The 72,089-nt window shown below is 35.6% G+C and overlaps 5 protein-coding genes and 1 long non-coding RNA gene across 6 annotated transcripts; 5 read left to right on the plus strand and 1 right to left on the minus strand.

The window, feature by feature from the left end:
• Window positions 1-3,678: 3,678 nt before the first annotated feature.
• LOC131634122 (scopoletin 8-hydroxylase-like) lies at window positions 3,679-5,229 on the plus strand. The gene is made up of 3 exons (XM_058904784.1): window positions 3,679-4,244; window positions 4,321-4,663; window positions 4,769-5,229. Exons 1-3 carry the CDS (start codon window positions 3,754-3,756, stop codon window positions 5,018-5,020), a joined length of 1,086 nt encoding a protein of 361 aa, XP_058760767.1. The 5' UTR covers window positions 3,679-3,753; the 3' UTR covers window positions 5,021-5,229.
• Window positions 5,230-8,766: 3,537 nt separating this feature from the next.
• LOC131634121 (scopoletin 8-hydroxylase-like) lies at window positions 8,767-10,349 on the plus strand. Its single transcript, XM_058904783.1, has 3 exons — window positions 8,767-9,329; window positions 9,406-9,748; window positions 9,854-10,349. The coding sequence occupies exons 1-3, from the start codon at window positions 8,839-8,841 to the stop codon at window positions 10,103-10,105; spliced, it is 1,086 nt and encodes a 361-aa protein (XP_058760766.1). The 5' UTR covers window positions 8,767-8,838; the 3' UTR covers window positions 10,106-10,349.
• A 1,891-nt stretch (window positions 10,350-12,240) lies between these two features.
• On the minus strand, window positions 12,241-14,442 carry LOC131634126 (uncharacterized). Its single transcript, XR_009293490.1, has 3 exons — window positions 14,347-14,442; window positions 14,088-14,247; window positions 12,241-12,464 (listed from the first exon to the last, which is right to left on the minus strand). It is a non-coding gene; the product is annotated as an uncharacterized LOC131634126 (long non-coding RNA).
• A 1,784-nt stretch (window positions 14,443-16,226) lies between these two features.
• Window positions 16,227-17,656, plus strand: LOC131634123 (scopoletin 8-hydroxylase-like). The gene is made up of 3 exons (XM_058904785.1): window positions 16,227-16,790; window positions 16,867-17,209; window positions 17,315-17,656. The coding sequence occupies exons 1-3, from the start codon at window positions 16,300-16,302 to the stop codon at window positions 17,564-17,566; spliced, it is 1,086 nt and encodes a 361-aa protein (XP_058760768.1). The 5' UTR covers window positions 16,227-16,299; the 3' UTR covers window positions 17,567-17,656.
• Window positions 17,657-21,225: 3,569 nt separating this feature from the next.
• Window positions 21,226-48,194, plus strand: LOC131634128 (scopoletin 8-hydroxylase-like). The gene is made up of 3 exons (XM_058904788.1): window positions 21,226-21,716; window positions 46,879-47,175; window positions 47,252-48,194. Exons 1-3 carry the CDS (start codon window positions 21,226-21,228, stop codon window positions 47,598-47,600), a joined length of 1,137 nt encoding a protein of 378 aa, XP_058760771.1. The 3' UTR covers window positions 47,601-48,194.
• Window positions 48,195-51,474: 3,280 nt separating this feature from the next.
• On the plus strand, window positions 51,475-52,829 carry LOC131634125 (scopoletin 8-hydroxylase-like). The gene is made up of 3 exons (XM_058904787.1): window positions 51,475-52,038; window positions 52,115-52,457; window positions 52,563-52,829. Exons 1-3 carry the CDS (start codon window positions 51,548-51,550, stop codon window positions 52,812-52,814), a joined length of 1,086 nt encoding a protein of 361 aa, XP_058760770.1. The 5' UTR covers window positions 51,475-51,547; the 3' UTR covers window positions 52,815-52,829.
• The last annotated feature ends 19,260 nt before the right edge of the window (window positions 52,830-72,089 follow it).

The raw sequence follows: 72,089 nt of genomic DNA on the forward strand, positions 1-72,089 counted from the left end.
TTCTTTACATGATCAGCCTTGGTGTAGCCTTTATCCAGAACTCTCAATCCAGCAGTTAGCGTTTGAAACCTTGAGAACATCTTCTCAATGTTTTCATCATCCTCCATCTTGAAGGCTTCATATCTCTGGATTAGAGCAAGAGCTTTAGTCTCCTTGACTTGAGAATTTCCTTCATGAGTCATTTTCAACGACTCATACATATCATAGGCCGTTTCCCTGTTAGATATCTTCTCATACTCAGCATGAGAGATAGCATTCAGCAAAATAGTCCTACATTTATGATGATTCTTGAAATGCTTCTTCTGATCATCATCCATTTCTTGTCTTGTAAGCTTTATGCCACTAGCTTTCAATGGATGTTTGTAACCATCCATCAGGAGATCCCATAGTTCACCATCTAGACCAAGAAAGTAAATTTCCAGTTTTTCTTTCCAGTATTCAAAGTTTTCACCATCAAATACTGGTGGTCTAGTGTAACCATTGTTACCACTTCCATTGTATTGCTCATAAGAGCCAGATGTGGACGCAGGTGGATTTTTTGGAATTTCACCAGCCATCTTTTATAGAAGCGTTTTTCTCTTCCTGAATCTTTTCTAAATACGGTTAAGTGCTTGCACCTTAGAACCGGCACTCTGATGCCAATTGAAGGATAGAAAAACACTTAGAAAGGGGGGGTTTGAATAAGTGTAGTCTAAAAACTTGAACGATAAAAACAAATTGCACAGTTATGTTTATCCTGGTTCGTTGTTAACTAAACTACTCCAGTCCACCCCTGACAATGTGATTTACCTCAACCGAGGATTTAATCCACTAATCTCAACAGATTACAATGGTTATCCACTTAGTCCACGACTAAGTCTTCTAGAGTCTCCTGATCACAACCTGATCACTCTAGGAACAACTTCTTAGACACAAGCTAAGACTTTCTAGAGTATCCTGACCACCACGTGATCACTCTAGTTACAATTGCTTAGACACAAGCTAAGACTTCCTAGAGTTTCCTGACCACCACGTGATCACTCTAGATACAATTGCTTAGACACAAGCTAAGACTTCCTAGAGTTTCCTGATCAAACCTGATCACTCTAGTTCCTTAGAACTTAATGTAATCAAATTCTAAGAGTATTACAATGCTTCTGAAAAGCTATAATCACAACAGTGATATTTCTCTTAAAGTTTAAGCTTAATCTCACTAATATATTACAACAACAATGTAGTGAGCTTTGATGAAGATGAAGTTTGAGAGCTTTGATTTGAACAGCGTTTCAGCAAGTTTGTATTGAGTTCCTCATAATTCGTAACCTTGCTTCTCATCAGAACTTCATATTTATAGGCACTTGAGAAGATGACCGTTGGGAGCATTTAATGTTTTGCGTAATCCGTACAGCATTGCATTTAATGTTTCACTCTTTTGTCAACTACCTCGAGCCTTGTTTACGCTGTGTCTACTGACGTTGCCTTTAATAGCTTCTAACGTTCCTTTTGTCAGTCAGCGTAGCCTGCCATCTTGTACTTGCTTCTGATCTGATGTTTGTGTATACAACGTTTGAATATTATTAGAGTCAAATAGCTTGGTGCAGAGCATCTTCTTGTCTTCTGACCTTGAAGAGCTTCTGAGCGTGATACCATGAGAACTTTAGTGCTTCTGCTTCTGATCTCTAGTTCTTCTGATGCTACCATAGACCCATGTTCTGATTCTGCTTGACCATCTTCTGTTGTCTTGCCAGACCATGTTCTGATGTTGCATGCTGAACCTTCTGAGTCAAAGCTTCTGAGCGCTGATTTGTGCATACTCTTTATATATTTCCTGAAAGGGAAATTGCAGTGTATTAGAATACCACATTATCTTATACAAAATTCATATCCTTGTTATCATCAAAACTAAGAATATTGATCAGAACAAATCTTGTTCTAACATGTATCATACTTGTCCATTACTTATATCAATTTAATTTAGAATTGGTAATTGGACAATTATAATACCAGGCATTACAGAAAAATCATTAGATTAAATTTTTTTCGTTTTAATTTATAATTAGTTCTTTGACTTAAAAATGTTTATTATTCTAAATTCTTTGACTTTCAAATGTAGATTATTTCAAGAAGGGACACATGAGTTATGTCATTTATGGCCATATACAAAAACAAAAATAAAGATGTTTATGTAGATTATTACAAAAAAATATTGTTGTTAAGGCAGACGGTGCAAAAAACAAAAACAAAAAACAATTTTGGTAAATGAGAATGGTCCTACAAACAAAACAAAGAATATAATATTGGTAAATGAGAATGGTCCTACAAACAAAAATAAAAAATAATATTGGAAAATGAGAATGATGAAACAAACAAAAACAAAAAAATAATATTGGGAAATAAGAATGGTGCAACAAACAAAAACAAAAAACAATATTGGGGAATGAGAATGGTGCAACAAACAAAAACAAAAAATAATATTGGTAAATGAGAATGGTCCTACAAACAAAAATAAAAAATAATATTGGAAAATGAGAATGGTGAAACAAACAAAAACAAAAAAATTATATTGAGAAATAAGAATGGTGCAACAAACAAAAACAAAAAACAATATTGGGGAATGAGAATGGTGCAACAAACAAAAACAAAAAACAATATTGGGGAATGAGAATGGTGCAACAAACAAAAACAAAAAGTAATATTGGTAAATGAGAATGGTCCTACAAACAAAAACAAAAAGTAATATAGGTAAATGAGAATGGTCCTACAAACAAAAATAAAAATAATATTGGAAAATGAGAATGGTGAAACAAACAAAAACAAAAAAATAATATTGGGAAATAAGAATGGTGCAACAAACAAAAACAAAAAACAATATTGGGGAATGAGGATGGTGCTACAAACAAAAACGAAAAATAATATTGGTAAATGAGAATGGTCCTACAAACAAAAACAAAAAATAATATTGAAAAATGAGAATGGTGAAATAAACAAAAACAAAAAAATTATATTGGGAAACAAGAATGGTGCAACAAACAAAAACAATAAACAATATTGGGGAATGAGAATGGTGCAACAAACAAAAACAAAAAACAATATAGGGGAATGAGAATGGTGCAACAAACAAAAACAAAAAGTAATATTGGTAAATGAGAATGGTCCTACAAACAAATACAAAAAGTAATATTGGTAAATGAGAATGGTCCTACAAACAAAAATAAAAAATAATATTGGAAAATGAGAATGGTGAAACAAACAAAAACAAAAAAATAATATTGGGAAATAAGAATGGTGCAACAAAGAAAAACAAAAAACAATATTGGGGAATGAGAATGGTGCAACAAACAAAAATAAAAAATAATATTGGAAAATGAGAGTGGATGAGGATGTCGTAGATTTGGCCATAGTAATTTGTGGAGAAAGAAAATCTAATTCTTTTATTGGTGAAGAGAAGATTAGATAGTATCGAGACATAGAAATGTACGAACAATGATAGCTACTATGAAAGAATTCAAATGAATATTTTTTATTTTGAAAGATTAATTACTTAAGGTTTAATTATGTGATTAGTCTTTACAAATATATCATTTTTTGAATATATCAATATATTTTTAAACCGTTTCTTTTCTTACTTTTTAACCGTGGCTGAACTCCTTATGTGTATTATTTATCACTTACGAAGACTTATAAAAGCATATCACTCATGTTACATTCGTTAATAAGTTTCCTTCTTTCACAACAATTTCCTCTTAATCCAAGCATAAAAAATTGCACACTTTCATGGCACAAATTTCCAACTCCTCAGATTCATTGTACAACTTTGTTGTAAAAGATGGAAATGGGATCAAAGGTTTAGTTGACTCAGGTTTATCAGAGGTTCCAAAAATATACATACAACCCATAAACAACAGAATCAACAAACTAAACTCAAAACCATGTGAAATTCAACCTATTGATTTATCAAAACTCAATGGGCCAGAACATGAAAAAGTGGTGGATGAAATTGTTAGAGCTGCTGAGACACTAGGATTCTTTCAAGTAGTGAATCATTGTGTTCCTCCCGAGTTGTTGGAATCACTTAAAGATTCAGCACACTCTTTCTTCAACTTGCCACCAGAGGAGAAAGTTATTTACCGCAATAGTGCGAGTAATACGAGATATAAAACTAGCTTTGTACCTGAGTTAGAAAAAGTGTTGGAATGGAAAGATTATATCAATATGGTTTATAGCTGTGATGAAGATGCTCTTCAACATTGGCCTAATATATGCAAGTAAGTCCAAACTAATATAGCATACATATTAGACATTATAGGTTTTGTTGAGTTATTTATTTCTCTCAATTTGCAGGGAAGTTGCACTTGAATATTTGAAGTTATCATCCAAGATAGCGAGAGACTTATTAAAAATATTAATTGATAAACTTGGAGTGAAACTAGATGAGTCAAAAATGGAGAGTCTTATTGGTACGAAGATGGTTAACATGAACTACTATCCAGCATGTCCAAATCCAGAACTCACCGCCGGTACAGTGCGTCACTCAGACTCAGGAACTATCACAATTCTTCTTCAAGATGGAATTGGTGGATTGCATGTTAAATCAGAAGATGAGAGTAATGATGAAAAAGAAGTGTGGCTTGAAATTCCTCCAATCCAGGAAGCTTTAGTCATCAATGTTGGTGATGCTTTAGAGGTTTGATATATCTTTAAATCAAAAAATACGACATAGTTAAAATCTTAAAATTGTACTAATGTACTTTGCATCATAACTAATAATCCTTTTGTATTTTACTTGAAGGTACTTAGCAATGGAAAATATAAAAGTGCTGAACATAGAGTACTGACAACTTCCACACAATCAAGAGTATCAGTTCCAATGTTCAGTCTTCCTATTCTTACTGAGAGGATTGGCCCATTTCCAGAATTGGTGAAGAAAGATGGATTTGCTAGTTATAGAGATGTCTTGTGGCAGGATTATATGGACAACTACTTTAGGAGTTCTCATGATGGAAAAAAGACTCTTGATTTTGCAAAAATCAACTCTACTTAATAATTCTATAAAAGAGAGTATGAAGTATGTGTTTAATTTTTTAAATGAGTTTTAATTTAGAAGTCAGTGGACAAATAAAAAGTTCTTGTAGTAGAAAGGCCAAGAGGTTAGTGGTCTTTTAATAGAACTCGGTTGCATTTTAATTCCTAGAATAGTAGTATCTTAGGTCTTTATAAAGAATTTGTTGTATTTTCATTTCAATAAGCAAGAGAGCAATATATAAAGTAGTATTTATATCAACAAATTGGCATTAGAGCTAATGGCGAACGTGATGAGTAAAATGCCACTACCACGACTAACAACGTCTAACTACGAAAACTGGAGTATTCAAATGAACGCCCGTCTTGGATTTTTAGATAAGTGGGAGGTTGTAACAGCCATCTAAACTCACATATATAATTCGCATAAATTATAATAATTAAATTAACACGATTCACAAACTAGAGTGTCACATTGATAAAAACTTCATAATAAAACGTCCTGCTCTGTAACACGGGTTTTCAAATTGTCAAAACAAAATACTTCTTCAATGACAACAATTGTAATTCAAATTCTCATAGCGGAATTCATATTTCAAAACATCTTAAATACCACAACAAATAGTTCAGATCTCAAAACAATTAAAAGAATGACATTGTTCCAATTAGTTACGTAAGAGAGCAAGACCATTTTTATTCCAAATAAAGCGCTAAAAGATTTCATGAAACTATCCTCCAAACACCAACGAACTATTCTTGATTACTTGCGCGTTACCCACGTGGAGGTAACATTCAAACAAAAAGGCTGAGTAATTCATAGTCATTATAGAAGACATAAGGGAGAAATATAGTAGTTATACAATAGGCATCATTAATTATACATATACTAACGCATGTGTATCCTCATACTTCACATATTTACTCACACATGCACATCATCATCTACTCACAACATCATCACATAATTCAGTCACATTCCTTAATTAAATCTCACTTATTCACGAGTTGTCAAACATCACGCAATAAAAAATTATGCAATGTCACAAAGAATGCAATGCTACATGTCATAAACCAAATTTGACCGCCTCGAGCATCAACAATTTATTTTCCTTTCCTCTGTGCATTTAAATTAAATTTGTAGGGTGCATATTTAAAAGAATTATGATTTGCTTCAAATATTCAAAATAATTGTTGCTTATGAGATGCATATTTAAGTTGTTAAATAGAGAGGTGTATTTAAAAACAAGTATGTATATAATTGGGCTTAGTAATATAAAATGAGGGTGAGTTTATTTATTTGGGTCTGGGAAGAAATCTAAGAGGGTATATCTATCAGTGGGCTTAACATTCTAAGATTGTCACCCAATATTAGGTTAAATTAAAATATTATTTTGAAGTTTAATAAATCCTAAACAAATAGTCATTTCTTATTATTATTACTAATATTATCAATAATTATGTTCTTATCATGTTGCACTATTTTACAAATCTAACTATTTTGCTAAATATCATTGTTATTAATCTAACCATTATAAATTAATATTTAACAAATGTTATTATAAAAGTATTGACTGCAGTCAACAATATTGATTTTTTTGACTTTCATATGTAGATTATTTCAAGAAGGGGCACATGAGTTATGTCATTTATGGCCATATACATTGGATTCTTAAGACAACAAAATATAGTTTTTAAGGCAGACGGTGCAAAAAACAAAAACAAAAAACAATTTTGGTAAATGAGAATGGTCCTACAAACGAAAACAAAAAAAATAATATTGGTAAATGAGAATGGTCATACAAACAAAAATAAAAAATAATATTGGAAACTGAGAGTGGTGAAACAAACAAAAACAAAAAAATTATAGTGAGAAATAAGAATGGTGCAAGAAACAAAAACAAAAAAAAATATTGGGGAATGAGAATGGTGCAAGAAACAAAAACAAAAAACAATATTGGGGAATGAGAATGGTGCAACAAACCAAAACAAAAAGTAATATTGGTAAATGAGAATGGTCCTACAAACTAAAACAAAAAGTAATATTGGTAAATGAGAATAGTCCTACAAACAAAAATAAAAAATAATATTGGAAAATGAGAATAGTGAAACAAACAAAAACAAAAAAATAATATTGGGAAATAGGAATGGTGCCACAAACAAAATCAAAAAACAATATTGGGGAATGAGAATGGTGCAACAAACAAAAACAAAAAATAATATTGGTAAATGAGAATGGTCCTACAAACAAAAACAAAATATAATATTGGTAAATGAGAATGGTCCTACAAACAAAAATAAAAAATAATATTGGAAAATGAGAATGGTGAAACAAACAAAACAAAAAGATAATATTGGGAAATAAGAATGGTGCAACAAACAAAAACAAAAAACAATATTGGGGAATGAGAATGGTGCAACAAACAAAAACAAAAAATAATATTGGTAAATGAGAATGGTCCTACAAACAAAAATAAAAAGTAATATTGGAAAATGAGAATGGTGAAATAAACAAAAACAAAAAAATTATATTGGGAAATAAGAATGGTGCAACAAACAAAAACAATAAACAATATTGGGGAATGAGAATGGTGCAACAATCAAAAACAAAAAACAATATTGGGGAATGAGAATGGTGCAACAAACAAAAATAAAAAGTAATATTGGTAAATGAGAATGGTCCTACAAACAAAATCAAAAAGTAATATTGGTAAATGAGAATGGTCCTACAAACAAAAATAAAAAATAATATTAGAAAATGAGAATGGTGAAACAAAAAAAAACAAAAAAATAATATTGGGAAATAAGAATGGTGCAACAAACAAAAACAAAAAACAATATTGGGGAATGAGAATGGTGCAACAAACAAGAACAAAAAATAATATTGGTAAATGAGAATGGTCCTACAAACAAAAACAAAAAATAATATTGGTAAATGAGAATGGTCCTACAAACAAAAATAAAAAATAATATTGGAAAATGAGATTGGTGAAACAAACAAAAACAAAAAAATAATATTGAGAAATAAGAATGGTGCAACAAACAAAAATAAAAAACAATATTGGGGAATGGTGCAACAAAAAAAAATAAAAAATAATATTGGTAAATGAGAATGGTGAAACAAAAAAAACAAAAAAATAATATTGGGAAATAAGAATGGTGCAACAAACAGAATCAAAAAACAATATTGGGGAATGAGAATGGTGCAACAAACAAAAACAAAAAATAATATTGGAAAATGAGAGTGGATGAGGATGTCGTATATTTGGCCATAGTAATTTGGGGAGAAAGAAAATCTAATTCTTTTATAGGTGAAGAGAAGATGAGATAGTATCGAGACATAGAAAGGTACGAAGAATGATAGCTACTATGAAAAATTCAAATGAATATTTTTTATTTTGAAAGATTAATTACTTAAGGTTTAATTATGTGATTAGTCTTTACAAATATATCATTTTTTGATATTATCAATACAAATTTTTGTGTTTGAATTTTGTGTAATTTTCTTTTACTTTTTGTGCTTTGTTCTTTTATTTTAAGGTAAAGAACTATTTTAGTATTTTAGTTCCTCACAAAAATTGGAGAGGTCAAATAAATTCATAAATAAAAAATAGTATCTATTTAATTTTTTGCTAAATTTAATCAAGTCGTATTAGTCCTTATGTCAATATATTTTTAAACAGTTTTTTTCTTACTTTTTAACCGCGGCTGAACTCCTTATGTGTATTATTTTTCACTTACAAAGACTTATAAAAGCATATCACTCATGTTACATTCGTTAATAAGTTTCCTTCTTTCACAACAATTTCCTCTTAATCCAAGCATAAAAAATTGCACACTTTCATGGCACAAATTTCCAACTCCTCAGATTCATTGTACAACTTTGTTGTAAAAGATGGAAATGGGATCAAAGGTTTAGTTGACTCAGGTTTATCAGAGGTTCCAAAAATATACATACAACCCATAAACAACAGAATCAACAAACTAAACTCAAAACCATGTGAAATTCAACCTATTGATTTATCAAAACTCAATGGGCCAGAACATGAAAAAGTGGTGGATGAAATTGTTAGAGCTGCTGAGACACTTGGATTCTTTCAAGTAGTGAATCATTGTGTTCCTCCCGAGTTGTTGGAATCACTTAAAGATTCAGCACACTCTTTCTTCAACTTGCCACCAGAGGAGAAAGTTATTTACCGCAATAGTGCGAGTAATACGAGATATAAAACTAGCTTTGTACCTGAGTTAGAAAAAGTGTTGGAATGGAAAGATTATATCAATATGGTTTATAGTTGTGATGAAGATGCTCTTCAACATTGGCCTAATATATGCAAGTAAGTCGAATCTAATTTAGCATACATATTAGACATTATAGGTTTTGTTGAATTATTTATTTCTCTTAATTTGCAGGGAAGTTGCACTTGAATATTTGAAGTTATCATCCAAGATAGCGAGAGACTTATTAAAAATATTAATTGATAAACTTGGAGTGAAACTAGATGATTCAAAAATGGAGAGTCTTATTGGTACGAAGATGGTTAACATGAACTACTATCCAGCATGTCCAAATCCAGAACTCACCGCCGGTACAGTGCGTCACTCAGACTCCGGAACTATCACAATTCTTCTTCAAGATGGAATTGGTGGATTGCATGTTAAATCAGAAGATGAGAGTAATGATGAAAAAGAAGTGTGGCTTGAAATTCCTCCAATCCAGGAAGCTTTAGTCATCAATGTTGGTGATGCTTTAGAGGTTTGATATATCTTTAAATCAAAAAATACGACATAGTTAAAATCTTAAAATTGTACTAATGTACTTTGCATCATAACTAATAATCCTTTTGTATTTTACTTGAAGGTACTTAGCAATGGAAAATATAAAAGTGCTGAACATAGAGTACTGACAACTTCCACACAATCAAGAGTATCAGTTCCAATGTTCAGTCTTCCTATGTTTACTGAGAGGATTGGCCCATTTCCAGAATTGGTGAAGAAAGATGGATTTGCTGGTTATAGAGATGTCTTGTGGCAGGATTATATGGACAACTACTTTAGGAGTTCTCATGATGGAAAAAAGACTCTTGATTTTGCAAAAATCAACTCTACTTAATAATTCTATAAAAGAGAGTATGAAGTATGTGTTTAATTTTTTAAATGAGTTTTAATTTAGAAGTCAGTGGACAAATAAAAAGTTCTTGTAGTGGAAAGGCCAAGAGGTTAGTGGTCTTTTAATAGAACTCAGTTGCATTTTAATTCCTAGAATAGTAGTATCTTGGGTCTTTATAAAGACTTTGTTGTATTTTCATTTCAATAAGCAAGAGAGCAATATATAAAGTAGTATTTATATCAACAAATTGGCATTAGAGCTAATGGCGAACGTGATGAGGGAAATGCCACTACCACGACTAACAACGTCTAACTACGAAAACTGGAGTATTCAAATGAACGCCCGTCTTGGATTTTTAGATAAGTGGGAGGTTGTAACACCCATCTAAACTCACATATATAATTCGCATAAATTATAATAATTAAATTAACACGATTCACAAACTAGAGTGTCACCTTGATAAAAACTTCATAATAAAACGTCCTGCTTTGTAACACGGGTTTTCAAATTGTCAAAACAAAATACTTCTTCAATGACAACAATTGTAATTCAAATTCTCATAGCGAAATTCATATTTCAAAACATCTTAAATACCACAACAAATAGTTCAGATCTCAAAACAATTAAAAGAATGACATTGTTCCAATTAGTTACGTAAGAGAGCAAGACCATTTTTATTCCAAATAAAGCGCTAAAAGATTTCATGAAACTATCCTCCAAACACCAACGAACTATTCTTGATTACTTGCGCGTTACCCACGTGGAGGTAACATTCAAACTGAAAGGGTGAGTAATTCATAGTCATTATAGAAGAAATAAGGGAGAAATATAGTAGTTATACAATAGGCATCATTAATTATACATATACTAACGTATGTGTATCCTCATACTTCACATATTTACTCACACCTGCACATCATCATCTACTCACAACATCATCACATAATTCAGTCACATTCCTTAATTAAATCTCACTTATTCACTAATTATCAAACATCACGCAATAAAAAATTATGCAATGTCACAAAGAATGAAATGCTACATGTCATACACCAAATTTGACCGCCTCGAGCATCAACAATTTATTTTCCTTTCCTCTGTGCATTTAAATTAAATTTGTAGGGTGCATATTTAAAAAAATTATGATTTGCTTCAAATATTCAAAATAATTGTTGCTTATGAGATGCATATTTAAGTTGTTAAATAGAGAGGTGTATTTAAAAACAAGTATGTATATAATTGGGCTTAGTAATATAAAATGAGGGTGAGTTTATTTATTTGGGTCTGGGAAGAAATCTAAGAGGGTGTATCTATCAGTGGGCTTAACATTCTAAGATTGTCACCCAATATTAGGTTAAATTAAAATATTATTTAGAAGTTTAATAAATCCTAAACAAATAGTCATTTCTTATTATTATTATTACAAATATTATCAATAATTATGTTCTTATCATGTTGTAGTATTTTACAAATCTAACTATTTTGCTAAATATCAATGTTATTAATCTAACGATTATAAATTAATATTTAACAAATGTTATTATAAAAGTATTGACTGCAGTCAACAATATTGATTTTTTTGACTTTCATATGTAGATTATTTCAAGAAGGGGCACATGAGTTATGTCATTTATGGCCATATACATTGGATTCTTAAGACAAAAAAATATAGTTGTTAAGGCAGACGGTGCAAAAAACAAAAATAAAAAACAATTTTGTTAAATGAGAATGGTCCTACAAACAAAAACAAAAAATAATATTGGTAAATGAGAATGGTCCTACAAACAAAAATAAAAAATAATTTTGGAAAATGAGAATGGTGAAACAAACAAAAACAAAAAAAATATATTGAGAAATAAGAATGGTGCAACAAACAAAAACAAAAAACAATATTGGGGAATGAGAATGGTGCAAGAAACAAAAACAAAAAATAATATTTGAAAATGAGAATAGTGAAACAAACAAAAACAAAAAAATAATATTGGGAAATAAGAATGGTGCCACAAACAAAATCAAAAAACAATATTGGGGAATGAGAATGGTGCAACAAACAAAAACAAAAAATAATATTGATAAATGAGAATGTTCCTACAAACAAAAACAAAATATTGTAACACCCCATACATAACTGACTAGTATATTATGCATGAAACGTTATAAATTGATATTGAGTACATACAAAAGCTAAAGTTATAGAAATATCCATATAAAATACAACATGAAATCCTAATAAGAATTACAAAACATGTGTCTTCAATGGATCTGCACAGCGGAGAATGAGATCTGACGAGGTCTCCAAGCCATCACCACTTCCAAGTCTTCAGTCCAAACCTGCTACTGACCAAAAGCTACTAAACCGCACCTGAAAAAATATAAGTTGATTGGGATGAGATTACTAAATCTCAGTGAGTCCTCCTATCCTATGGGTCCACTCGGATCTACAGGGTACATGCATCAAAACCGAATCCACCACTGATTCGGGGTTCATCCTCACATCCGGTACAAGTACGAAGAAAACAAGGAATCATCCACCATTGGACGATTAATGCAGATATGCAATTATATAAGAAACCAAGTATGCAAAACCCGCATCCATATACGGGGAATCCAGAAACGCGTTAATGCCTCGACTAGGTTATAAAAACACACCCTCGATGAATCACGCCCATGGCTCTTGTCAAGAGACTTGTACAAGCACACCGCAAGATAATTAGACGGGTTCGCACAAGCCTAAATGGCTGCGAGATGACCTTAGCCTAATTGGCGTCATTGTCCCATTAACCATCTTCACGCACATGTGTTAACGCCGAGTACAATACGCCATCTTGACACATGGGTCCATCGGGCGAAAGCCTAGTGATGTAGCCTACATGGCACCGCTAGAGATGGTTTACCTGTTATGCGTAGGCCTACTTGGCCGCACAACGCCATCATACCGAGCACGCAAGTGTGTTAACGCCAAGTGGGAAATGCCTCAAGACCCTCACAAGCACACTGCAACGGTAGCTCAGGTGTGATCCCAAGATCACATGATCGGGGCTGTCCCATTGGTCACAAAGCCTGGGATGTAACGCAACCTAGCCCCCGACCCGTTTCGATTCAAGCATACACACATATCAAGCGCCAAATCACACAAGCACACAATCCCAATTTTTTAGCCAAAACAACAGGCATTAACAAGATATTCACATCTCATCACAACATAGCATTCGTATTTAAACATAATATAGAAATTAAGTGCAATGAGATTAATCCATTCTAATCATGAATGATTCACATATTAAAAATAAAATATCCATGATCATAAATGACATTAGCATGTTTAAATACCAATTAAACAAGTCTCACACGGCTAAAGAGACACTCGGTTCCCTATACGGAACGGAACTGTTCTCGGGGGAAATAGTCACATACAATTTCACTCGACAAGACACACTAAGTGGGGTTAAAATATGATTAAATCAAACATTCTGGTTTGGGAACCAATTCTATTAGAAAGTACACGTCGCTAGCTTTCCAACGATATAAAGTTTGCGCAATTCCGATACCCGAGCCGAAAGTTATGAATTTATAAAGTTTGGCTGATTTTTCCCTTTTAACCCAGTGTAACGGGTTACGCCAAATCCGTAACCGGTTACGGGCACGAAAAATAGCCCAGAATTGCATTTTCAGCAGCGTAACCGGTTACGCAAAACCCCGTAACCGATTACACTGTAACAGAAATGAATTTTCTGCATTTTAAGAGTTCTAAAACAGTCCCAAACCTTTCTAATTGATCCCCTGTATCATATATATAATTTCCAACGAAATTCTAACATGCAATAATGATCAAGGATATATCCAACCAAATATTAACAAAGACAACTAACAATTATCACAATTAGCATGTTAATGTCATGGATTTAAGATTACTTCTCACAATCCCTAAATCCCCAATCACAAACCCTTACATGCAACACCCCCAAGTCACTATCTAAGGACTCACCTTGGATCAAATGGAGGTTAAGATGGTGCTCTTGTTACTATTGCATCTCCCTCTTGCTCAAACTTCCATCTCCATCATCAAGAAATCCGTAGCTCCTCATAACACACATTCAGCATAACTGACACAACTTCAAGATCCGTTTTCTCCTCCAAAACAGAAGCTATGAACGCGAACCATAGGTGCAAATCGAAGAGAAATTCGTTAGCTTTCCAATGGGACCAGAATCATTACGATCGGAGTTACAAGTTGAGAGTTATACCTGATTTAGTGGAGGCTGTCATGGAATACGAAAATGGAACTTGAGTTATGAGTTCTTCTCGGCTCTAATCTCTTTATTCTCCAAAAGAAATGATTCTCTAACAAAGATATACAGCCCTCCATCCAAACAACTCCTTATGACTCATGCAAGATGTCTATTGTCCAAAATGCCCTCTAACTATGCCATAATCACAAAGTTGCCATCTTGTTGGTTTCTACCCAATATCCTTCTATTCCAACTAACTTTTGGATTTTTCTACTAATCCACTTACTCTTATAATAATCCTCCTTAGATTATTATAGAATAAGTCTATTGTGCATACCAATTATCAATTAAATGATAATTACCTGGGTCGAAGAATCGGGATATTACAAATATAATATTGGTAAATGAGAATGGTCCTACAAACAAAAATAAAAAAAAATATTGGAAAATGAGAATGGTGAAACAAACAAAAAATAATATTGGGAAATAAGAATGGTGCAACAAACAAAAACGAAAAACAATATTGGGGAATGAGAATGGTGCAACAAACGAAAACAAAAAATAATATTGGCAAATGAGAATGGTCCTACAAACAAAAATAAAAAATAATATTGGAAAATGAGAATGGTGAAATAAACAAAAACAAAAAAAATTATATTGGGAAATAAGAATGGTGCAACAAACAAAAACAAAAACAATATTGGGGAATGAGAATGGTGCAACAATCAAAAACAAAAAACAATATTGGGGAATGAGTATGGTGCAACAAACAAAAACAAAAACTAATATTGGTAAATGAGAATGGTCCTACAAACAAAAACAAAAAGTAATATTGGAAAATGAGAATGGTCCTACAAACAAAAATAAAAAATAATATTAGAAAATGAGAATGGTGAAACAAACAAAAACAAAAAAATAATATTGGGAAATAAGAATGGTGCAACAAACAAAAACAAAAAACAATATTGGGGAATGAGAATGGTGCAACAAACAAAAACAAAAAATAATATTGGTAAATGAGAATGGTCCTACAAACAAAAACAAAAAATAATATTGGTAAATGAGAATGGTCCTACAAACAAAAATAAAAAATAATATTGGAAAATGAGAATGGTGAAACAAACAAAAACAAAAAAAATAATATTGAGAAATAAGAATGGTGCAACAAAAAAAATAAAAAACAATATTGGGGAATGGTGCAACAAAAAAAACAAAAAATAATATTGGTAAATGAGAATGGTGAAACAAACAAAAACAAAAAAATAATATTGGGAAATAAGAATGGTGCAACAAACAAAATCAAAAAACAATATTGGGGAATGAGAATTGTGCAACAAACAAAAACAAAAAATAATATTGGAAAATGAGAGTGGATGAGGATGTCGTATATTTGGCCATAGTAATTTGGGGAGAAAGAAAATCTAATTCTTTTATAGGTGAAGAGAAGATGAGATAGTATCGAGACATAGAAAGGTACGAAGAATGATAGCTATTATGAAAAATTCAAATGGATATTTTTTATTTTGAAAGATTAATTACTTAAGGTTTAATTATATGATTAGTCTTTACAAATATATCATTTTTTGATATTATCAATACAAATTTTTGTGTTTGAATTTTGTGTAATTTTCTTTTACTTTTTGTGCTTTGTTCTTTTATTTTAAGGTAAAGAACTATTTTAGTATTTTAGTTCCTCACAAAAATTGGAGAGGTCAAATAAATTCATAAATAAAAAATAGTATCTATTTAATTTTTTGCTAAATTTAATCAAGTCGTATTAGTCCTTATGTCAATATATTTTTAAACAGTTTTTTTCTTACTTTTTAACCGCGGCTGAACTCCTTATGTGTATTATTTTTCACTTACGAAGACTTATAAAAGCATATCACTCATGTTACATTCGTTAATAAGTTTCCTTCTTTCACAACAATTTCCTCTTAATCCAAGCATAAAAAATTGCACACTTTCATGGCACAAATTTCCAACTCCTCAGATTCATTGTACAACTTTGTTGTAAAAGATGGAAATGGGATCAAAGGTTTAGTTGACTCAGGTTTATCAGAGGTTCCAAAAATATACATACAACCCATAAACAACAGAATCAACAAACTAAACTCAAAACCATGTGAAATTCAACCTATTGATTTATCAAAACTCAATGGGCCAGAACATGAAAAAGTGGTGGATGAAATTGTTAGAGCTGCTGAGACACTTGGATTCTTTCAAGTAGTGAATCATTGTGTTCCTCCCGAGTTGTTGGAATCACTTAAAGATTCAGCACACTCTTTCTTCAACTTGCCACCAGAGGAGAAAGTTATTTACCGCAATAGTGCGAGTAATACGAGATATAAAACTAGCTTTGTACCTGAGTTAGAAAAAGTGTTGGAATGGAAAGATTATATCAATATGGTTTATAGTTGTGATGAAGATGCTCTTCAACATTGGCCTAATATATGCAAGTAAGTCGAATCTAATTTAGCATACATATTAGACATTATAGGTTTTGTTGAATTATTTATTTCTCTTAATTTGCAGGGAAGTTGCACTTGAATATTTGAAGTTATCATCCAAGATAGCGAGAGACTTATTAAAAATATTAATTGATAAACTTGGAGTGAAACTAGATGATTCAAAAATGGAGAGTCTTATTGGTACGAAGATGGTTAACATGAACTACTATCCAGCATGTCCAAATCCAGAACTCACCGCCGGTACAGTGCGTCACTCAGACTCCGGAACTATCACAATTCTTCTTCAAGATGGAATTGGTGGATTGCATGTTAAATCAGAAGATGAGAGTAATGATGAAAAAGAAGTGTGGCTTGAAATTCCTCCAATCCAGGAAGCTTTAGTCATCAATGTTGGTGATGCTTTAGAGGTTTGATATATCTTTAAATCAAAAAATACGACATAGTTAAAATCTTAAAATTGTACTAATGTACTTTGCATCATAACTAATAATCCTTTTGTATTTTACTTGAAGGTACTTAGCAATGGAAAATATAAAAGTGCTGAACATAGAGTACTGACAACTTCCACACAATCAAGAGTATCAGTTCCAATGTTCAGTCTTCCTATGTTTACTGAGAGGATTGGCCCATTTCCAGAATTGGTGAAGAAAGATGGATTTGCTGGTTATAGAGATGTCTTGTGGCAGGATTATATGGACAACTACTTTAGGAGTTCTCATGATGGAAAAAAGACTCTTGATTTTGCAAAAATCAACTCTACTTAATAATTCTATAAAAGAGAGTATGAAGTATGTGTTTAATTTTTTAAATGAGTTTTAATTTAGAAGTCAGTGGACAAATAAAGACCAAGAGGTTAGTGGTCTTTTAATAGAACTCAGTTGCATTTTAATTCCTAGAATAGTAGTATCTTGGGTCTTTATAAAGACTTTGTTGTATTTTCATTTCAATAAGCAAGAGAGCAATATATAAAGTAGTATTTATATCAACAAATTGGCATTAGAGCTAATGGCGAACGTGATGAGGGAAATGCCACTACCACGACTAACAACGTCTAACTACGAAAACTGGAGTATTCAAATGAACGCCCGTCTTGGATTTTTAGATAAGTGGGAGGTTGTAACACCCATCTAAACTCACATATATAATTCGCATAAATTATAATAATTAAATTAACACGATTCACAAACTAGAGTGTCACCTTGATAAAAACTTCATAATAAAACGTCCTGCTCTGTAACACGGGTTTTCAAATTGTCAAAACAAAATACTTCTTCAATGACAACAATTGTAATTCAAATTCTCATAGCGAAATTCATATTTCAAAACATCTTAAATACCACAACAAATAGTTCAGATCTCAAAACAATTAAAAGAATGACATTGTTCCAATTAGTTACGTAAGAGAGCAAGACCATTTTTATTCCAAATAAAGCGCTAAAAGATTTCATGAAACTATCCTCCAAACACCAACGAACTATTCTTGATTACTTGCGCGTTACCCACGTGGAGGTAACATTCAAACTGAAAGGGTGAGTAATTCATAGTCATTATAGAAGAAATAAGGGAGAAATATAGTAGTTATACAATAGGCATCATTAATTATACATATACTAACGTATGTGTATCCTCATACTTCACATATTTACTCACACCTGCACATCATCATCTACTCACAACATCATCACATAATTCAGTCACATTCCTTAATTAAATCTCACTTATTCACTAATTATCAAACATCACGCAATAAAAAATTATGCAATGTCACAAAGAATGCAATGCTACATGTCATACACCAAATTTGACCGCCTCGAGCATCAACAATTTATTTTCCTTTCCTCTGTGCATTTAAATTAAATTTGTAGGGTGCATATTTAAAAAAATTATGATTTGCTTCAAATATTCAAAATAATTGTTGCTTATGAGATGCATATTTAAGTTGTTAAATAGAGAGGTGTATTTAAAAACAAGTATGTATATAATTGGGCTTAGTAATATAAAATGAGGGTGAGTTTATTTATTTGGGTCTGGGAAGAAATCTAAGAGGGTGTATCTATCAGTGGGCTTAACATTCTAAGATTGTCACCCAATATTAGGTTAAATTAAAATATTATTTAGAAGTTTAATAAATCCTAAACAAATAGTCATTTCTTATTATTATTACAAATATTATCAATAATTATGTTCTTATCATGTTGCAGTATTTTACAAATCTAACTATTTTGCTAAATATCAATGTTATTAATCTAACGATTATAAATTAATATTTAACAAATGTTATTATAAAAGTATTGACTGCAGTCAACAATATTGATTTTTTTGACTTTCATATGTAGATTATTTCAAGAAGGGGCACATGAGTTATGTCATTTATGGCCATATACATTGGATTCTTAAGACAAAAAAATATAGTTGTTAAGGCAGACGGTGCAAAAAACAAAAACAAAAAACAATTTTGTTAAATGAGAATGGTCCTACAAACAAAAACAAAAAATAATATTGGTAAATGAGAATGGTCCTACAAACAAAAATAAAAAATAATTTTGGAAAATGAGAATGGTGAAACAAATAAAAACAAAAAATTATATTGAGAAATAAGAATGGTGCAACAAACAAAAACAAAAAACAATATTGGGGAATGAGAATGGTGCAAGAAACAAAAACAAAAAATAATATTGGAAAATGAGAATAGTGAAACAAACAAAAACAAAAAAATAATATTGGGAAATAAGAATGGTGCCACAAACAAAATCAAAAAACAATATTGGGGAATGAGAATAGTGCAACAAACAAAAACAAAAAATAATATTGGTAAATGAGAATGTTCCTACAAACAAAAACAAAATATAATATTGGTAAATGAGAATGGTCCTACAAACAAAAATAAAAAATAATATTGGAAAATGAGAATGGTGAAACAAACAAAAAAATAATATTGGGAAATAAGAATGGTGCAACAAACAAAAACAAAAAACAATATTGGGGAATGAGAATGGTGCAACAAACAAAAACAAAAAATAATATTGGTAAATGAGAATGGTCCTACAAACAAAAATAAAAAATAATATTGGAAAATGAGAATGGTGAAATAAACAAAAACAAAAAAATTATATTGGGAAATAAGAATGGTGCAACAAACAAAAACAAAAACAATATTGGGGAATGAGAATGGTGCAACAATCAAAAACAAAAAACAATATTGGGGAATGAGAATGGTGCAACAAACAAAAACAAAAAGTAATATTGGTAAATGAGAATGGTCCTACAAACAAAAACAAAAAGTAATATTGGTAAATGAGAATGGTCCTACAAACAAAAATAAAAAATAATATTAGAAAATGAGAATGGTGAAACAAACCAAAACAAAAAAATAATATTGGGAAATAAGAATGGTGCAACAAACAAAAACAAAAAACAATATTGGGGAATGAGAATGGTGCAACAAACAAAAACAAAAAATAATATTGGTAAATGAGAATGGTCCTACAAACAAAAACAAAAAATAATATTGGTAAATGAGAATGGTCCTACAAACAAAAATAAAAAATAATATTGGAAAATGAGAATGGTGAAACAAACAAAAACAAAAAAATAATATTGAGAAATAAGAATGGTGCACCAAACAAAAATAAAAAACAATATTGGGGAATGGTGCAACAAAAAAAACAAAAAGTAATATTGGTAAATGAGAATGGTGAAACAAACAAAAACAAAAAAATAATATTGGGAAATAAGAATGGTGCAACAAACAAAATCAAAAAACAATATTGGGGAATGAGAATTGCGCAACAAACAAAAACAAAAAATAATATTGGAAAATGAGAGTGGATGAGGATGTCGTATATTTGGCCATAGTAATTTGGGGAGAAAGAAAATCTAATTCTTTTATAGGTGAAGAGAAGATGAGATAGTATCGAGACATAGAAAGGTACGAAGAATGATAGCTACTATGAAAAATTCAAATGAATATTTTTTATTTTGAAAGATTAATTACTTAAGGTTTAATTATGTGATTAGTCTTTACAAATATATCATTTTTTGATATTATCAATACAAATTTTTGTGTTTGAATTTTGTGTAATTTTCTTTTACTTTTTGTGCTTTGTTCTTTTATTTTAAGGTAAAGAACTATTTTAGTATTTTAGTTCCTCACAAAAATTGGAGAGGTCAAATAAATTCATAAATAAAAAATAGTATCTATTTAATTTTTTGCTAAATTTAATCAAGTCGTATTAGTCCTTATGTCAATATATTTTTAAACTGTTTTTTTCTTACTTTTTAACCGCAGCTGAACTCCTTATGTGTATTATTTTTCACTTACGAAGACTTATAAAAGCATATCACTCATGTTACATTCGTTAATAAGTTTCCTTCTTTCACAACAATTTCCTCTTAATCCAAGCATAAAAAATTGCACACTTTCATGGCACAAATTTCCAACTCCTCGGATTCATTGTACAACTTTGTTGTAAAAGATGGAAATGGGATCAAAGGTTTAGTTGACTCAGGTTTATCAGAGGTTCCAAAAATATACATACAACCCATAAACAACAGAATCAGCAAACTAAACTCAAAACCATGTGAAATTCAACCTATTGATTTATCAAAACTCAATGGGCCAGAACATGAAAAAGTGGTGGATGAAATTGTTAGAGCTGCTGAGACACTTGGATTCTTTCAAGTAGTGAATCATTGTGTTCCTCCCGAGTTGTTGGAATCACTTAAAGATTCAGCACACTCTTTCTTCAACTTGCCACCAGAGGACAAAGTTATTTACCGCAATAGTGCGAGTAATACGAGATATAAAACTAGCTTTGTACCTGAGTTAGAAAAAGTGTTGGAATGGAAAGATTATATCAATATGGTTTATAGTTGTGATGAAGATGCTCTTCAACATTGGCCTAATATATGCAAGTAAGTCCAATCTAATTTAGCATACAACCCATAAACAACAGAATCAACAAACTAAACTCAAAACCATGTGAAATTCAACCTATTGATTTATCAAAACTCAATGGGCCATGTCATACCCTTATTTTTGACCCCCCTGAGATGACATGTCTTTAGGATTTTCATCAAGTCAAAGCAAGTGCCCAGAGCAGTCATCCTTTCATCTGGCATTCAATCGAGGATGTTCAAAAACAAGAAAACTCAGGCAAAGGATCAATCAATAGGAGGATTAGTCTCTAATATAATCATAAGACTCAAGAGCTTCATTATTTCACCTATGATTGATTAGACACCCAGTCATCTGAGTACAGGTTTACTCAGGTCACCAGACTAGGTTTTTTTTAGCCTATCAAGGACTAAAATCAGGGATCACCTTTGGGAAACCCTAAAAAGCCCCAGGGGATCATTTAAAGAGATCAATCATCTTCAAATAACTCATATGACAAGATCCACTGGACATCACACCTCAATTCAAAGTCTACAGTCATCATTTTCACCTGGTCGACAATTAGGGTTTTTGACCTAATTCACCAGGATAGTTGACTTTTGTTTAGGGCATGGATTCAAAACTCAAGACATGATTCAAGAACCTCTACTACCTCAATATAATCCATTTACATCACTCATTTGAGGAGAAGATCTTGATTCTACACAAAAGTCCAAATTTTCACTTTATGGGTTCACCTTTGACTTTTAAGATTTTTGGTCAAACCATGACTTTCAAGGATCAGTATCATCAATATATGGATATTAAAGTCATTTGACCAAAGAAATTCAAAGAGATTCACCAAGGAGCAAAAAGTCGGGAATTAGGGTTTTTGAGGGCATTATGGGAACTCAAAATTTCACCTACACAACTCAAAAAACTTCCAACATGAAAGTTGTAGATCTTGCAAAATAAAACAACATCTCACAATGGAACTTTTTTCAAAAGATCAATCATTTAAGAGTTTTGGAAATTTTGGAGTTTTAGGTCATAAACACTTTTAGAAAATTTTCTAAGTGTTTTAACCTAGTTTTCTTCCAACTTTGGCCTCATTTTTCACAAATTTTCCAAAGGATTCTGAAGAAACTCCAAACTAATGATTTGAAGTAGATGTTTAGGGCTTTCCAAATTGTGTTCAACCTTCTCCAAATTCATTTTGAGCTAGGAGTTATGCTTGTTCAAAGTTGGCCTCATGAAGTGAAATTATAGGTCATGCATCATTTTTGAACTTTGAAATTTTGTGCACATGACCTCAATTATGGATGCTACATGACCCATAACACATCTGAAAACATGCCATGCATTCATTTTCACCATGCCATGATAATTGAAGAAGAATCCTAAAACAAGAACATGTGATTATGTAATGATTACATTTGTGAATTTATGGCAAATTGATGAATCACCCAAGGAATCTTCTTACCAACCAATTAGAGCTCACTTTGCATCTGAAATGTTCCCTAAGATCTGAAAGAATCAATGGATAGGGGAGCTGGCTCGAAAATGCAATGATCACACTTGGATATTCTTTGAAATTTCTTCATGGCTAAGAAACAAAATTCACTTCACTAAGCAAGCTCACTCTCTCAATCAGTACTGAATCATTTGCCTATAAATAGGAGAGCATACCTCAGTAGAAAAACACACCAAAGCAACCATATTCCTTACTTTCTCTTTCTCTTCTCATGCTTATTGTTTTTCAAAGTTCTTTGGCAAGAAGAATCGTTTTCTTCAAACCAGAGCTTATCTTTGGAAAGTAAGCATTCTAACATCTCAAAGGGGTTCATTTGAGGTGATCCAAGCACCTGGATCACTTCTGTAAGTGGAGAAACGCCATTGTTACTCTCACTTTGGAGCTGTTGCAGTTGGAGGTCCATAGAGCAATTCAGAAGTTTTCCAACAAAGCCAGGCATCCAGACACGTTCCTCTGGTCATAGTGAAGCTGTTCAGATGGCTGCAGCTCATCTGTAACTCAAGAATCATCACTCTCCATGTCCACTTGAAGCTCAAATCGAGGGAGGTCCATAGAGCAATTCAGGGGAATTGAAGATACAATAAACATCCAGTTAGCATCACTGAGTCACAAGGAAGCTTTTGGGATCATTCATACAAGCCCAGGTGCTCTCCAACATCCTCACGACCTTCATTTTCAGAGGTAAGTTTCTGAACTCCACCTCTTTAATTTAATCACTCTTTGTGATAAAGCTCGATTCTATCTTGTTCAGCATCATCAGAGGATTGAAAACCCTCTATCATCATTCATTTATCTTTCAGTATAGCCATTTAATTTGATTTTTAAATTTTAGGGTTCTTCACGATTTCTGGTAAATTAGTTAGATGTAGTTAATATAAATTTATGTTAGTTACATATTTAGAATCGTGAGTGAATTTAGAACAAGTTTCATCTTTACATCTTTGCAAATGGTTGAGAATTAAGGGAGTTCAGAATTTCAAAATTTGAGAGCTTGAGGTTGAAGATGATAATGGTGGTGGCGCGCAAAAATTCAAATTCAGGGTTGAAGTTTATTTTATTTTGAATGGTAGTTGTTTCATAAACGACTAAAACGTGATAGCCCAGTGGTAAAGAGTGTTTGTGTGTTGCGCGTGACCAAGGTCTGGGGTTCGAATCCCCCTCGCCCCAGACCTTTTGATTTTATTTTCTTTTTTGCTTCTATACACTTGAACACTATATGAATTGCATTGAAACCAGCTTAATATCACCACACGCGCGTTGACTCAGTGGTGTTTGTTTTGAGTGTGTGACCTAGAGGGCGTGGGTTCAAATCCTCCAAGAGCCAAAACTATTTTTTAACACTCATTTTCTTTCATTTTTCTCACAAACTTCACACAATTAATTCACCTATCAAATTAAGTCATTTTCACTTCATTTTTCACACACTTGTTATTTAGCATATCTATTTTGTGAATAATCAAAAAAATCATAAAAATATTATTTATTTCTTATATTTTTATTAGGTTTAAAATAGTATGTTTTAAGTGTTTTCTTAAATACTTTAAATATATATATTCATTTTGTTTTAACCTAATTATTTTGTGAATAATTTTATGATAAAACCCTAATTGTTTAGGTCTTAATTAGGCATAGATCTTTATCTTTACCTTAATTAAGTTGACTTTTCTCAATTTTCAAAACTGTTATCAGTCTCCGATTAAACGGATGATTAAGGTTTTCAAACAACAAAACCTTATATCATTTCAAATCATTTTCAAATTGCTTTTATAGCCAGTACTGTAAAGTACTGGGCCTCTAATAGAGTGTAAGTCCCAAACACCTTCTCTTCTTAGCTTGTTTTCAAAACTGTATTTTCAAAATCTTCTTTCTGTTTTCAAAACATTCTTCTGGTATTTGAAGGGCATTATTCCCGGTGAAACTCTTCAAATACCTATGTGACCTTTGTCCATCTTCACTTCTTCTGTTTTCAAAAACCATTAACTGTTTATCATATATATATTCAACTGTTATCCACCAATTACTGTTGAGGCTCTATACATACTTCTTCAAAGGCCTCCACTCCATCCAGGTTAGGCTTTACAAGCTTTCAATTTACAGTCTTTATTTAGATTACTGTCAAATATAAACTGTACATATATTTGTTTAGAACTACGTTTAAGTACAAACCCTAGGACAGTTAAACTATATATATATTATAGGAATATGGCCTAGGATTGAGAATGTCTTCCCGGTGAAGGCTCTTTCCTAATTAGAGATCTGTAGTTCAAACCCCCAAGATGAATTATTCCCGGTGAAACATCTTGGCAAAAACCTTAGAATCCAAAAAAAATAGGACACATCCACCCAAAGAGGAATTATTCCCGGTGAAACCTCTTACCCATTTTCTTAGAGCCAAAATAAGTTCAAAACTACATAGCTTTCTCTTGTGCTATAACAAGGACCCTCGATTAGCCTCCTCTTGGGCTTTGTACAAGGACCCACAGGCTTCTTAAAAGCGTTTCCAACTTCCTCTTGAGCTTGTATACAAGGACCCATCAGGTTTCTTATAAACATAGGAACAGGTCTTTAGTCACCTTTTAGCCTACCCTGGTGAGTTTCTTCCAATTTAAACCAGACTTTAAACAAGCTAAGTTTGTCTCAATTTTACATTGAGTACACCTTTTGGAATGAGAGACATGGACAGTCTCTGTCACCCTTATCTTCATCAATCTTCCTTAGCAGAGTCTAGGATCCATATTTGCTTATCCTCAGCAAGTGTCATCCTTCATCTTGGGCTTTAAACAAGAAGTCTCCACTAGATAATCTTTCTGCAATTCATTTTAATAAAAACCCCTGGAAAGGGTTAGCCTCCACACAATCTGTGATTTTAATAAAAACCCCTGGAAAGGGTTAGCCTCCACACAATCTGTCATTTTAACAAAAACCCCTGGAAAGGGTTAGCCTCCAAATCAATCTATCATTTCAATAATAATCCCTGGAAAGGGTTAGCCTCCACACAATCTGTCATTTTAACAAAAACCCCTGGAAAGGGTTAGCCTCCAAATCAATCTATCATTTCAATAATAATCCCTGGAAAGGGTTAGCCTCCAAAATCAATCCTTCATTTCAATAAAAACCCCTGGAAAGGGTTAGCCTCCAACATCATTCTTTCATTTTAACAACATCAGTCTTTCAAAACCAAAGATTCATTCTCTTAGGAGATAATTTCCCCAAAAGAGTCAAAACCCCTGGAAAGGGTTAGCCTCCAAGTTCAGTCAATAAAGAGTCAAAATCCCTGGAAAGGGTTAGCTTCCAAAAATCATTCTTTTTCAAAAGACAAATTCACCAGCTGAGTCAAAATCCCTGGAAAGGGTTAGCTTCCAAAGAAAAACAGTCTTTTAATAAAAAAAATCTCCTCAGTAGAGTCAAAACCAACAAAAACAGTTAGCCTCAACCTTGGGCTTCATACAAGGCACCAAACAATAAAACTCCCCTGTCAAGAGTCAGCCTCAACCTTGGGCATTGTACAAGGCAGATAATAGAGTCTCCCCAGTGAGTTCTTCATCATCCAATAGCCACAACCTTGGGCTTTGTACAAGGCAGATTAAACCATATTTTTATGTGTCAAAGATTCCTAACACCTAGGATCTTTTCCCCATAGAGTCATCCATACTCAGTTTATTTAAGAGTCAGCCACAACCTTGGGCTTTGTACAAGGCAGAAAATAATGTTTTCCCTAGCTAGAGTCAGCCTCAATTCTGGGCTTTATACAGAACACCAAATAAAAATCCATCAAAATAAACACTCTCCAAATAGAGTTAGCCTCAATTCTGGGCTTTGTACAGAACACAAAAATACCCTGTAATTAATCCTCAGTGGAGTCATCTCCCAGAGTCAATGAATGATAATTAATAAATCAATCAAAAAGCCTCAAGCTTGGGCCTCATACAAGCCAGCTAAAGTCAAATCTTTCATACAGTAGATAGACATAGCTTATCTCTATAGAGAGATATTTTTACTACTCTACCACATTCAAACAAACAAAAATTTCAAACATTTCAATTTCAATTTCAATTTCAATCAAGTCTCCCATTTAGGATTTTGAAAGGCATGAGCTGGCAGTAAAACTCAGACATGTGGTAACTTTCCCTAATTTGGATGAGCATCTTTCTTTCATTTAAGAGGCATCTGACTGGCATACTTGCAAACACACAAGTAAGGTCCCCCTCTTGAATGAAATGAATTCAGTTATTCTGTCACTCCTTTACAATGTTTGTGGTAGAATAGTACAAATACCTCTCTGTAAAGATGATTTCATGCCTCTTTACTGTAAACAAAGATTTAATTCAAGCTTCAACCTTGAGCTTCAAGCAAGGCACCAAAAATAATTAATTTCCCTAGTTAGTTCCCCGAACTACATTAAGCTCTGACTTCCACTAGGGATATGTAGGCATGAGGTTCACAAGGAATCTCAGCGAGCTAATAAAATACCAAAAATAGTCAGTTTGTTTGTCTATCTGTCTGTCTTTTTAATCAATTCAATTCTCTCTCCTAACACAAAGGAGAAACTTTCCCAATCATTAGCAGCAAACACAATCACAATGACACAGAGAAGGTTCCTGTAGAGTACTACAGATATGTAGGGTGTTTAAACACTTCCCTATGTATAACCGACCCCCCGGACTCCAGAATTTCTAGTCTAGGTGAAATCCCCACACTTAGAAAACTCTTAGGGTTTAGTTGAGATCTTTTTTTCCCTTTCCTACTCGTAGGACAATAAGAAAGTTCGTGTGATATCGTAGGAAGAACTGAAACAAAATTCATCCCACCACGGGCGCATTCTCCTTCCAAATTTCGCGTGAAGGGTCTAGCGTGCCGTCCTCCCAAGTGAAACGGGGAGGTAAAAAAAACGACACCACAGAAAAATGGCGACTCTGCTGGGGATATAAGTGTTAAAAACCTTGGTTTTTCATCCAAACCAATGGTTGACCTGTTGCTGGTCCAGCCCCAATGAGGAATTAGGGATGCCAAATTCCCCCTCAAACAAGAGAGGTCCTGCCTAACCTCTGTGTCATATCATGTGATTGTTGCATATATATTTGTTTATTTTGTTTATTCTGTATCGGGAAAGGGCTTGATTCCCCCTTGTGGTGAGAAATCCTATACCCGGATTTGAGTGCAACATAAGATAGGATGGAGGATGTCTTCCCGGTGAAGACCCTCTAATCTTGGTTTCCAAGTCTACTCTTGGGATTTGCCTGGCTGGTTGTGATTAACTGCGCCACTGCATTCCGAGACTGATTTGTACCAGGAGGACCTAGAAACACATTAACCCCACTTAAAGCTTTTTTTTAGGACGTAGAGCGGTGATTACAAAAGTAATTGTCACGCAGATACTACACTCAGAGGAAACTCTCTTATAGATACCAATCAACGTATCTTTAAGGTTGAGCAAAAACTCTGAGACCCCTAGAACCCGTTCTACAGGTACAAAAATCCTTATCCTTAGTTTACCATTGGGGCGAGGTTTGCGTTTTGACTTCATGACCACTATACCCTTCAACGCCATGTTTGTTTAAAACTCTTGTGTGTGCATTCATGCATTCATGCATCATTCATTAATAAACAACTAAAAGCAAAAAAGAGTCTTTTTCGAGTCGTTTTTCAAGGAAACTAAATAACGAACGTTTTGAACTTCAGAGAAAGAGAGAAACGGAGAAAGGACTTAAGGATCTATACCATGGATTATGGAAGAAAGAGAGCTAGGAAATACACCTTCAAGATTCCCCAGGTCGAGGAACTGGGAAAGCTCGGAAAACTGGTGGTCAACCCCCAGGTTTTCAAGGAGAAGTATGGAAAACTTCTGCCTTTGCTCAATACCAACATTGTGGATGGGATCCTTCCCACCTTGGTGCAGTTTTACGATCCAACGTATCACTGCTTCACCTTTCCAGATTATCAGCTCATGCCTACATTGGAGGAGTACTCTCGTCTGATTGGAATACCCGTGTACGCGCAAGATCCGTACTCCGGTTTAGAAAAGAATCCTGACGACATTATCATTGCTGCAACTACTCCTTTGAACGTAGTCGACATCAGAACTCATATGGTGAGTAGAGGAGGAATTCAAGGATTGCCCTCCAAATTCCTGTTTGATCAAGCTCGGTACTTCGTCAGCATCCAAGATATGAGCGCTTTTGAGGAAATCTTGGCTTTGCTTATCTACGGATTGTTTTTATTCCCTAACATTAACGATTTCGTCGATATCAACGCAATTAAGATCTTCTTAATTGGAAATCCAGTTCCAACCTTGCTTGCGGATGCTTATCACTCTGTGCATTCAAGAAACCTGCAGCGAGGAGGATTAATCACATGCTGCGTACCGTTATTATACGAATGGTTCGTCTCGCACCTGCCAAAGTCTAACACTTTCTGGAACATGAGGGATGGCCTTTACTGGTCACAGAAAATCACGTCTCTCACTCATACGGACATTGAGTGGTGTAGTCCTGACAACGACGAAACCAAGATCATCTTCAGTTGCGGATGTTTTCCCAACATACCCCTTATTGGAACTAAGGGAGGAATCAGTTACGATCCAGCTTTAGCCCGTCGTCAATACGGCTATCCTATGAAAAATATACCAAGTAACATCCAATTGGAGGGTCTGTTCTTCAAGAACATCGACGATCATGGCAACATGCTGAAGAAGGAAATTGTCCAAGCCTGGCGTCTTGTACACAGCAAAGGGAGAAGATTGTTAGGAAAACATCTTTGCATCTCCTTGGATCCTTACCTTCAATGGGTACGCGTCAGAGCATTCAAGCTCAGGATGCCATATCAACATCAAGAACCTATTCCCCTAAGGGAACCCATTTACCTTTTCTCCACCGATGTTGAAAAATTACAAGCGGCATTAAACAAGGTATGCCAAGAAAGGAATGCTTGGGGGAACAAGTATCGAATTGTCAACACGGAAAATGTTGAGATTCAAAACATCCTAAGAAGGAAGGATGAGTTACTTGAAGTACTTGATCGACAAGTGACACAATCATCACTTTCTCATCATATCCCTCCTGCTTCCTGGATCATCGATCAGCTCACGTTAGAGAACGCTCAGCTCAAGAAACAGAAGAAGATGTTAGAACGTGAAGTCGGCTCTTCGTCAAAATTTTAGAGTCCTTTCTCTCAGTTTCTCTGTATTTCCCTTTTCAAAGTGTGTAAAAACGGCGTTTTCGCTTAATTAATAAAAGTTTGATGTTTCATAACGTAATTATGGTGTTTCCTTGAAAAATATTAACTTAATTGCATATCATACATCGCTTTAGCTGTACGCACTGACACGAGAATTTTCGCGGATCTAATAGTCACTTTCCTTTCTCCAGAAAGAGAGGAGGAGAAGGAGGTGAACCAAGACTTTCAAGCTGTCTCATCCGTACAACACTCGTTCAAGTCGCAAGAAAAGAATGGAAGACTTTGAGCAAGAGAATGAAGAACTCAGAGAAGAGATTAATACTCTCAAAGGTACTGTTGAAAGACTCAATAGTATGGTAGAAGCCCTGGTAGTTGCGCAAAATCGACCAACGCCAGAAGAACCGCAAAGGACTGTGGTCTCCGAGATTGTTTCTACTCCTATTCCTCAGTATACCATGCCGCCTGATCGACCTTGGGGCATGCCGTATAACTTTACTCCAGAAGGGTACATACCTCCAGCTTCTAAAGCTCCAAAAGTCACCATGGATATGCGTCCACCGGAGGGTTACAAACCTCTGGAAATTGAAGTTCCAAGAGCAACGGCAATGGGTTTCACACAACAGAATGCTGAGATTCCAAGATCTGCTGTCATGGCTTCCCCACGACCGATTATGCATACTGTTCCCCCGCAGGGCGGACAAGTATATCATCACGCTCCAAGTGAGGATGCTGGCGTGTATGAAAGATTGGACGAGTTCCAAGAACAGTTTCTGCAAATGCAGAAGGAACTCAAGACTCTTCGAGGACAAGATCTATTTGGAAAGAATGCTGCAGACCTCTGTCTGGTTCCAAATGTTAAGATTCCTCACAAATTCAAAGTACCAGAGTTTGAGAAGTACAAAGGGAATTCATGCCCACAAAGTCATCTTGTGATGTACGCTCGAAGAATGTCAACTCAGACTGATAATCAACAATTGCTCATTCATTATTTTCAAGACAGCCTGACTGGTGCTGCACTCAAATGGTACAAGAACTTGGACAGTTCAGAGATTCGTACTTTTCGAGACCTCGGAGAGGCCTTCGTCAAACAGTATAAGTACAATCTGGATATGGCTCCCGACAGAGATCAACTCCGGGCCATGACTCAAAAGGATAGAGAAAGCTTCAAGGAATACGCTCGGAGATGGCGTGAAGTTGCTGCTCAAATTTGTCCACCACTTGAATAGAAAGAAATGACAAAAATCTATCTCAAAACTTTGAGTCCATTTTACTACGGACGAATGGTTGCAAGTGCACCAAGTGACTTTACCGAGATGGTAAACATGGGTGTACGTTTAGAAGAAGCAGTTCGAGAAGGACGCTTGAACAAAGAACCAGAATCTTCTATTGGTCCAAGGAAGTATGGAAGTTCTTTCCAGAAGAAAAAGGATCAAGATGTCAGCAATGTCTTGCACAAAATCAAGAAGAAATTCCAACCTCAAGTTGCAGCAATAACTCCGGTTGTTAACTCAGCGCCAGCTTATCAACCTCAGGTTTCGTAACAACAAATTCAACAAAGGTCGCAGCAACCTCAGCAGCAGGTTCGACCTCCAAATTACAACAATCGGGCTCCAAGGTATCCTGCCTTTGACCCCGTACCAATGCCGTATGCAGAATTGTTTCCAACATTACTGGCAAAAGGACTCATTCAGACGAGGAGTCCTCCAAATCCTACAAACAGTTCCTCGCCATGGTATAAGGCTGACCAATCTTGTCCCTATCATCAAGGGGCACCAGGTCACAATATTGAGAACTGTTTCTCTTTCAAGGTTGACGTCCAACGATTAGTAAAGAGCGGAATGCTATCCTTCAAAGATACTAATCCAAACGTCCAAGCAAATCCGTTGCCGCAGCATAAAGATTCTTCAGTAAACCTGATAGATCAACACCCTAACGTCATTCAAATCTACGACATTCGTCAGATAGGGGAAAATCGTGTCAAGATGCACGCTAAACAAGCTGGGTACGGCCATGTACCACCTCACAACTACTTCACATGTGAAATTTGTCCAAAGAATAATCAAGGATGTGCCGTAGTTCAAGCTGCATTACAAGAACAAATGGACTTAGGATGGATTCAACATATCCGAGTCAGAACTGAACATGACATCAACATGGTTCAAGGATGTCCAGGAGAATACAAAATCTACAAAGTTGAAGATCTTGAAGGATCGGTAGTCAGGTTCCACAAAACTTTAAATGGACTTGCCTACTTTGGAACGGATTTCCATCCTTACAGTAGATGCGAAATCTGTCGAAGAAATTCACGAGGATGCTTGCGTGTTCGCAACGACATTCAAAAGCTGATGGATGACAATACCATTACTGTTCTTGCCAACAGAGAAGATGATGAAGTCTTTACCATATCTCCTCAAATTAATCAAGTTGAACCAATGCAAGTCAAGTATGATAGTAGGAAGACAGCAGTTGCTCCACTAGTTATCTACTTACCAGGTTCCGTACCGTATGAGTCTGACAAGGCTATACCATACAAGTACAATGCTACATTCATTGAAAATGGTAAGGAAATACCATTACTGTCTGTTGTCAACATTGCTGATGTTAGTCGAGTCACCAGAAGTGGACGAGTCTTCAACAGAACAACAGAAAATGTGGAGAAACCTTCAGAGGAAGTACCACATAGGCGAGACAATCATCCGACCAATGCTGTTCAAGCGAAAGAAAATGATGAGATCTTGAAGTTAATCCAGAGGAGTGAATACAACATTGTAGATCAATTACTACATACTCCGTCTAGGATTTCTGTTCTTTCCCTGCTATTGAGTTCTAAAGCTCATAGGGAAGCTCTACAGAAAGTTTTGGAACAAGCTTTCGTAGAACCAAGTGTTACTATAAGCCAATTCAATAACATCGTTGCCAACATCTCCGCCAGAACTAACCTAAGTTTCTGTGACGAAGATCTTCCTGAAGAAGGAGTGGACCACAATCTTCCACTTCACATCTCAGTTGGCTGCATGGGTGATGTACTCACAGGAGTCCTAATAGACAATAGATCCTCTCTCAACGTCATGCCTAAATCAACATTGTCAAGATTATCCTTCGAAGGTTACCCTCTAAGAAAAGTCATGTCATCGTCAAAGCATTTGATGGATCAAGAAAGTCAGTTTTCGGAGAAGTGGATCTTCCCATAACTATTGGATATATCTCCCTACCAGAGTCTGATTCACCTTGCTGTTATCCGACTAAAGGATCTGAAAGTAAGACTCAACCAAGCAGTGATGAAGTTACTGACAGCTTCACCACCAGAAGTCATGGTTCATCAGAAGAAGTTTCTCCTATCCCCGAAGAGACTTGGGATACATTAGGAGAACCAAGCGGAAAATTCGACTACATGGTGAAATACTTCGCTCCTGAAAGTTCAGGAATCTCTCTTGAAGATATTGTTCCGACTGGATGGAACATTGATTTTGAGTACCTCTCTCAGCCAAAAGAGATGTATAACCCTTGCTATTCATCATCAGCATCTGGTGAAGTCATCATTGAGGATTATATCCCCAAGTCACCTTCCGAGGCTACGGATCTAGAGTTCACATATCTAGTCAATGCCATCTTGGGAGAAGAGCAAGACCAAAATACAGAAGAGGATGATCTCGAAAGTGTCTTCGACAACGAGTCTCTCCATTCAGAAGATTGGAAGTTTCCTCAAAAGAAAAACCGACATACTCCACTGGGAAATGGGTATGCTCACACCGCTCAGTCTGCTGAAGTAGAAGAAGATCGTCTGAGTGTTGCAAAGACAGTGGTTGGTAAATCAAGACTTACCATAGGCCAGCTTAAGCCTAAGGTTCCAGATTACTTAGTGCATAATGGGGTTCGCCACTATTGGATAGCTGTTGAAGTTTCAATTGTTGTTCGCACTCCTAAGTAGGAACTTTCACCGTTATTTTGTCCTCTCACCATAGCCCAGGGTGAAGAGATGTTTCATAGGGCTTTGCATTTTACTATTTCTTAGGAAAATGTCCCTCTTTGCTTCGCCCAAAGCAATAGAGTTTTGTTTTATAGGGTCTTTGTTTCAAGAAATGACTGTCAATAAATAAAAATGTCATTCTGTTCCTTCGTTTAGTTTTCCTTTTCTCTTTTTCGGAAATTGGTAATCCTAAAAAACACCCTTAAAAAACATCAAATATTCCATTAACTGCATACACCGAGTCTTCCCTCGTTGTCTAAATAAAACTTATCACACATATGCAGATTAATCATAAAATACCCCATTGAAACGTGCGACCATATGACTTCTCCAAGCTTTGAGTTTCCTGTATTCGAGGCAGAGGAAGAAGAAGACGAAGAAATATCAAGGGAAATTTCCCGGTTACTTCAACAAAAGGAAGAGGCCATTCAACCATACAATGAGCCTCTAGAGATCATTAACCTTGGTTCCGATGGAAACAGAAAAGAGGTAAAGATTGGAGCTTCGCTCAGTTCAGAGATCAGAGAGAGTTTGATACAGCTGCTCAAAGAATTCTCAGATGTCTTCGCTTGGTCTTATCAAGATATGCCAGGGTTGGATACCAGTATAGTGGAGCATCACTTGCCATTAAAAGCAGAATGCCCTCCGGTCAAGCAAAAATTAAGAAGAACTCATCCGGAGATGGCCATGAAAATCAAAGAGGAAGTTCAAAAGCAGATCAACGCAGGTTTCCTCGTCACTTCAGAATACCCTCAGTGGTTAGCTAACATTGTTCCCGTTCCTAAGAAAGACGGAAAAGTCCGCATGTGCGTCGACTACAGAGATTTGAACAAAGCTAGCCCTAAGGATGATTTTCCTTTACCACATATTGATATGTTGGTAGACAGTACAACAAAATCCAAAGTTTTCTCGTTCATGGACGGATTTTCAGGATACAACCAAATCAAAATGGCACCTAAAGACATGGAGAAAACATCTTTCATCACCCCCTGGGGCACGTTCTGCTATCGTGTTATGCCTTTTGGACTGAAGAACGCAGGGGCAACTTATCAAAGGGCCATGACTACACTTTTCCACGACATGATGCATAAAGAAGTGGAAGTCTATGTGGACGACATGATTGCCAAATCAGAAAATGAAGAAGATCACATACAGGATCTGACAAAGTTATTTCAACGCTTACGGAAGTTTCAGCTTCGCCTGAACCCCAACAAGTGCACCTTTGGTGTCTACTCAGGAAAACTCCTTGGTTTCATTGTCAGCAAACGAGGAATTGAAGTAGATCCAGACAAAGTCAAGGCAATTCATGAAATGCCTTCACCCAGAACCGAGAAACAAGTTAGAGGATTTCTTGGACGTCTGAATTACATTTCGAGATTCATATATCTCATGACTGCAACTTGCGCTCCTATTTTCAAACTTCTACGGAAAAATCAAAGTTGCGTCTGGACAGACGATTGTCAGAAAGCGTTCGACAGCATTAAAGAATATCTGCTCGAACCACCCATCTTGTCTCCTCCAGTGGAAGGAAGACCTTTGATAATGTACTTAACCGTCTTAGAAGATTCCATGGGTTGTGTCCTTGGACAGCAAGACGAGAAAAAGAGAAAAGAGCATGCCATTTACTACCTGAGCAAGAAATTCACTGACTGTGAATCCCGCTACTCCATGCTCGAGAAGACGTGTTGTGCTTTGGCCTGGGCTGCCAAGCGTCTCCGCCAGTACATGATTCGACATACTACTCGTTTGATCTCTCATATGGATCCAATCAAGTACATCTTTGAGAAGCCTGCTTTAACCGGGAGAATTGCGCGTTGGCAGATGTTGTTATCAGAATATGACATTGAGTATCACGCACAGAAAGCCGTGAAAGGAAGCATTCTAGCTGAACACCTGGCTCACCACCCACTCAATGGTCATGAATCAACCAGTTTCGACTTTCCGGACGAGGACGTCATGTACCTCAAGATGAAAGATTACGACGAGCCACTACCAGACGAAGGACCTGAGATAGGATCCCAGTGGGGCTTAATCTTTGACGGAGCTGTCAATGCTTATGGACGAGGAATTGGGGCAATCATTGTTACACCTCAGGGTACCCATATTCCATTTACTGCTAGATTAACTTTCAAGTGCACAAACAATGAGGCCGAATATGGAGCTTGCATCATGGGTCTCGAAGAAGCCATGGATCTAAGAATCAAACACTTGGATGTATATGGAGATTCTGCTTTGGTCATCAATCAAATCAAAGGAGAATGGGAAACACGCCAACCAGGGCTAATTCCTTACAAAGACTACGCAAGAAGATTATTACCATTCTTCGACAGGGTAGATTTTCATCACATTCCTCGTGAAGAAAACAACTTGGCTGATGCATTAGCTACACTCTCTTCCATGATTAGGATAAATCATTGGAATGACATTCCTCAGATCGATGTTATGCGCCTGGATAGGCCCGCTCATGTTTTCACAGTAGAAGCAATCATCGACGACAAACCGTGGTATCACGACATCAAGAACTTTCTTCAAAAGCAAGAGTACCCTCTTGGGGCGTCAAAGAAAGATAGAAAGACTTTGAGAAGGTTAGCTTGTAGATTCTTCCTGAATGAAGATGTTCTGTACAAGAGAAACTTTGACATGGTTCTGCTCAGATGCGTTGACAAAAAAGAAGCAGGAGCACTCATGAGAGAAATACATGAAGGTTCCTTTGGTACTCACACCAATGGACACACCATGACAAGGAAAATACTGAGAGCAGGATATTATTGGCTGACGATGGAGTCAGATTGCTACCAGTACGCAAAGAGGTGTCACAAATGTCAGATCTATGCCGATAGAATTCATGTGCCACCATCTCTTCTCAGCATACTCTCTTCCCCTTGGCCTTTCTCCATGTGGGGAATCGACATGATTGGAATGATCGAGCCAAAAGCGTCCAACGGACATCGCTTCATCTTGGTAGCCATAGACTATTTCACCAAATGGGTTGAAGCAGCTTCATATGCAAACGTTACAAGACAAGTTGTCGTCAGGTTTATCAAGAATCACATCATCTGTCGCTACGGCATTCCTAGCAAGATAATCACTGACAATGGGTCAAATTTGAATAACAAAATGATGAAGGAGCTTTGTGAAGAATTCAAGATTGAACATCACAACTCATCTCCTTACAGACCAAAGATGAATGGGGCTGTAGAAGCAGCTAACAAAAACATCAAGAAAATCGTTCAGAAGATGGTCATCACTTACAAAGATTGGCATGAAATGCTCCCGTATGCTCTTCATGGTTACCGTACATCAGTATGTACTTCGACCGGAGCAACTCCTTTCTCCCTTGTATATGGCATGGAGGCAGTCCTACCAATAGAGGTTGAGATTCCATCAATGAGAATTTTGATGGAGGCAAAATTAACAGAAGCCGAGTGGTGTCAAAGCAGCTATATCAACAAAGAATGAAGAAAGCTCTCGACAAAAAGGTTCGACCTCACACAATCAAAGAAGGCGACCTTGTACTCAAAAAGATTCAATCTTTTCTCACAGATTCGAGAGGGAAATGGACTCCAAATTATGACGGCCCCTACGTGGTCAAGAGAGCTTTCTCAGGAGGAGCCTTAATACTCACGACTATGGATGGAGAAGAATTCACCCGTCCTGTGAACGTCGACGCAGTCAAGAAATACTTCGCCTAAATAATTAAAAGAACAGCTCGCTAAGTTGAAAACTCGCAAAGAGCGGCTTAGGCAAAAAAGAGCGTCTCGGTGAATTGAAAACCCGAAAGGGCGATTCAGGCAAAAGTTAGAGACATAAAAAAAATATTAATCAATCCCGGTAAACTTAAAACCCGAAAGGGGTAGTTTACGCAAAAGTTAGGGATATATGGCAAGTAACTGTGTTCAGGACAAACTTGATCATTCAAAATCCATAGCGGAGTATTCATCAGCAGTAGGTCATCTTCTACGAAGCACGAATACAGCGCAACTCGGAGAGGAAGGGAAAGATAACGGTCGTCACGTTTCATCGTAGCCCTTTTCCCGAAAATTACCAATTTCAAACTTTGTAAATACTCCATGGAATCAAGCATTTGGCTGATTACCATTCCATAAATAATAATTTGAGCCTTGTGCCTTTTCTTTGCAATCTAGTCTTATTCAGTTTCTTGAAATGCATTTCAAGTTTAAACAGTCATTTTCTTGAAACAAATGTTTTCATAAAATAAATGAATTTACTTGCAAAAATAAAGGTGAAATTTCTTTCTAAGGTTTACAAACAATAGGAAGAATGCAAACAGTTGCTCCGAGAACGGTTGAGACTCCGGGAACCAAGATTTCCCCATGAGGTCGCTTTGCGAACATCTCCCGATGACGGATCTTTACTTCAATTCATATTACTCACTTCGGACAGCGGACAACTGATAACGAGGTATTCCCAACAGAGTTCGAACTACAAGAAGAGGACATCTTCTGATCAACAAGAATTCAAGTCGTATCATAGGATTTTACATCCGCGACAATTTTATTCACATTCACTTTACATTTTATAATTGTCATAATATTCATGCATACATTACATCATAACTGCATAGTCGAGTCAGGCTTTGATCATGTGAATGCCCGAGTCATTGAGGCATGAACTCAAGTTTCCCCTGCAAGTTCCGGAGAAACTTTTTCCTTCGAGACAACAGTTCATACACAAGGATCTCCCCAAGCAAGTCAACAGATGGTAGTCTCCCTCAAAGAGATAGTTTGTTCACTTTTGGAATTCCTCAGCTGAGATTCTCTCGCAAAGCGACATTCGACAGTTTTCTTCAGATAAGATAGTCTGTTTCGCATTTTGGAATTCCCTACAGGGTCGATGAGCGGTTCTCTTCTCTAAGAAATATGGATTCCTCGACATAATTGACAAGTGGTAGTTTTTCCTCCTGGAAAACAGTTTGGTATTTCCCCAGCAAGGTCAAGAGATGCCACTTTTTCGTCAAAGAAAATAATTCAGAATCTCCCAGCAGATCGACAAATGATTCCCCAGCGGAATCAGTGAATGGTAGTCTTCGTCCAGAAGATAGTTCAGATTCCCCAGCGAAGTCAGTGAATGGCAGTCTCTTTCAGCAAAAGACAGTTCACTTACTTTTTCGAGCAAAAAATAACGAATGGCAGCCTTCTTCATGAAGACAGTTCGTTTCGCTTAAAGATTCCTCAACAAAGTCAGCAAATGGCAGTCTCTTTCAGCAGAAGACAGTTTGTTCACTTTCTTTCACGACAGGATCAACAAATGGCAGTCTCTCCCAGTAGAAGACAGTTTGTTCCCCTAGCAATTGGCAAATGGCAGTCTTTCCCCAAGGAAAGATAGTTTGTCTGTTAAATACTCAAGAAATCGACAAATGGCAGTTTCTTCAAACAGTTTGTCTGTTTCTGGGATGTTTCATCCTCTTCAGAGTTGACAAATGACAGTTTTCCTCCTAGGAAAACTGTTTGTTAGTTCCCCTCAGAGTCGACGAATGGCAGTTTTCCTCTTAGGAAAACAGTTTGTTGGTTCCCCGGCATCAGTCGACGAATGGCGGTTTTCACCCCGAAAACAGTTCGTCCGCCTTCAAACAAAGTCATTAGCCCCTCAAAAGATCATGAGGCCATATGACATCCTTTCAAAGACGTCAAGTCAAAAGGGAAGATGGTGAAGTTTCTTTACTACCGTCAAATGGTATCTTACCTCCAAGTGCTGGTAAGAAGTTTGATGAGGAAACAAACCTTTGAAGTTTCTTTACTACCGTCAAATGGTATCTCATCTCCAAGTGCTGATGAGAAGTTTGATGAGGAAACAAACCCTTGAAGTTTCTCTACTACCATCAAATGGCGTCTCATCTCCAAGTGCTGATGAGAAGTTTGATGAGGAAACAGACCTTTGGAAATTTTCTCTTTATCTGAGATATTGTCCAAACGCAACTAAGACCAGTTTCGAGATATGGACATCCGAAACAAGGGGGAGGTTGTTTGCCTTTTTCTAAGTGTCAACACTTAGTTAAAGAAGATGGATAGCGCATCCTCACTGCCATCCATTCGCCAGAATCCACATCAAGTATTTCTGGAGGAGTTTGTCTCCTCATCCCCCGCCAAGTGCGACAACGGGATCAAGTCACGCAAAGATTTTATCAATTACAACATCTCAGGAGCGCCCAAAATTCGGGCATTCCTTGATATTTAAGTCTCTTTTACGCAGGAGAGATCGAGATATCAATCTCTCTCCCTCCAGATAAAAGAAACTTAAATAGGGGCATCTGTCATACCCTAATTTTTGACCCCCCCTGAGATGACATGTCTTTAGGATTTTCATCAGGTCAAAGCAAGTGCCCAGAGCAGTCATCCTTTCATCTGGCATTCAATCGAGGATGTTCAAAAACAAGAAAACTCAGGCAAAGGATCAATCAATAGGAGGATTAGTCTCTAATATAATCATAAGACTCAAGAGCTTCATTATTTCACCTATGATTGATTAGACACCCAGTCATCTGAGTACAGGTTTACTCAGGTCACCAGACTAGGGTTTTTTTAGCCTATCAAGGACTAAAATCAGGGATTACCTTTGGGAAACCCTAAAAAGCCCTAGGGGATCATTTAAAGACATCAATCATCTTCAAATAACTCATATGACAAGATCCACTGGACATCACACCTCAATTCAAAGTCTACAGTCATCATTTTCATCTGGTCGACAATTAGGGTTTTTGACCTAATTCACCAGGATAGTTGACTTTTGTTTAGGGCATGGATTCAAAACTCAAGACATGATTCAAGAACCTCTACTACCTCAATATAATCCATTTACATCACTCATTTGAGGAGAAGATCTTGATTCTACACAAAAGTCCAAATTTTCACTTTATCAGGAAAAGTCAACTGTATGGGTTCACCTTTGACTTTTAAGATTTTTGGTCAAACCATGACTTTCAAGGATCAATATCATCAATATATGGATATTAAAGTCATTTGACCAAAGAAATTCAAAGAGATTCACCAAGGAGCAAAAAGTCGGGAATTAGGGTTTTTGAGGGCATTGTGGGAACTCAAAATTTCACCTACACAACTCAAAAAACTTCCAACATGAAAGTTGTAGATCTTGCAAAATAAAACAACATCTCACAATGGAACTTTTTTCAAAAGATCAATCATTTAAGAGTTTTGGAAATTTTGGAGTTTTAGGTCATAAACACTTAGAAAATTTTCTAAGTGTTTTAACCTAGTTTTCTTCCAACTTTGGCCTCATTTTTCACAAATTTGCCAAAGGATTCTGAAGAAACTCCAAACTAATGATTTGAAGTAGATGTTTAGGGCTTTCCAAATTGTGTTCAACCTTCTCCAAATTCATTTTGAGCTAGGAGTTATGCTTGTTCAAAGTTGGCCTCATGAAGTGAAATTATAGGTCATGCATCATTTTTGAACTTTGAAATTTTGTGCACATGACCTCAATTATGGATGCTACACGACCCATAACACATCTGAAAACATGCCATGCATTCATTTTCACCATGCCATGATAATTGAAGAAGATTCCTAAAACAAGAACATGTGATTATGTAATGATTACATTTGTGAATTTATGGCAAATTCATGAATCACCCAAGGAATCTTCTTACCAACCAATTAGAGCTCACTTTGCATCTGAAATGTTCCCTAAGATCAGATAGAATCAATGGATAGGGGAGCTGGCTCGAAAATGCAATGATCACACTTGGATATTCTTTGAAATTTCTTCATGGCTAAGAAACCAAATTCACTTCACTAAGCAAGCTCACTCTCTCAATCAGTACTGAATCATTTGCCTATAAATAGGAGAGCATACCTCAGTAGAAAAACACACCAAAGCAACCATATTCCTTGCTTTCTCTTTCTCTTCTCATGCTTATTGTTTTTCAAAGTTCTTTGGCAAGAAGAATCGTTTTCTTCAAACCAGAGCTTATCTTTGGAAAGTAAGCATTCTAACATCTCAAAGGGGTTCATTTGAGGTGATCCAAGCACCTGGATCACTTCTGTAAGTGGAGGAACGCCATTGTTACTCTCACTTTGGAGCTGTTGCAGTTGGAGGTCCATAGAGCAATTCAGAAGGTTTCCAACAAAGCCAGGCATCCAGACACGTTCCTCTGGTCATAGTGAAGCTGTTCAGATGGCTGCAGCTCATCTGTAACTCAAGAATCATCACTCTCCATGTCCACTTGAAGCTCAAATCGAGGGAGGTCCATAGAGCAATCCAGGGGAATTGAAGATACAATAAACATCCAGTTAGCATCACTGAGTCACAAGGAAGCTTTTGGGATCATTCATACAAGCCCAGGTGCTCTCCAACATCCTCACGACCTTCATTTTCAGAGGTAAGTTTCTGAACTCCACCTCTTTAATTTAAGCACTCTTTATGATAAAGCTCGATTCTATCTTGTTCAGCATCATCAAAGGATTGAAAACCCTCTATCATCATTCATTTATCTTTCAGTATAGCCATTTAATTTGATTTTAAAATTTTAGGGTTCATCACGATTTCTGGTAAATTAGTTAGATGTAGTTAATATAAATTTATGTTAGTTACATATTTAGAATCGTGAGTGAATTTAGAACAAGTTTCATCTTTACATCTTTGCAAATGGTTGAGAATTAAGGGAGTTCAGAATTTCAAAATTTGAGAGCTTGAGGTTGAAGATGATAATGGTGGTGGCGCGCAAAAATTCAAATTCAGGGTTGAAGTTTATTTTATTTTGAATGGTAGTTGTTTCATAAACGACTAAAACGTGATAGCCCAGTGGTAAAGAGTGTTTGTGTGTTGCGCGTGCCCAAGGTCTGGGGTTCGAATCCCCCTCGCCCCAGACCTTTTGATTTTATTTTCTTTTTTGCTTCTATACACTTGAACACTATATGAATTGCATTGAAACCAGCTTACTATCACCACACGCGCGTTGGCTCAGTGGTGTTTGTTTTGAGTGTGTGACCTAGAGGGCGTGGGTTCAAATCCTCCAAGGGCCAAAACTATTTTTTAACACTCATTTTCTTTCATTTTTCTCACAAACTTCACACAATTAATTCACCTATCAAATTAAGTCATTTTCACTTCATTTTTCACACACTTGTTATTTAGCATATCTATTTTGTGAATAATCAAAAAAATCATAAAAATATTATTTATTTCTTATATTTTTATTAGGTTTAAAATAGTATGTTTTAAGTGTTTTCTTAAATACTTTAAATATATATATTCATTTTGTTTTAACCTAATTATTTTGTGAATAATTTTATGATAAAACCCTAATTGTTTAGGTCTTAATTAGGCATAGATCTTTATCTTTACCTTAATTAAGTTGACTTTTGTCAATTTTCAAAACTTTTATCAGTCTCCGATTAAACGGATGATTAAGGTTTTCAAACAACAAAACCTTATATCATTTCAAATCATTTTCAAATTGCTTTTATAGCCAGTACTGTAAAGTACTGGGCCTCTAATAGAGTGTAAGTCCCAAACACTTTCTCTTCTTAGCTTGTTTTCAAAACTGTATTTTCAAAATCTTCTTTCTGTTTTCAAAACATTCTTCTGGTATTTGAAGGGCATTATTCCCGGTGAAACTCTTCAGATACCTATGTGACCTTTGTCCATCTTCACTTCTTCTGTTTTCAAAAACCATTAACTGTTTATCATATATATATTCAACTGTTATCCACCAATTACTGTTGAGGCTCTATACATATTTCTTCAAAGGCCTCCACTCCATCCAGGTTAGGCTTTACAAGCTTTCAATTTACAGTCTTTATTTAGATTACTGTCAAATATAAACTGTACATATATTTGTTTAGAACTACGTTTAAGTACAAACCCTAGGACAGTTAAACTATATATATATTATAGGAATATGGCCTAGGATTGAGAATGTCTTCCCGGTGAAGGCTCTTTCCTAATTAGAGATATGTAGTTCAAACCCCCAAGATGAATTATTCCCGGTGAAACATCTTGGCAAAAACCTTAGAATCCAAAAAAAATAGGACACATCCACCCAAAGAGGAATTATTCCCGGTGAAACCTCTTACCCATTTGCTTAGAGCCAAAATAAGTTCAAAACTACATAGCTTTCTCTTGTGCTATAACAAGGACCCTCGATTAGCCTCCTCTTGGGCTTTGTACAAGGACCCACAGGCTTCTTAAAAGCGTTTCCAGCTTCCTCTTGAGCTTGTATGCAAGGACCCATCAGGTTTCTTATAAACATAGGAACAGGTCTTTAGTCACCTTTTAGCCTACCCTGGTGAGTTTCTTCCAATTTAAACCAGACTTTAAACAAGCTAAGTTTGTCTCAATTTTACATTGAGTACACCTTTTGGAATGAGAGACATGGACAGTCTCTGTCACCCTTATCTTCATCAATCTTCCTTAGCAGAGTCTAGGATCCATATTTGCTTATCCTCAGCAAGTGTCATCCTTCATCTTGGGCTTTAAACAAGAAGTCTCCACTAGATAATCTTTCTGCCATTCATTTAATAAAAACCCCTGGAAAGGGTTAGCCTCCACACAATCTGTCATTTTAACAAAAACCCCTAGAAAGGGTTAGCCTCCAAATCAATCTATCATTTCAATAATAATCCCTGGAAAGGGTTAGCCTCCACACAATCTGTCATTTTAACAAAAACCCCTGGAAAGGGTTAGCCTCCAAATCAATCTATCATTTCAATAATAATCCCTGGAAAGGGTTAGCCTCCAAAATCAATCCTTCATTTCAATAAAAACCCCTGGAAAGGGTTAGCCTCCAACATCATTCTTTCATTTTAACAACATCAGTCTTTCAAAACCAAAGATTCATTCTCTTAGGAGATAATTTCCCCAAAAGAGTCAAAACCCCTGGAAAGGGTTAGCCTCCAAGTTCAGTCAATAAAGAGTCAAAATCCCTGGAAAGGGTTAGCTTCCAAAAATCATTCTTTTTCAAAAGACAAATTCACCAGCTGAGTCAAAATCCCTGGAAAGGGTTAGCTTCCAAAGAAAAACAGTCTTTTAATAAATAAATCTCCTCAGTAGAGTCAAAACCAACAAAAACAGTTAGCCTCAACCTTGGGCTTCATACAAGGCACCAAACAATAAAACTCCCCTGTCAAGAGTCAGCCTCAACCTTGGGCATTGTACAAGGCAGATAATAGAGTCTCCCCAGTGAGTTCTTCATCATCCAATAGCCACAACCTTGGGATTTTTACAAGGCAGATTAAACCATATTTTTATGTGTCAAAGATTCCTAACACCTAGGATCTTTTCCCCATAGAGTCATCCATACTCAGTTTATTTAAGAGTCAGCCACAACCTTGGGCTTTGTACAAGGCAGAAAATAATGTTTTCCCTAGCTAGAGTCAGCCTCAATTCTGGGCTTTATACAGAACACCAAATAAAAATCCATCAAAATAAACACTCTCCAAATAGAGTCAGCCTCAATTCTGGGCTTTGTACAGAACACAAAAATACCCTGTAATTAATCCCCAGTGGAGTCATCTCCCAGAGTCAATGAATGATAATTAATAAATCAATCAAAAAGCCTCAAGCTTGGGCCTCATACAAGCCAGCTAAAGTCAAATCTTTCATACAGTAGATAGACATAGCTTATCTCTATAGAGAGGTATTTTTACTACTCTACCACATTCAAACAAACAAACATTTCAAACATTTCAATTTCAATTTCAATTTCAATCAAGTCTCCCATTTAGGATTTTGAAAGGCATGAGCTGGCAGTAAAACTCGGACATGAGGTAACTTTCCCTAATTAGGATGAGCATCTTTCTTTCATTTAAGAGGCATCTGACTGGCATACTTGCAAACACACAAGTAAGGTCCCCCTCTTGAATGAAATGAATTCAGTTATTCTGTCACTCCTTTACAATGTTTGTGGTAGAATAGTACAAATACCTCTCTGTAAAGATGATTTCATGCCTCTTTACTGTAAACAGAGATTTAATTCAAGCTTCAACCTTGAGCTTCAAGCAAGGCACCAAAAATAATTAATTTCCCTAGTTAGTTCCCCGAACTACATTAAGCTCTGACTTCCACTAGGGATATGTAGGCATGAGGTTCACAAGGAATCTCAGCGAGCTAATAAAATACCAAAAATAGTCAGTTTGTTTGTCTATCTGTCTGTCTTTTTAATCAATTCAATTCTCTCTGCTAACACAAAGGAGAAACTTTCCCAATCATTAGCAGCAAACACAATCACAATGACACAGAGAAGGTTCCTGTAGAGTACTATAGATATGTAGGGTGTTTAAACACTTCCCTATGTATAACCGACCCCCCGGACTCCAGAATTTCTAGTCTAGGTGAAATCCCCACACTTAGAAAACTCTTAGGGTTTAGTTGAGATCTTTTTTTCCCTTTCCTACTCGTAGGACAATAAGAAAGTTCGTGTGATATCGTAGGAAGAACTGAAACAAAATTCATCCCACCACGGGCGCATTCTCCTTCCAAATTTCGCGTGAAGGGTCTAGCGTGCCGTCCTCCCAAGTGAAACGGGGAGGTAAAAAAAACGACACCACAGGCCAGAACATGAAAAAGTGGTGGATGAAATTGTTAGAGCTGCTGAGACACTTGGATTCTTTCAAGTAGTGAATCATTGTGTTCCTCCCGAGTTGTTGGAATCACTTAAAGATTCAGCACACTCTTTCTTCAACTTGCCACCAGAGGAGAAAGTTATTTACCGCAATAGTGCGAGTAATACGAGATATAAAACTAGCTTTGTACCTGAGTTAGAAAAAGTGTTGGAATGGAAAGATTATATCAATATGGTTTATAGTTGTGATGAAGATGCTCTTCAACATTGGCCTAATATATGCAAGTAAGTCCAATCTAATTTAGCATACATATTAGACATTATAGGTTTTGTTGAATTATTTATTTCTCTCAATTTGCAGGGAAGTTGCACTTGAATATTTGAAGTTATCATCCAAGATAGCGAGAGACTTATTAAAAATATTAATTGATAAACTTGGAGTGAAACTAGATGATTCAAAAATGGAGAGTCTTATTGGTACGAAGATGGTTAACATGAACTACTATCCAGCATGTCCAAATCCAGAACTCACCGTCGGTACAGTGCGTCACTCAGACTCAGGAACTATCACAATTCTTCTTCAAGATGGAATTGGTGGATTGCATGTTAAATCAGAAGATGAGAGTAATGATGAAAAAGAAGTGTGGCTTGAAATTCCTCCAATGCAGGAAGCTTTAGTCATCAATGTTGGTGATGCTTTAGAGGTTTGATATATCTTTAAATCAAAAAATACGACATAGTTAAAATCTTAAAATTGTACTAATGTACTTTGCATCATAACTAATAATCCTTTTGTATTTTACTTGAAGGTACTTAGCAATGGAAAATATAAAAGTGCTGAACATAGAGTACTGACAACTTCCACACAATCAAGAGTATCAGTTCCAATGTTCAGTCTTCCTATGTTTACTGAGAGGATTGGCCCATTTCCAGAATTGGTGAAGAAAGATGGATTTGCTGGTTATAGAGATGTCTTGTGGCAGGATTATATGGACAACTACTTTAGGAGTTCTCATGATGGAAAAAGACTCTTAATTTTGCAAAAATCAACTCTACTTAATAATTCTATAAAAGAGAGTATGAAGTATGTGTTTAATTTTTTAAATGAGTTTTAATTTAGAAGTCAGTGGACAAATAAAAAGTTCTTGTAGTGGAAAGGCCAAGAGGTTAGTGGTCTTTTAATAGAACTCAGTTGCATTTTAATTCCTAGAATAGTAGTATCTTGGGTCTTTATAAAGACTTTGTTGTATTTTCATTTCAATAAGCAAGAGAGCAATATATAAAGTAGTATTTATATCAACAAATTGGCATTAGAGCTAATGGCGAACGTGATGAGTGAAATGCCACTACCACGACTAACAACGTCTAACTACGAAAGCTGGAGTATTCAAATGAACGCCCGTCTTGGATTTTTAGATAAGGGGGAGGTTGTAACACCCATCTAAACTCACATATATAATTCGCATAAATTATAATAATTAAATTAACACGATTCACAAACTAGAGTGTCACCTTGATAAAAACTTCATAATAAAACGTCCTGCTCTGTAACACGGGTTTTCAAATTGTCAAAACAAAATACTTCTTCAATGACAACAATTGTAATTCAAATTCTCATAGTGGAATTCATATTTCAAAACATCTTAAATACCACAACAAATAGTTCAGATCTTAAAACAATTAAAAGAATGACATTGTTCCAATTAGTTACGTAAGAGAGCAAGACCATTTTTATTCCAAATAAAGCGCTAAAAGATTTCATGAAACTATCCTCCAAACACCAACGAACTATTCTTGATTACTTGCGCGTTACCCACGTGGAGGTAACATTCAAACTGAAAGGGTGAGTAATTCATAGTCATTATAGAAGAAATAAGGGAGAAATATAGTAGTTATACAATAGGCATCATTAATTATACATATACTAACGCATGTGTATCCTCATACTTCACATATTTACTCACACCTGCACATCATCATCTACTCACAACATCATCACATAATTCAGTCACATTCCTCAATTAAATCTCACTTATTCACGAATTGTCAAACATCACGCAATCAAAAATTATGCAATGTCACAAAGAATGCAATGCTACATGTCATACACCAAATTTGACCGCCTCGAGCATCAACAATTTATTTTCCTTTCCTCTGTGCATTTAAATTAAATTTGTAGGGTGCATATTTAAAAGAATTATGATTTGCTTCAAATATTCAAAATAATTGTTGCTTATGAGATGCATATTTAAGTTGTTAAATAGAGAGGTGTATTTAAAAACAAGTATGTATATAATTGGGCTTAGTAATATAAAATGAGGGTGAGTTTATTTATTTGGGTCTGGGAAAAAATCTAAGAGGGTGTATCTATCAGTGGGCTTAACATTCTAAGATTGTCACCCAATATTAGGTTAAATTAAAATATTATTTTGAAGTTTAATAAATCCTAAACAAATAGTCATTTCTTATTATTATTACTAATATTATCAATAATTATGTTCTTATCATGTTGCAGTATTTTACAAATCTAACTATTTTGCTAAATATCAATGTTATTAATCTAACCATTATAAATTAATATTTAACAAATGTTATTATAAAAGTATTGACTGCAGTCAACAATATTGATTTTTTTGACTTTCATATGTAGATTATTTCAAGAAGGGGCACATGAGTTATGTCATTTATGGCCATATACATTGGATTCTTAAGACAAAAAAATATAGTTGTTAAGGCAGACGGTGCAAAAAACAAAAACAAAAAACAATTTTGGTAAATGAGAATGGTCCTACAAACAAAAATAAAAAATAATATTGGTAAATAAGAATGGTCCTACAAACAATAATAAAAAATAATTTTGGAAAATGAGAATGGTGAAACAAACAAAAACAAAAAAATTATATTGAGAAATAAGAATGGTGCAACAAACAAAAACAAAAAACAATATTGGGGAATGAGAATGGTGCAAGAAACAAAAACAAAAAATAATATTGGAAAATGAGAATAGTGAAACAAACAAAAATAAAAAAATAATATTGGGAAATGAGAATGTTCCTACAAACAAAAACAAAATATAATATTGGTAAATGAGAATGGTCCTACAAACAAAAATAAAAAATAATATTGGAAAATGAGAATGGTGAAACAAACAAAACAAAAAAAATAATATTGGGAAATAAGAATGGTGCAACAAACAAAAACAAAAAATAATACTGGGGAATGAGAATGGTGCAACAAACAAAAACAAAAAATAATATTGGTAAATGAGAATGGTCCTACAAACAAAAATAAAAAATAATATTGGAAAATGAGAATGGTGAAATAAACAAAAACAAAAAAATTATATTGGGAAATAAGAATGGTGCAACAAACAAAAACAAATACAATATTGGGGAATGAGAATGGTGCAACAATCAAAAACAAAAAACAATATTGGGGAATGAGAATGGTGCAACAAACAAAAACAAAAAGTAATATTGGTAAATGAGAATGGTCCTACAAACAAAAACAAAAAGTAATATTGGTAAATGAGAATGGTCCTACAAACAAAAATAAAAAATAATATTAGAAAATGAGAATGGTGAAACAAACAAAAACAAAAAAATAATATTGGGAAATAAGAATGGTGCAACAAACAAAAACAAAAAACAATATTGGGGAATGAGAATGGTGCAACAAACAAGAACAAAAAATAATATTGGTAAATGAGAATGGTCCTACAAACAAAAACAAAAAATAATATTGGTAAATGAGAATGGTCCTACAAACAAAAATAAAAAATAATATTGGAAAATGAGATTGGTGAAACAAACAAAAACAAAAAAATAATATTGAGAAATAAGAATGGTGCAACAAACAAAAATAAAAAACAATATTGGGGAATGGTGCAACAAAAAAAAATAAAAAATAATATTGGTAAATGAGAATGGTGAAACAAACAAAAACAAAAAAATAATATTGGGAAATAAGAATGGTGCAACAAACAGAATCAAAAAACAATATTGGGGAATGAGAATGGTGCAACAAACAAAAACAAAAAATAATATTGGAAAATGAGAGTGGATGAGGATGTCGTAAATTTGGCCATAGTAATTTGGGGAGAAAGAAAATCTAATTCTTTTACAGGTGAAGAGAAGATGAGATAGTATCGAGACATAGAAAGGTACGAAGAATGATAGCTACTATGAAAAATTCAAATGAATATTTTTTATTTTGAAAGATTAATTACTTAAGGTTTAATTATGTGATTAGTCTTTACAAATATATCATTTTTTGATATTATCAATACAAATTTTTGTGTTTGAATTTTGTGTAATTTTCTTTTACTTTTTGTGCTTTGTTCTTTTATTTTAAGGTAAAGAACTATTTTAGTATTTTAGTTCCTCACAAAAATTGGAGAGGTCAAATAAATTCATAAATAAAAAATAGTATCTATTTAATTTTTTGCTAAATTTAATCAAGTCGTATTAGTCCTTATGTCAATATATTTTTAAACCGTTTTTTTCTTACTTTTTAACCGCGGCTGAACTCCTTATGTGTATTATTTTTCACTTACAAAGACTTATAAAAGCATATCACTCATGTTACATTCGTTAATAAGTTTCCTTCTTTCACAACAATTTCCTCTTAATCCAAGCATAAAAAATTGCACACTTTCATGGCACAAATTTCCAACTCCTCAGATTCATTGTACAACTTTGTTGTAAAAGATGGAAATGGGATCAAAGGTTTAGTTGACTCAGGTTTATCAGAGGTTCCAAAAATATACATACAACCCATAAACAACAGAATCAACAAACTAAACTCAAAACCATGTGAAATTCAACCTATTGATTTATCAAAACTCAATGGGCCAGAACATGAAAAAGTGGTGGATGAAATTGTTAGAGCTGCTGAGACACTTGGATTCTTTCAAGTAGTGAATCATTGTGTTCCTCCCGAGTTGTTGGAATCACTTAAAGATTCAGCACACTCTTTCTTCAACTTGCCACCAGAGGAGAAAGTTATTTACCGCAATAGTGCGAGTAATACGAGATATAAAACTAGCTTTGTACCTGAGTTAGAAAAAGTGTTGGAATGGAAAGATTATATCAATATGGTTTATAGTTGTGATGAAGATGCTCTTCAACATTGGCCTAATATATGCAAGTAAGTCGAATCTAATTTAGCATACATATTAGACATTATAGGTTTTGTTGAATTATTTATTTCTCTCAATTTGCAGGGAAGTTGCACTTGAATATTTGAAGTTATCATCCAAGATAGCGAGAGACTTATTAAAAATATTAATTGATAAACTTGGAGTGAAACTAGATGATTCAAAAATGGAGAGTCTTATTGGTACGAAGATGGTTAACATGAACTACTATCCAGCATGTCCATATCCAGAACTCACCGCCGGTACAGTGCGTCACTCAGACTCCGGAACTATCACAATTCTTCTTCAAGATGGAATTGGTGGATTGCATGTTAAATCAGAAGATGAGAGTAATGATGAAAAAGAAGTGTGGCTTGAAATTCCTCCAATCCAGGAAGCTTTAGTCATCAATGTTGGTGATGCTTTAGAGGTTTGATATATCTTTAAATCAAAAAATACGACATAGTTAAAATCTTAAAATTGTACTAATGTACTTTGCATCATAACTAATAATCCTTTTGTATTTTACTTGAAGGTACTTAGCAATGGAAAATATAAAAGTGCTGAACATAGAGTACTGACAACTTCCACACAATCAAGAGTATCAGTTCCAATGTTCAGTCTTCCTATGTTTACTGAGAGGATTGGCCCATTTCCAGAATTGGTGAAGAAAGATGGATTTGCTGGTTATAGAGATGTCTTGTGGCAGGATTATATGGACAACTACTTTAGGAGTTCTCATGATGGAAAAAAGACTCTTGAGTTTGCAACAATCAACTCTACTTAATAATTCTATAAAAGAGAGTATGATGTATGTGTTTAATTTTTTAAATGAGTTTTAATTTAGAAGTCAGTGGACAAATAAAAAGTTCTTGTAGTGGAAAGTGTCATACCCCAAAATTTGCCCTCCGCATTTCATCCTCAATAATTCAAGGTTCAAGGGACTATTCAAAGCAGCATTCTCCTATAAATTGGAATAGAGGTGTGGATAATTGGTATTTTGGGACCCAAGCGCTTGGGCACAATTAACACAAGGGTTTTATCATTTTTGGGGGTATTTCAGGGTTTTACTAATATTTTGATTATTATTTATTTTAACATGACTAACTATTTGTAGTTAACATTGTTAATTGTTGTTAATATTAGGATTTTTTAATTAGCTTTTATTAATATTATTATTGTTTTTATTAGGTTTTTATTTTTAGGTTTTATTAATTATCATTAGTTTATATTATTATTATTATCATTATTAGTAATTAACATTAGTTAGTATTATTAGTAAATATTATTATCACTAATTATTATTATAGGATTATCTCTAGGATTAATAGGTTTAGTCTTGGTAGGCCCATTAGGTTAAAAAAACAAAAAAAACTAACTAAAATAGATTAATATAAAAAAAGAGAGAGGATGCTGGAAGGAGAGGATTGGCCGCTAAAAATTGGCTGAAGAACCATATTTTGGAACTCAAAAAAACCGTGAAAACTCAGGCCAAAAAAAGAAAATCGAATTCATTATTAAAGGTCAGTTCAAGGAGTCCTGGTGATCAAAACACGTTTCTGGCACATGATAGAAGGTTTCTCGGTGATCCTCAAAGGCCGCAGCATCAAGAGTCACGGCGAGACTGGTCACGGTTTGCTCGAGATTTTCCGGTTCCGATTGCTATGATTCGTGTAGCATAAACTTGTTTTAATTATATATTTGTATTCATATACGTGTGTATGTTGCTTCTGGATTGTTTGTTTGAGGTTTTAGTGCAAAAATCCTCATTCACCATTGATAGGTTTTGGAGCTTTAAATTGGGATCCCTCATTACAGGTTGAATTGGACGAAGATGGTGGTACCGATGCACTCAGAGAATGATTTCGGGGTGAGTTATGTCTTCTTCGCGATTTATCGAGCATGTTGGTTGGTTTGGATTCTTGCAGGGTATGGGTGTTCTACGCTTTTTGCAGAAAAAATGAAGGAGGAAGAAAGACAATGGGGGGCGCGGCTGTTGGTGCTGGAAAAAGTAAAACTTGATTTCGTTTATATAATTTTCGATTTATTATAGAATCAACTAATACACATGGCGCAGGTGGCTAGCGTAGCAGTTGCTTTTCCCCAAGAACCTGGGTTCGATCCCCAGTGTTCTGCATTTGTTTTAATTATTTCATTTGCCAAGCCTTGCCTTCAGATCCGGTGTACTAACTGGAGTAAGGCTTACGTTGCGCCTCCAGCCATCAGCCACAGGATCTCCAATGATCCAGATCTAACGTCCACGACTGAAGGCTCACCATGCTCACTCAAAAAATGCACCACACAGGATAATACGCCCAGGTTTATTTAAATATTATTCATATAATCATGTAATTACTCTTAACTATTATATGTATGTATATATGATTTAATTTTAAAATAATTAATAGTAAAATTCAATTAGGGTTAGTGGATATGTTTAGGATTTCCTCCCGATTATTTCGATCCTATCGATTTAATCTATTTAATCTTAATTATAAAAATCACAAAAGCCCTAGAAAAGTCTATTAAGATATTAGGGTTTGCTCCATCCCATTTGCCCAAAGTATCAAAGATATTAGGATTTAATTTATTATTCGTTCCGACTAAATCTATTGGTCGCGATGGTTAATAATCGATTAATTTAACTAATCAAATCCTCTAAATTAAAATTCAAATAAATTTATTTTGCTAAATGGTTTTAACCATCTTATTGGTTAGGATGATTAGCATATTTCCCCTTATCAGTTCGTTATTATTTGTAATCGAAACTATCGGTTATGAGGGGTAACGATAAATTAATAAATTAATAATTAAAATACATCAATTCGCTAAAAGTGATAATCGAATCAATCGATTAGAATTGCCAGCAATCCTTTACTAATCTCTTAACTATGGTGATCAAACCTATTGATCATTGCGGTTAATTGTGCCAAATCAGGGTTGTACGCCCAAATCCAAAAACACTTCCCAAATCTAAAACATTCAAAACACTTCAAATCAAACTACGGATTTTCATCCTTATTCAAACTACGACAGGCTATTCAAAGCCTTCAAACCTTCAAATCAAATTTCAAACCTTAAGGGCGTACAACCCGTCCCCCGAACTACGTTGACTCTGATTCTCCCTAAGGAGATACGTAGGCACTTGGCAACAAGGCGAGTCCCCTTCCTTCAAACCCTAATCATGTTCAAATAATTAGCCTCTAACCCTATTTTACTGTCTGTCATCTTTCTTTATGTTTTGCCGTAAACCTTTATCTTTAAGTGTTAGCCTTTAGGAAAGGGTTGAGGGTGCCTAACACCTTCCCTCGATTTGAATATAGTATCTTACCCCGAATCTCGTATCTACGTAGGGTTTCCTATTCGCCCTTCAGAATAGGTGGCGACTCTAAAAGCTTAATTTTTAGGCAGGTTGCTACAGCTGGCGACTCTGCTGGGGATAACTATAACGGTGAATTACTATGCTCCTATAGGCTTTAGGCTTTGGCAGGGTTTAGGTTTGGCAACTTTTTAGGGTTTGGCTAACGCGCCTTTTTCAGGGTTTGTAATTATTTTTTATTTTTTATTTTTTTTTAAATTTGTTTATTAATTTATTTTTATTTAAAAAATATTTAATTATTCAGGATATGTTTATATCTGATCACTTATGTGAATATATTTATATTTTTTATTGACTATTATATTTTTATATACTGCTGGATATATTATGTAGTGTTAAAACCTTAAGTGTGGGGGTTAACTTTGAGACCAAAAGGGGACATGAATCGCCATACGAGTCTCACTGATAACTCCACTCGGAGTGGGTTAGGTATTCGGAAAGGTCCGAAACGAAGCTTGACTTTGTGGAGGGCTGGACTGGATACTTAGCTGATCTCTCCGGGAACCTACCCCAAAAATTCGAACCTCATGGATAAAATGAGTTGTTCCAAAATCCGAAGAGACGAAAAAGTCTCGGAGGCTACGAACGACCCCATGAGACCTTCTAGAACACTCCCAAAAAAAGGGTAGGCTCCCTAGAGCCGCTACGTCGAACCTATGAACCTAGGACTTTTATGCTGCTGTTCTCTTCATATGTTTGCAATTTATATACTTCGAATATCCATGTGTTTCGATTTTGCAGGTATCCCCACGTGGTCCCTAGCCTGTAGGGACTCTAATTTCTAAAGATCATGTCTTTCCCACGAAGGACATCACCATCTATGCATCCCCTAGCCTGTGGGGATTTTATTTTTATATCCTTGTATTCTTACAACTGCGTGTCCTTCCCACGAAGGACATTTCTATTAACGCACGTCAATTGGCCTCTCGATGGCCATGCGATCTAGTGACTGTCTCGAACGGTCATCTCGTGCCTACACCCACGCACTCCCTAGCATATAGGGATTTTCTGTTACATCTACGTGTTTTCACAATGACGCGTCCTTCCCCGAAGGACAACTTCACTAGCATGCGTTCGATTGGCCTCTCGATGGCTATGAAATCTAGTGACTGTCCTGAACGGTCACTCCATGCTCATTCCCGCGCACCCTCTAACTTGTAGGGTTTGGATCTCCATTTACACATCACATCCCTAGCCTGTAGGGATTTCTCTTCGTCCATATCGTCCTTAGATAGGGTGTGTTCCGCATAGAGAACTTTCCCACGAGGGACAAATTCATTGGTACACGTTGATTGGCCTCTCGATGGCCATGAGACTTGGTGACTGTCTTGAACGGTCACCAGCCGCTACCTCCTACATACTCTCGAATCCAAGGGATTTCCCTTAGCGTGTCATAATATTTACCCTGTAAAGATTCCAAGAGGGTCTAATGTCGCCTCTAAGGCTATCCCTAGGATCATATGTTACACGTCTGCATTGCATACACGGAGTTACAATATAAGGAGTCTCTCGCTTACGCGTGCATTTGCATTTTCATGCATTCATACATTCACATTTGCATTTCTATCTTCGCCCGCATCCATACCAACCATGCTAGCCGGTTTCCCGAAACTCCCAAAAAATCAAAGGATCGTAGACTACGGAGCAAGGAGAATAAAAGATCTTAGTCTTGCTAAAGAAAAAAAAGATGCCTTTCTCCATGCCAGCCGCATGTCCATGCCTTGTCATAACAGGATTATGAATACAATGAAGGTTGTCATCAAGCAAGGATTAGTCCAACTGGGGCAATATCCTGAACAAAGAGGCACAACTACGATGGAGGGAATTCGACATATGTCAGCCCCACACCAAGAAAAAGGGGTCATAGGTGATACTATCCTTAGGAAAAGCAAAAGAGGTTCAGTCAAAGGAAACTCATGAAGTTCCGATACGACGAAAACCCACCGCTAACGATTTATTCCCGCCAGGTTTGACATGTCCAAAGAAAATTCGAGGTTGCCCTCATTTCTACAAGTTTAAGAATCTAAGGAGTGAAACAAGGTCAGTGGATCTACAAAGGAGATTATCCCTAGGATCAATAGGTGTTTACCGTGCTCACAATTTCAACCCTTACGACCGCTAAGTGTTACTCAAGATAAAAGTTGTACCTTCGGATTAGTAATTCTAATGGGACAACCATGCAGGTTTTGGAGTCAATTCATTCACTCACTACCATGACTTTCCAGTCACACACTTCTATTTTTAGGGTTATTAACAAACTTGAGGGAGAATGACGAATACAAAAACTAAGTCCAGCTAAATATATGCTTTCAAGGTAAGACCGAGCCGAGGATGTACAGGCATTGTTTCCATTCCCAAACAGTGGAAATATAAGGATGTTAATCCCTCGTCACCCCCTCGAGCCAGAAGTCGGAGTTTTCTTCTACTTTTTAAATAAACCTTGATTTCAACCAGGGGCAGGGTAGATTTCAATTAATTCAATGGTGTATTTTGGCTGTCAAGAGAATCACTCAATCCAAGCAAAGGATCAAGCAAAGCAAAGGTTCAAGCATATTTTCTTCCTCGCATTCATCAAAGATTGAGGAAGTAATGGAGATAACATTCACAACAATCTTCTTCCTCATTACATCATTCAAGATCGAGGAAGTATCAAAGGCGAAGCTTACAAATCAAAATCGACATGGCAGTCACAACATTCAATATCCAAGGATCAATCTCAAAAGGAGTATTCAAAAGAAAAAAAGTGCCCGCTAAGTCAAAACGGAAAATTTCATAAAAAAAAAAAACAAAAATGACTTAGGAAAAATTTAGGGCATCCCGATGGATCAAACTCAAAAGGGTTGGTTCATGCAAAAATAAGGGAGAAATACAAAGGATAATCTTGTGACTGCTAAATCATCGAAGCTTCTCATAAACGCTTGGATCTTTACAACATTTTTCATCAGGGCTTGGATCTCTACTAGGGCTTCTGCTCAACATCAAAACCAAAGTGGTTCTCTTGCAAATAAAGCACATCCATTGGATTAAGCGAACTTTTAGGATTTGGAGAACATCAAGGAGAAAGGGGTGGGGTAAATAAACTTTGAGCCTTATATCCATTGTTTCTTAAAACTGTGAACCAGGCCAAGTTACAACATTCAAAAGTCCTAATTGAGGCAAGGTTAACTATGAAAGCATATTACGCAGGATTTGTTATACTGACTCCTAAGTTTGTTAAAAACTATTTCTAAACCATTGTGCTTCTTCAAGCATTCATTTCTAAATCATCCCGTCCTAATTCATAACGGACTTCGATTTCAAAACTTGCATACACATTGCGTTGGAGTTACTTCTCAAAGGATACAACGTCATCTACAAGTATACACTTAGCATCAAGGAGACCTCAAAATTGGTTTAATCAAAGGCGATCTTTCTAATAAAGACTCTGGAATGGGGGGAATCACATCTAGGGGGTTCCCCTTAACAGGGGCAAACTTTCAAGGATCGCAGGGGCATACAATCAAAGATCCTATTTACTAGGGGCATTCTTCCTAAGGTTCAATCGACCTGGGTCACATCTCGAAACAATCTCAAACAGGGGCATGTCAAACATGGGAAGAATTCAAATTCAAAGGATAGAACACTATGTATAACCCTCCATATCTTGGAGATCAAGGGCGTACCACTTCAATCCAGATGTCAAGGCATACGACAAGGTTATTTCCTAGGGCACTCCCCTCATAGGCATCTTTTCCACTAATCATTTGGGCATTGGATATCAAATCCATAAGGTAAACAATTCAAAGGTTAAAGGTGTGGAGAACCTCTAAAGGTTAAAGGCGTGGAGTATTTCTAAAAAAATCAAACTGGGGCAAGACACACAACAAAGGAAAAGGCGTCTTCACACTTTACAACCTCGAATCAATCTTTCTCCTGACTACGATCTTCAAAGTTCAAACAAAACAGGTATTGGGAAATCGCGCTAGCATCACACCCCATCCTATCAAGCAAACCTGCAACTCCAGCGAACTATATACGCTTTGGTTATCAATAACCTACCATTGGAGCATCCTACAAATACATACAACTCATGCATTACATACATGGGTTGATACATTACACCGTAACCTTTTCTAGGTGGTCTTCTTTAAGACAAATATCACGATCCTTTCTAGGAGTTTCCTCAAGCAGTCTTATTCAAGACAAATTGTCATCCTTTTCAGGAGTATCTTCAGGTAGTCTTTTTTAAGACATTCTTTTCCAAGAACCTTTTTAGGTAGTCTTCTTCAAGACATTCTTTTCAAAGAACCTTTTTAGGTAGTCTTCTTCAAGACATTCTTTTCTAAAAAACCTTCTGGGGGTCTTCTCTAAGACAATCATCGTCATTTCTAAGTACCTTTTTAGGTAGTCTTCTTCAAGAAATTCTTTTTTCTAAGTACCTTTTCAGGTAGTCTTCTTTAAGACATCCCTTTTTCTAAAGTTCCTTTTCAGGAAGTCTTTTTCAAGACGTTTCCTTCTCTAAGTACCTTTTCAGGTAGTCTTCTTCAGGACATTCTTTTTCTAAGTACCTTTTCAGGTAGTCTTCTTCAAGACATTCCTTTTTCTAAGTCCCTTTTCAGGTAATCTTCTTCAAGACATTCCTTCTCTAAGTACCTTTTCAGGTAGTCTTCTTCGGGATATTCTTTTTCTAAGTACCTTTTGAGGTAGTCTTCTTCAAGACATTCTTTTTCTAAATACCTTTTCAGGTAGTCTTCTTCAAGACGCTACTTTTCTAAGTTCCTTTTCAGGTAGTCTTTTTCAAGACGTTCCCTTCTTTCTAAGTTCCTTTTCAGGTAGTCTTCTTGAAGACATTACTTTTCTAAGCACCTTTTCAGATAGCCTTCTTCGAGACATTCTTGTCCTAAGCACCTTTTCAGGTAGTCCCTTTAAAAAAAAAACAATTCGTCATCCCTCTCAAGAACCTCTTCAGGTAGTCTTCTTTAAGACATCTTTCAACCTTTTCAGGTAGTCTTCTTTAAAGCGTATTCCATCCTTTCTAGGAGCTTTTTCAGGCACACAAGATTTTTAAACCGTTCTTCAATTGGGTTTATCACGTTAGTCCCTCGACAGTGATATCTTCCAAAACATCATCGACAAACAATTAAAGGTGTTATCTTTCTTTTCAGAATTACTAACATATTTCGATTAACGTAACTAACAATCATGCATCATTCAACTAACATACCTCATTCATACATATTGCATATACATACACCGCTCTCATTTATTTTGAGAAGCTCAACTGCATCATGCATCGCATGCATCATAAGCATTGCATAAAATTCAAGTTGCCTTTTCAGGCCATGCTATAATCAAAGTACAGGGTTCCTTCCAGAAAGCATTTGCTTCATAAGCTGAAAAATGGCGTTTACCTTGGGTGGCATCTGTAAGCCCATCCCTCACGGAAATTATTCCCAACGCATGCAATTTTCAGGGCATTTCAGTGTCCAATCATCTTCTACCTTTAGATCACGATAGGCAGACGTGCCTATCTGATTCTTCAGGTTTAAGAAGATTGAACAGGGGCAGCTGTCATACCCCAAAATTTGCCCTCCGCATTTCATCCTTAATAATTCAAGGTTCAAGGGACTATTCAAAGCAGCATTCTCCTATAAATTGGAATAGAGGTGTGGATAACAGGTATTTTGGGACCCAAGCGCTTGGGCACAATTAACACAAGGGTTTTATCATTTTTGGGGGTATTTCAGGGTTTTACTAATATTTTGATTATTATTTATTTTAACATGACTAACTATTTGTAGTTAACATTGTTAATTGTTGTTAATATTAGGATTTTTTAATTAGCTTTTATTAATATTATTATTGTTTTTATTAGGTTTTTATTTTTAGGTTTTATTAATTATCATTAGTTTATATTATTATTATTATCATTATTAGTAATTAACATTAGTTAGTATTATTAGTAAATATTATTATCACTAATTATTATTATAGGATTATCTCTAGGATTAATAGGTTTAGTCTTGGTAGGCCCATTAGGTTAAAAAAACAAAAAAAACTAACTAAAATAGATTAATATAAAAAAAGAGAGAGGATGCTGGAAGGAGAGGATTGGCCGCTAAAAATTGGCTGAAGAACCATATTTTGGAACTCAAAAAAACCGTGAAAACTCAGGCCAAAAAAAGAAAATCGAATTCATTATTAAAGGTCAGTTCAAGGAGTCCTGGTGATCAAAACACATTTCTGGCACATGATAGAAGGTTTCTCGGTGATCCTCAAAGGCCGCAGCATCAAGAGTCACGGCGAGACTGGTCACGGTTTGCTCGAGATTTTCCGGTTCCGATTGCTATGATTCGTGTAGCATAAACTTGTTTTAATTATATATTTGTATTCATATACGTGTGTATGTTGCTTCTGGATTGTTTGTTTGAGGTTTTAGTGCAAAAATCCTCATTCACCATTGATAGGTTTTGGAGCTTTATATTGGATCCCTCATTACAGGTTGAATTGGACGAAGATGGTGGTACCGATGCACTCAGAGAATGATTTCGGGGTGAGTTATGTCTTCTTCGCGATTTATCGAGCATGTTGGTTGGTTTGGATTCTTGCAGGGTATGGGTGTTCTACGCTTTTTGAAGAAAAAATGAAGGAGGAAGAAAGACAATGGGGGGCGCGGCTGTTGGTGCTGGAAAAAGTAAAACTTGATTTCGTTTATATAATTTTCGATTTATTATAGAATCAACTAATACACATGGCGCAGGTGGCTAGCGTAGCAGTTGCTTTTCCCCATGAACCTGGGTTCGATCCCCAGTGTTCGATCCCCAGTGTTCTGCATTTGTTTTAATTATTTCATTTGCCAAGCCTTGCCTTCAGATCCGGTGTACTAACTGGAGTAAGGCTTACGTTGCGCCTCCAGCCATCAGCCACAGGATCTCCAATGATCCAGATCTAACGTCCACGACTGAAGGCTCACCATGCTCACTCAAAAAATGCACCACACAGGATAATACGCCCAGGTTTATTTAAATATTATTCATATAATCATGTAATTACTCTTAACTATTATATGTATGTATATATGATTTAATTTTAAAATAATTAATAGTAAAATTCAATTAGGGTTAGTGGATATGTTTAGGATTTCCTCCCGATTATTTCGATCCTATCGATTTAATCTATTTAATCTTAATTATAAAAATCACAAAAGCCCTAGAAAAGTCTATTAAGATATTAGGGTTTGCTCCATCCCATTTGCCCAAAGTATCAAAGATATTAGGATTTAATTTATTATTCGTTCCGACTAAATCTATTGGTCGCGATGGTTAATAATCGATTAATTTAACTAATCAAATCCTCTAAATTAAAATTCAAATAAATTTATTTTGTTAAATGGTTTTAACCATCTTATTGGTTAGGATGATTAGCATATTTCCCCTTATCAGTTCATTATTATTTGTAATCGAAACTATCGGTTATGAGGGGTAACGATAAATTAATAAATTAATAATTAAAATACATCAATTCGCTAAAAGTGATAATCGAATCAATCGATTAGAATTGCCAGCAATCCTTTACTAATCTCTTAACTATGGTGATCAAACCTATTGATCATTGCGGTTAATTGTGCCAAATCAGGGTTGTACGCCAAAATCCAAAAACACTTCCCAAATCTAAAACATTCAAAACACTTCAAATCAAACTACGGATTTTCATCCTTATTAAAACTACGACAGGCTATTCAAAGCCTTCAAACCTTCAAATCAAATTTCAAACCTTAAGGGCGTACAACCCGTCCCCCGAACTACGTTGACTCTGATTCTCCCTAAGGAGATACGTAGGCACTTGGCAACAAGGCGAGTCCCCTTCCTTCAAACCCTAATCATGTTCAAATAATTAGCCTCTAACCCTATTTTACTGTCTGTCATCTTTCTTTATGTTTTGCCGTAAACCTTTATCTTTAAGTGTTAGCCTTTAGGAAAGGGTTGAGGGTGCCTAACACCTTCCCTCGACCTGAATATAGTATCTTACCCCGAATCTCGTATCTACGTAGGGTTTCATATTCGCCCTTCAGAATAGGTGGCGACTCTAAAAGCTTAATTTTTAGGCAGGTTGCTACAGAAAGGCCAAGAGGTTAGTGGTCTTTTAATAGAACTCAGTTGCATTTTAATTCCTAGAATAGTAGTATCTTGGGTCTTTATAAAGACTTTGTTGTATTTTCATTTCAATAAGCAAGAGAGCAAGATATAAAGTAGTATTTATTTCAACAAATTGGCATTAGAGCTAATGGCGAACGTGATGAGTGAAATGCCACTACCACGACTAACAACGTCTAACTACGAAAACTGGAGTATTCAAATGAACGCCCGTCTTGGATTTTTAGATAAGTGGGAGGTTGTAACACCCATCTAAAGTCACATATATAATTCGCATAAATTATAATAATTAAATTAACACGATTCACAAACTAGAGTGTCACCTTGATAAAAACTTCATAATAAAACGTCCTGCTCTGTAACACGGGTTTTCAAATTGTCAAAACAAAATACTTCTTCAATGACAACAATTGTAGTTCAAATTCTCATAGCGGAATTCATATTTCAAAACATCTTAAATACCACAACAAATAGTTCAGATCTCAAAACAATTAAAAGAATGACATTGTTCCAATTAGTTACGTAAGAGAGCAAGACCATTTTTATTCCAAATAAAGCGCTAAAAGATTTCATGAAACTATCCTCCAAACACCAACGAACTATTCTTGATTACTTGCGCGTTACCCACGTGGAGGTAACATTCAAACTGAAAGGGTGAGTAATTCATTGTCATTATAGAAGAAATAAGGGAGAAATATAGTAGTTATACAATATGCATCATTAATTATACATATACTAACGCATGTGTATCCTCATACTTCACATATTTACTCACACCTGCACATCATCATCTACTCACAACATCATCACATAATTCAGTCACATTCCTCAATTAAATCTCACTTATTCACGAATTGTCAAACATCACGCAATCAAAAATTATGCAATGTCACAAAGAATGCAATGCTACATGTCATACACCAAATTTGACCGCCTCGAGCATCAACAATTTATTTTTCCTTTCCTCTGTGCATTTAAATTAAATTTGTAGGGTGCATATTTAAAAGAATTATGATTTGCTTCAAATATTCAAAATAATTGTTGCTTATGAGATGCATATTTAAGTTGTTAAATAGAGAGGTGTATTTAAAAACATGTATATAATTGGGCTTAGTAATATAAAATGAGGGTGAGTTTATTTATTTGGGTCTGGGAAGAAATCTAAGAGGGTGTATCTATCAGTGGGCTTAACATTCTAAGATTGCCACCCAATATTAGGTTAAATTAAAATATTATTTTGAAGTTTAATAAATCCTAAACAAACAGTCATTTCTTATTATTATTACTAATATTATCAATAATTAAGTTCTTATCATGTTGCAGTATTTTACAAATCTAACTATTTTGCTAAATATCATTGTTATTAATCTAACCATTATAAATTAATATTTAACAAATGTTATTATAAAAGTATTGACTGCAGTCAACAATATTGATTTTTTTGACTTTCATATGTAGATTATTTCAAGAAGGGGCACATGAGTTATGTTATTTATGGCCATATACATTGGATTCTTAAGACAAAAAAATATTGTTGTTAAGGCAGACGGTGCAAAAAACAAAAACAAAAAACAATTTTGGTAAATGAGAATGGTCCTACTGTCATACCCCAAATTTGTCCTACCCTTTAACTTCTAGCTGGCTTTAGCTTCGCATTTCATCTGCATACCTCCATTAGGTCATTTAACGCATTATGCATCATTCATCAATAACTTTGCATTGGATTAAAGGTCTTGGAAGATAGGTTTTTGTATGGACGTTCATGATGGACTTCTTTCTCCTAAAGCTGCAAGGTCTTTCTCTATGAAGATTCATCAAAGGCAAGGGGATTATGGTTCTTATGCGCAGTGTCTACAATCGTTAATTCAACTGAGATTCAGTGGTTTTCAGGTTGAGGTGTTCTTATGTGCTCCAATTCTCATCTTCCTCAAGAATTCCTCAAAGAATTGTTCTTATGTCAAATTGAAGTACAATACATGTCATCATGTGAGAGTTAGACTTGTGGGTTCATTGTGTTCAAGGCGCCGCTATACGTAATTGATTGGTGGTTTGGTTTGAATTGAGGGATTGAGATTGAAATTAAGGTCACAATGATTTGAGGGTGAATTCGATGATTTAATTGACCTTATGATTCAAATTTTGTTCAAGGCCTTTTTGTTCATTGAGGGTAATTCAAGCTAAGATACTAAATACGTGATGCAAGAAATAAGGTCATGGATTGCTTGTGATCAAAGATTTATCATTTCTCTCATTAATTTGTTGATTGCGATGCAAAAGGATGTGTGTTGAAAATATGTTGGAATTTGGATAGAAAATACAGATGAGATAGTTTGGAAAATGGACAAGATCAAGGTGTTTAAAAATCAATTTCTTTGGCCATGATCTGCTGGAACTTGAAATTATCCAAAAGCCTTATAAAGGAGTTATTCATATAAAAAGGCATTCAAGTTCAAACCCATTTCAATTTTTCAAACAATTTCTCACCATTGTTCTAATCATCTAATATGTCATCCTTCATTCACCAATTCAAACTCAAGCTTCAAATGTCCATTCCATTTCATTACAAAAATACTCAAATGTCCATTACAAAACAAATATGAATTACAAAAGTCAAACTACAAAAAGATTATACAAAATACAGAGCTACGTCATTTTCAAATTCTCGTTGAGCTCTTTTCTTGCACCACAGATAAAGCCCAGTTTCTATATTGGAGGTTCTAATCCAAAACGTCATCTGGAAGCACAAGGATGATAGGCAGGGCTTTCCTTGAGGCAGCATCATAGCCATTCAACGTGGACACATATCTCTCATCTTCTGAAATCATCTATTGACCATATGAAAATCCTGCGGTAAAAAAGAAAATGAATTCAAAAAGGTGCAGCATCAATAAATTGGTCACCATATCACGTCCAAACGAGAAAACCGAACCGGAGCCGGTTCAAATAAAAGCAAAAGAAAGGAAATCCATGAGCCTGGACATCAAGCCAAGTTTCCTGGCTAAACCGAACCCAAAACCTATTGCATAATTGAAAAGCTAAGCCAAAGTAGAAAAACAAATTGAAAAAACTTCACAACAAAAAACGTAACAGAATCGATTCTTACCTCTCACGATTCACCACCTCCAATTCACTTCATCACTTGACTCTCCCTTCACCACCAACCGCCTCTCAACCATTTCTTCCACTCGGTTCCCATCTCTGAATCTTCATACTCCACAATCATCTTCATCCTCTAATCATCACAAAAATTGACAAAAAAACGCAAGAGAAAAAGGATCGTAACAACCCATAACCGAATCCTCTCCCCATCTCCATCACATCACTTTTCACGCAATAACCTTCTTCATATCTTCTTGAATCCACCATGATTACCTACGAAAAAACCTTCATTCCATTCACAAGAGAAAAAGCTGTAACAAACGGAAAACAGAACGTAACAAACCTCTGAGAAGAGTAACTCACCAGGTAACCGAATCGAAACACACCTTCTTCTCGGAACCTTCCATTCTTAGCCATAATCAATCTCTGAACTGTGTTCATCATCTTCGATCTTCATCGCTGAATCAACAATTCACCAATTCACGTTCGTCGTCAACTTCACATTCAACACTTCTCCAATCTTCATCGACCTCCAACAACATCAACGTTCTTCATCTGCATCATCGCCAAGAACGCTCTTCATCAACAATCATCATCATCACGCGCTTCGTTCAACAACAACTACGCAAGCTTCAATCCGAAAACGACATCGCAATGCTCCTTCAGTCTTCAATTATCGGATCGTTGCGACTTCGGCATCAGACATGTTCACCGTAAACAACAACATTAAGAGGCGGAAGAAAGAAGAAGTTCGTTTGGGATCTTAAACAGAAAGTGAGGCGAATTCATGACGAGAAAAGATCAGAGATGAAAGAAGAGCTAGGTCGAGAAACCATTGATGCAGACTAAGACGATGGAGATTGTTGGATCATGGTGGAACGAAGGTCTTCTCCGGAGGTCCGGCCGCCGTGAGTTCTTGAGAAGGAGGAAGAAAGCTTGTTCGGTGAGTTGAACGGTCACAGCCTCTAAACCTAATTCCCTTTTTAATTTCTCTTTAGCATCAGCGTGAGTTTTGATATGATTAATTAGGACTGATTGGTGTTTAGTTATGTTTAATTGTTCATAAATCTGGATAAACAAAAAAATCTGAGTGGATTAGAAAAGCTGATGGATCATTGACTTGGGCCAAACGGATTGCAATCTACACCCCTTTGAAGGCCCGTGGCACCACCTTTTGTATGATTGTTGTAGACTAACCCATGATGTTGTGTACAAAAAAATGATTTCCTAATTCTTTGTTTTGATTGGTATTTGGTTAGCTTTGTTTAACTCGATTAATATGCGTTTCTAATAGATACTTGTGACGTTTGTGCTCTCAAATTGAAATGCATTCATGCAATAATGTTGGTTCCTTTTGTACATATAATTAGGGATGTTTAGAGGTCCTAAGACCTGGAATTGAAAATTTTAGATCACGTTTTCCTATTTTACTTGATTTTCCTTTATCACATGTAAATAACTTGTTTTTTATTGACGATCGCACCGTAACTTGTACAAATGACCCGTAATTTTGTGTGAAACCCCTTGGCATGATTTTGTGATTGTTTAGGCATCTAGTAGAGGCTATTTGCTACTGACTTGTACCATTTGATTGCATGTTTCTAACTTCATTCACAATTCGAAACCGTTTAGCTAGTATTAACCTAGTGTTGTCTAGTTTTGGGTAGAGTTTTGTATTGCCTCATGCTAATTTACTAATATAGATTAACATAGGATATTGGAACTAAATGAATGAGTTTGCTACTGACTTCAAGCCTAGCTCATATGTTCACTTGTTTTTGTTTTGATTAAATGAGGTTTGTCCGCTAATTGGTAAGTAACGACGCATGCGATACTTTGGTAACTTCTTGTGGATGTTTTTGCACGATACCGTGATGCTTTTGTATTTGATTTGGGACATTCAATCCCTTGTTTTGCTACTGACTTGGGGCTTCTTTCTCTTGTTTCCATGCTTAGCCTCTCATTTCTTGCTTTGATGTTGTTTATCTCTTGCTATGTACTTGCCATGTTCCCTTAGACTCTTCCTCCTTTGTTAAGAGGAATTGAGATAGGATAGTTATCCTCGACCTTAGGACCATTTGTAGATCAGAATAACATAGATTAGAATGTTAGATCTAGTTCCCTATTGCATTCTTTTTCTTTTTTAACTCTTTAAAACATTAATAAAAGGAAGATGCGAATCACATTAAGAAAGTGATGGAGAAATGAGTGGGATTAATTCCCTAATCTGTTTCTCAATCGCTTAGTGGCATAGAAACGAATGGGATTCATTCCCTAATCTGTTTCTCGGTCACTACTTAATGGGAGAGAAATGAGTGGGATTCATTCCCTAATCTGTTTCTCAAACATTAATCAATGGGGGAGAAATGAGTGGGATTCATTCCCTAATCTGTTTCTCAAACATTACATAATGGGATGGAAGTGAGTGGGATTCATTCCCTAATCTGCTTCTCGATCATTATACATTTTATGTGATTCGAATCGCGAAGTAAATTCCCCTTAAAAAATACCCAACCAAAAAACACCTTAAAACACCTAACAATGGTTCAGACTAAAGCAAAGTAGAGAAAGTGGTGAGTGGCCCGGTATCGCGAAGTAAATTCCCCTTAAAAAATACCCAACCAAAAAACACCTTAAAACACTTTAAAAGACACAAACCAATCATTTCTTTTTCTTTTGCCTCGTTGGCACCTAAGGGCAATGTCATTTCCACTCGTACGCATCGTAGGTCGATCCCTTATGCAAGAGTGCGAACGTTGACTCCGCCCAATTAAAAAACACAAAAACAAACCGAAAATCGTGAGCCGAGCTACGGTAACTCTGATTCCTGAAAAGGATACGTAGGCAGCGGGGTAGGGCCCGTGCGAGTACAATTCTTTGTTTTCCCTACATTTTGCATTCATTTCGCATTTAGACATAGACATAGTTATACACCCTTTAGATAGAAACAGACATAGGTGGATACCATCGAGTACGATGGGCGTGAGGGGTGCTAGCACCTTCCCCTCGCGTAACCGACGCCCGTACCTAGATTCTCTGGTCGCAAGACCCTGTTCCTTCCTTTGTTAGGTTTTCTGACATTCCTTTCCCTTATGGGATAAATATATTGGTGGCGACTCTGTTCATTTTTCGCGAGCGTGCGACAGCTGGCGACTCTGCTGGGGATGTTGCTAGACCTATTGCGGGTCCATCCTTAGTGAGTCGATCCTAGCCTATCCGTTTGTTTGTATATTTACTGGGTGTGCTATGTTCTGTCTATACGTGCCTTTATTTTATGTTTCGCATGTCCTGTTTACTTTCCTGCTTGCATATCATGTTTACTTTCCGCATGCATCTGGACTGGATTGGGATCCCCTTCGGGACCATATATTCTCACTGTTTGCAGGTTGGGTGGGATGTTCTATGAGGTAAAAGGCCCAATACCCAGGCCAGAGTTGACACATAGGATACCTAGGATAGAGTGGATAGTCATGACGCCAACAGAATGTCAGGTTCTGTTGATTGCGATCATGAGACCCACGACCAGTCGAGTATCAAATGAGATACCGTTGTTGGCATGTATTTGCGACAATGATGGTGTTTCAGGAGAACTGATAACGCTGGAAGCCATTGACCTACCTTGACTTAGATTAACCTGTGAGTGGGGTGGGATATACATGACAGGTACCATTGGTGACTATTCTGTTCTGTTGGTGACTATTGGTTTTCCTGGTATTCAAAAAGGTGTCGGACCTTTGATCCTGTGACATTTGACCTGTATCAGTTATTCAGAGGATTGTACAGTGGTTACTAAGATTATATGGATCTCGATCCATGTTGTTGCATTGCATAACATCATTGTTTTATCCACTTCATTTATGGGGGATCCTAAAGTCTATTTCCAAAAAAAAAGAGAAAAAGAAAAAAGGAAATAGAAAAGCAGAAAAAAGAAAAGAAAAGATATTCTATACAAAACAAAGCCTTGATTTCAAAAGAAAAAAGAGAAACAAGAAGTTAGTGAAAAGACTTTAGGATCCCTTGGAAATGAAACATGCATTCATACTAGCATGCATTTCATGGTTCGCTCAGAAGCTTATGGAGCCCTTTCTATTCAGACTTTGACATCAACAAGGTAATTGGCTTCTCACCGTTATGTGCTTGAAAGTTAACAATGAAACAACTCCGTGGGGTTTTGACTGAGGTAAGAACAGAAATGGAGACCAACATGAATTAGTGTGTGGAGGTTATCCAAGCCTTTTCTCTTTGACAATAAGAATTGAGAAAAGTTCCTCAGAGGCCAAATGCAAATGTTAATCTCGCCCTAGAAGAAGGTCCTATGAATCAGAATGTTTGAAATAATGTTGAGATTCTTATTCTTGGTAAAGAGAGTCCACATCATTGAAGTCTTCAAGTTTCCGAGTATTGAAATTGACAAAAGGTCCACCTCTTGGAAGAAAGTTTGGAAGCCATAAAAAAGGTCATGACTCCGCTGATTTAGATATTGTTGGTTTGTGCCTGATGTAAAAAGAATTGCAAGGGTCATTTACTCTCACTCTGAATGGTTTGGATATTGAAGCTAAAGTGGTAACTACCTCTTGTGCATATGTGGAAATTGCTTGGGGCTCCCGATCGAAGGATAAGCAAGACGTACTCTTATCTTGAGAATTGCATCATTCGCATTGCTCGAATCCCTTAAAGCATTACAAATTCCTGGGTGACTTCATCAGAATCTTTTTCCGCGTGGTAATCAAGAGTGTTTTACACAACGCTTCTCATTCTCAAGGTTTTGCTTCATATCCCAATTAACTTTTCTCAGAATTTCCTTCTCAGTGGCCTTCGTTTGTTAACCAGAAACAAAAGGGATATGAGAAACAAATTGATGTGACTGCCTTGTGCCCATTTTCTTCCCCATTTGTCGGAATTTCAATTGGTTAAGGTTCGTGTATTGGGTCTTCTTCACCACAAAAGATCTCTTCAATTTGATAACCATACAAGGTTCTTCCGTTTAAGATGGAGATTACTACTCTAGCAACTATACTTGGGGCTCCCGATTGAGGGTTAAGCAAGACGTACTCTTATCTTGAGCATTGCATCACTCGCATTGCTCGAATCCCTAAAGTGAGGCAAAAATTTACAACTCTTGGGTATCTTTGTTGGAGTTCTCTTTTGAAGTAATCTGAAGTGTTCACATGATAATGCTAAGTGACTACCATGCTTGAGCACAAAGCCATTCAATTAAGGATTGTGTGTCGTTCACTCCAAGAGGTTCATGCATGAGGTCTCAAAACTGCAGAAAGTATTCAAGAGCAATAAGTCCATACGGAGTCAAGTCTCCTCAACAATGGCGGCCATTCAGTTCTTCATTGCATTCTCATTCGTAACATTTCATTGTTTGTTTAAGCATTGTTAGCATGTAAAAGCTTGTTAATCGTTTAATGAAAATAAAAATACATTGTTTATGTTCGTCTTGAAG

This window comes from Vicia villosa, unplaced genomic scaffold (assembly GCF_029867415.1).
Source record: "Vicia villosa cultivar HV-30 ecotype Madison, WI unplaced genomic scaffold, Vvil1.0 ctg.001235F_1_1_3, whole genome shotgun sequence".
NCBI classification, from domain to species: domain Eukaryota; kingdom Viridiplantae; phylum Streptophyta; class Magnoliopsida; order Fabales; family Fabaceae; genus Vicia; species Vicia villosa.

Bases quoted from the DNA above. Each gene is read 5' to 3' on its own strand.
- LOC131634122 (XM_058904784.1), top strand. From the start codon at position 3,754: ATGGCACAAATTTCCAACTCCTCAGATTCATTGTACAACTTTGTTGTA. The intron at 4,245-4,320 runs GTAAGTCCAAAC...CTCAATTTGCAG, and splicing joins CATTGGCCTAATATATGCAA to GGAAGTTGCACTTGAATATT. The intron at 4,664-4,768 runs GTTTGATATATC...TTTTACTTGAAG, and splicing joins ATGTTGGTGATGCTTTAGAG to GTACTTAGCAATGGAAAATA.
- LOC131634121 (XM_058904783.1), top strand. From the start codon at position 8,839: ATGGCACAAATTTCCAACTCCTCAGATTCATTGTACAACTTTGTTGTA. The intron at 9,330-9,405 runs GTAAGTCGAATC...CTTAATTTGCAG, and splicing joins CATTGGCCTAATATATGCAA to GGAAGTTGCACTTGAATATT. The intron at 9,749-9,853 runs GTTTGATATATC...TTTTACTTGAAG, and splicing joins ATGTTGGTGATGCTTTAGAG to GTACTTAGCAATGGAAAATA.
- LOC131634125 (XM_058904787.1), top strand. From the start codon at position 51,548: ATGGCACAAATTTCCAACTCCTCAGATTCATTGTACAACTTTGTTGTA. The intron at 52,039-52,114 runs GTAAGTCGAATC...CTCAATTTGCAG, and splicing joins CATTGGCCTAATATATGCAA to GGAAGTTGCACTTGAATATT. The intron at 52,458-52,562 runs GTTTGATATATC...TTTTACTTGAAG, and splicing joins ATGTTGGTGATGCTTTAGAG to GTACTTAGCAATGGAAAATA.
- LOC131634123 (XM_058904785.1), top strand. From the start codon at position 16,300: ATGGCACAAATTTCCAACTCCTCAGATTCATTGTACAACTTTGTTGTA. The intron at 16,791-16,866 runs GTAAGTCGAATC...CTTAATTTGCAG, and splicing joins CATTGGCCTAATATATGCAA to GGAAGTTGCACTTGAATATT. The intron at 17,210-17,314 runs GTTTGATATATC...TTTTACTTGAAG, and splicing joins ATGTTGGTGATGCTTTAGAG to GTACTTAGCAATGGAAAATA.
- LOC131634128 (XM_058904788.1), top strand. From the start codon at position 21,226: ATGGCACAAATTTCCAACTCCTCGGATTCATTGTACAACTTTGTTGTA. The intron at 21,717-46,878 runs GTAAGTCCAATC...ACGACACCACAG, and splicing joins CATTGGCCTAATATATGCAA to GCCAGAACATGAAAAAGTGG. The intron at 47,176-47,251 runs GTAAGTCCAATC...CTCAATTTGCAG, and splicing joins CATTGGCCTAATATATGCAA to GGAAGTTGCACTTGAATATT.